Consider the following 72,089-nt stretch of genomic DNA (forward strand, 5'->3'; position numbering starts at 1 on the left):
CAAAAACTGCAACTACTTTTGCACCAACCTAATAACTTGTTCTGTGTCTTCTTTAGGTTCTGGGTCACATGGGTGGCATTTACACTTCTTTTTCAATTTAGAATGTTTCAGATCATTTGAATAACACAGTGCTATTTTGGGTCTTTGGTTTACCTCCTCATCCCTCCATTCCTCTTTGATTTTATTTGTTTTTTACCTCCAGGAAGGAAATGTTGACAAACCCTGTGTTGCTCTTCTGGTTTCTAGACTATAGAAGGTCTCTAGCAAAAAGCCACATGAAAAGAGCACTTGGTACCTTTCCTTGAAACAACAGCAACAGAAAGATTTGCATGATGATATTACAGTTCACTCTTGGTTCTTTGAACACAAAGGCAAGCCAGCTTGCTAAAGTTGTCATCAAAGTTCATAAAAGGTGTGATGCTGCTTGTTAGATGCCTTCATGGAAATATGCATTAAGAAATGCACTGAATTTTAACCTTAAAGTCTACATGCTTGAGAAAAGATATAGAGTACATTATAGACTAGGGTAATAAACAGAATAATTCATGACTCCCTAAGGGGATTGTTTTTGTTTTTCTTTTTTTCCAGGGGGCAAGTGAGCAGGAACAGAATGCCTCTTTAACCCTTGAGGGAAGAATGTATTGTATAGCTAATTCTCTTGGGCACAACTTCTACTTTATTCAATGGGAAATTGTATTTTTTATTCAACATCTGTTTTATCACTTTTCTCCCCTTTATTATCCCTTTTTCAACATTGCAGACCATTGAATCATATCCTAAGCATGGGAAAACAATTGCTGGTGATCATTGATTTGTATCCTTTCTGTCTTGATAAACAGAGGGAAATTAATAAAATAGTTTATGGAGGCATTAGGACATTATTCCAGCCAGTTACTGGGTGCTCGTAGGGCACAGATGCATCACTGCGCAGCCCAAAGTGAGCTTCTGATATTTTGAAACCTTTTAAAGTCTATATAGGGCAAAGCTTTCTGTAGATTTGCTGAAAGAGTTTGAGTCTTATCCTTTGGAACAAAGGGTATAAATTGGTACAGAATAATGGTCATATTGGTGATAGCAACTATTGGTTTTCTACATACTGACTACCAGATACACTGCTAAAATGCTTTCTTTCTACTACTTTTGATTCTTTTTGGAGAATATTTTGTTACTCCCAATTTGCCCGTGAGAAAACAGACTTAAAAGCATTAGGTAACTTGCAGTTAGTAGGTAACTAATTTTTAAGTTCTGGTCTTTGTGACTTTCCTCTATTCCCCTCACGTTGCTCTGGAATCTCTATACTGTTTTGTGTGTGGACTCTATGTTCCTGAAGCCAGATAGAATAATTGAGCCAACACTGTTCAGTCTTTCTTTTCATAAGTCATTTATTATTTCAGGCACTGTTGCTGAGCAGCCCCTAGATCTGGGGTTGAAAGGTAGGACTCTACTACTGATTGGCTGGATGACCTAGAGCAAGGAAGGGATGTGTTGTTACATGGTAATGGGGTAAACAATCCTATCTATCTCCATTGCCAGAACAGATGAGAGAGTCCATGAAAGTTTGAGAAGAACAAATTGCTACATAATTGGAAGGGATTAAGTTACGAATATTGATTTGTTAAGGTAGGTAAGCACAGGCTAATTAGAAATTTCAGAATGATCCTTTATCTTATGTTAATTCAAAACAAACAAAAAGCAAGCCAACAATTATTAGTAACTCCCTACAGAGGAAAGAAGCTGATCTTAAGGGGTTGCCTCTTCTGACTCCAGTGAGTCTATGTCACCATTTTTCACTACCCAGACCAAGATTAATTGTCCAGTTTCCATCTTCCCTTTTGGCTTCATCTGGTGTCTTAGGCACTTTTGGACTCTGGTTGATTTGTAAGCACTCGGGGCTGTAGCTACATCTAAGTGGGTAAATTTGATCAGTATTTTCCCTCCTTTGCTATTTTTGCTGGTGGAAATGGAATCTTCCAGCATCTTATAGACTTCCCAAATAATAGTGGCCTTTGGTCCTTTATGTGGTCAATAAACTTCTCTCAGGGAAGCCCTGTTTCCCCCTTAACATGGCCCTCTCTGATTTGGGCCTTCTGGGCGCACTGTCCTCCCTTTCTCACTGCTCGATTTACACTCCAGAAGCACTGAACTGATCTGGTTCTCTCTCTGCATCTATCACAGGGTGGGTCACCTCCATGCCTTTGCTCAGTCTGTTTCCCCTGCCTGGAGGGCCATTTTCCCACCATATGCCCCTTCTTCCCCTGATTTGCTCCAGGTTACTCTTCAGAATTTGGCCTAGGCCTCACTTCTCCCAAGAAGTTGCTCTTGATTTCCCACTTCTCTGTGCCCCCATATCTCTTTGAGCATGCCTCCTATATCCATTACCACCATACATTGAAATGATCTCTTTACCTTCTTTATCCTCCTGTCTATACTATGTATTCCCTCAAGGGGGTAACATTATTTACTCAACCTATGCCCCTCATTTCTAATATAGTATACCACATATAGTAAGTATTAAAAATGTTTCTCAAATTAATTGATTTCTTCATTTAATTTTATATGTTGAAATTAGAAAAATCTGTTTTTGAATGCTAGTTATGAGGTGCTCATATGCTTGGCCAGAGAAAAGACTTGTGCAAAGGCAGTTATTTTCGATGATTTTTTTTCCTCTTCAGAAGAATCCTTCCTCTTCTCACTGCCCTGCTAAAGAAAAGACTGTTAAAAGCCTCTTCATGAGTTGAGAGAGATGGAAGTACAGACCTTTGAAATTATCTGATTTAAGAAAATCATATAACCATAGAAATTGATCTAGGTTGAGTTTAAAATTGAGCATTCCGGCCAGACACAGTGGCTCATGCCTGTAATCCCAGCACTTTGGGAGGCCGAGGTGGGTGGATCATGAGGTCAGGATTTCGAGACCAGCCTGGCCAACATGGTGGAACCCCATCTCTACTAAAAATACAAAAATTAGCCGGGTGTGGTGGCACGCTCCTGTAGTCCCAGCTACTTGGGAGGCTAGGTGGGAGAATCACTTGAACCCAGGAGGCGGAGGTTGCAGTGAGCCGAGACCATGCCATTGCACTCCAGCCTGGTTGTCAGAGTGAGACTCCGTAAAAAAAAAAAAAAAAAAAAAAAAAAAAAAGAGCATTCCTTGAGATTGAGAAAATGTGATCTTGTTACAACTTGCACTTGTCTATTATGGGACAGAGGATGAGGAACATGAAGGCTCAGTGAACCTCGGTTACCACCCTGATGTGGGTCCCCAGGATGGTTTCAGTAGTCCAGAGCTTTTAGTTGATCTTTGAGTTACAAATTACAACTATGTGTAAATCAAACCTTATGTGTATCTTTCCTATTTACTTCTAAATATAACAACATTTTCTTCCTCTAATACTTGGGTTCATAAATCCTCCTTTAGGCTTCCTTGAGTTTAAAGCCGTATCTAGATAGAAAACAAAAACAAATGAAAATGATCAGTTGGATAAGCAAGACCTCAAGTCTCTTTTTGGCTGACCCTGAACCATGAGTTGAAATGCAAGTGTTGGGTTGAAGAAGGGCTGGAATGATACTGCTACTTGTTTTGACTCCTCATCACACTCCATGTCCAAGAAAATACCACCTACATTTTCTGTCTTAGATGTTCATCCCTCCCTCTTCTTGCTGTTTGATTTTTGCTTCTTGTTCTGTGCTAAATCTGCCTGCCACCTCCTTTCTTCAAAACTATATTTTACACTTGAATATACTGTCTTCTCTGCTTTAAAAGTTTTTGATAATCAGATGATGATTTTATAGTCCTGATTTATGTTTTAGAAGTTACTTTTCATAAATATCCCAGATGAGATCTATTTGGCCCTTGCTGCAGACCAGATGCTGGTCAGATCTGGCAGAGCAATTGATTTAATCCTGTACATTTTCATAATTGGTAGGAATCAGTTTTCCCTTTATTCTAACATTACATATTTTTAACAATATGTGAAACAGGCTTCATGCTTTTCCTCTTCACTTTCATGTATGGTATGGCCTTAATAAACATTTAGTAGTTTCCTGCAAGAGCATCACACACATCAGGATACTGGGCTTTCATTCTGTTTGCTGTTTTTAGTAAGTGAATTGTGTTAATAGGAAAGATTATTAAAAAGGAGGAAGGGTATAGGGAAACAAGAATGTATATTTTTCTTATTGAGTCTTTTCATTCTTGATATTCTTGGTATCTGATTGTCTTTCTTCCCATCTTTGAAATCCTAAGATTCCATTCTCTTGGGAAACTATTCGTGGGCCTGATTAGGAATTTACTAAGCTGTTCGGGCAAAGCCAATTTGTGCTTAATTTTAAATCAGACAATTATTCCAACTCTCAAGCCCACTTAGACAGAGCAAGCTTGATAATGAGGGTGGAGACAGACTCTTTGTATGAGAAATTTTACCCTGTGTGTTAGGCAGGGCCCTGACCTTGCAGAGAGAAGACCCGGATTGAATCTTCATTCTATCATTCACTCGCTGCATGAACTTAAACAGATACCAGAACAGCTTTGCATCTCAATTTTCTCATCTGTACAATGAAAATAATAATTATTACATCTGGGCTATTCTGAAGTTTAAAATGAGGTAATTTATATACATGGCAGTGCCTAACACAGTGCTTATTTAATGGACATTCAGATATATTAATTTCTCCTACCTCATTTGTCTTCTATAGTGATATGGTACCTGTCCTTGCTGGGGACAATGTTGGCCCAATGCATTGTTCACACTGCCTGTTCAGTAAGAGGGATAATGGTGATGTCACGGAAACATGATTATTTCTAGGAGTTAAATTGAACTTGGAAACATGGTGTGTGCTTTTTTTCTTTTCCACATTGCAGGACCTCTGAAAGCTGGTCTGTGAATTGCCCTGAAAGTCACTCTGAAAAATTAGCTTGCAATATTAAGTAAGTACATAGTTTTGGGACAAGGAAGCACTTTCGAGGTGGTTTAGCTGAAAGCCCTCATTTTCAGCTGAGGAAATTCAGGGTCATGGAGGTGGATGACTTGACCAAGGCCAAATCACTACTTGGTTATATCTGTTAATCAGTTAGTTTTCCTAGCTGCAAAAAGCAGAATCATCATTATATAGTTTAAATAGAAAAGGAATTTTCTACTTAATGTTAAGCAGCAGAGAGCACCTCCAGAAGGACTGGAGACTCAGGGCTGGCGTCTGCACGATCAGAAGCCATTCCCAAATTACACTTGTGGAGAGCTCTACTGGAGAGCCAGCTGATCTTGCCATTGGCCACAGGCACTCCAGATCAGTACGCAGGATGCTAGGACTGGGCCTGTCCTACTGCTGTCTCTGGGAGCTGGATGACTTTCTGCCATGCTTCCATCCCCTGTCAGTATAGATTCCACATGGAGACTTCCTTCTGCTCATCTCTGTCTTCTCACTTGAAATATATGTCATTGGACAAAGGAATCTAATGGCCTAAGTCTGGGCTGTGGGCCTAGACCTAGCACCAAGGGGGCCAAGAAAATAAGTTTATGTCTTCTGCCTTGGCAAGGTGGGCCTCCTGAGGCGGGAAATTCCCCAATTAGAAAGGGTGCTGGATAACACAAATGCATGTCAAATTTCCACCACCTTAGAAGATCCACACAGCCATACGGTGCTGCTTTTACTGCTCTATAACTCTTCTTTGTTAGTATAAAGCAAACCCTGGTTTCAAATGTGAGACTCATATTTCAGTACAAATATTAAGTTTGTCAGAATTCTACAGGGCTCTTCTGTGGGCATCCTTGGAAATGTGGAGTCTCAGAGAGAAAAGTACATTAATCTTCTTAGACAATATGTGTTTTTCTAGGGCTTTAAACTGCAAATATAACCAATGATTTATATGATATATGTTTGGGCTTCTATATAATCTTTCATATATACTAGCTTTTATATAGTCTAACCTTCCGATTCATATGGGTTAAAGGTAGGATTTAAGTAGCATTCTTTGTCTCAAGTGGCCCTGAAATTTTGGGAACTCAAGGAGAAGAAGAGGAGTCCATAAACTCTGGACTATCAAATCTGATGTTACTCAAGGTAGGTTATTAAATGCATAGTTTGCTAACGCTTAGAGAACAGGAAGTGCTCACTAGGACCTGAATGAATTTACAAAGTAGATTCTGACCTACTGAGTGTGTTCTGATCTATTGAGAACCACCTTGTGGTCTAAGCCAGACACGTGCCATTCATAGTCTACGTTAGTTCCTGTGATGACATAGTCCTAAGGGAGAATAAAGATAAAGAGAGAGAGATAGAAATATAGAGGAAGAGAGAGACTGGTAGATACTCAGGAGTATATTGATCTTTCACATCCATGTGAAATATGACTTAAAAACTTCAGAGTTGTGCTTGGACACAGATGGAATGTCTTCATTCTAAAAACTTATTGAATATTTGTTTTATGCCAGGCATAATAAACATTTATTAATACCTTAATACCTACCAGAGATTATACTAGTTTATCTCATTTAACCATCACAATGAGCTTCCCAGGTAAAAATCACTATACCTTTTCATAAATTATATTACACTTTTTTTAGATCACTAAATTATAGTGAACTAATTCTTAAAAAGGTTAATAATCTGCTCAAGGTAAATTGCAGAGCTAATATCTGTGTCTCTAAACATTGTAATTCTTTTCTTTATCTTCCATGTCACATTGCCTCTCATGAGTCCCACAGAAAGAACCCTATTTAAGTGGCAAGAAGGGGCCACATTGAAAATGGCATTCAGTGGATCTTGAAGGAAGAGTAAGAGGTCACCAAGGAAAAAAAGATGGGAAAACTAACTGAAGCAGAGAGAACATGAGGTATGAAGCCAGGGCTTTGCATTCCAGGCTGAAGAGCTGAAGCTCTCCCTTAGGCAATGGGATTAATGAGCAAGAAAATAATATGACCATGTATTTTAAGTTGGTATTTTACCTAACAACCAAATGAAATAAAACCAAGGATCGTATCTGGATCGTGAATTACAGATTCCAGACTTCAGCTACAAAATCAGTGGCCTGAATTGCCATTGGCTGGGCTCGAACCCTGTTACCTTCCCAGTAATGGAAGGCTACTTTGCTCTACTCCTACTCTTCTGTCCCCTCTTGAACACCACAACCTATGTGCAAGATGGAAGCTAAGGAAAGAACAGAATTACAAGAGTGAAGTAAGATCTTCCTAGTGTCTTAGCAGAATTATTACTTCGTGCGTTTTGCAAACATGGGCATAATTTTTTTTTTTTTGAGATGGAGTCTCACTCTGTCACCTGGGCTGGAGTGCAGTGGTGCCATCTCAGCTCAACCTCCACCTCCCGGGTTCAAGTGATTCTCCTGCCTCATCCTCCAGAGTAGCTGGGACTACAGGCGCCCGCCACCATGCCTGGCTAATTTTTTGTATTTTTAGTAGAGATGGGGTTTCACTGTGTTAACCCCGATGGTCTCGATCTCCTGACCTCGTGATCCACCTGCCTTGGCCTCCCAAAGCGTTTGGATTACAGGTGTGAGCCACTGCGCCCAGCCACATGGGCATACAAAAAAAAAAAAAAAAAATCTCCAGGTGCTATATTCTTTGTGAGTTTCATATATTAATATCCCTAAAGATAACATGGGACCAAACAATAACAGAGAAAAAACAAACTTAGCCTAATACCAGCTGTTACCCAGAGCAATCCCATGAAGTGCTGGTAGGATGGCTTTGTACTGTCTGGGCTTTTTCAGCTCATCAGAGTCTACCCTGCACTGATATGCTCCTCTCATCATTCTTAGGAGCCAGGTCAGCCTCTATGTCTGCCTTCATACGGTGGATTAGAAGTATCTGGACTTCCTTTTAAAAGTGTCAGCTTTTCATGGACTTCTCAGGGGCTTTGTGACAATATTCTAAGCTTCACGGGCAATCTGTAGATTTGATATGCCCTGGTTATTATTACGCTTGGTAACTTTCCCCCCCCTCAAAAGTAGAATAAATGGATCTGGAAAAAACGAAAACACTTTTTAACTGCCTCAGAAGATGGTCAGTCTGAAATAGTGGATATTTAGGACAGAGTCTTGGTTTCAGGTTCTTCCCCAATAAACTCATAATATGAATTTATTTCCACAACTTAGTTTACAGTATGTGTACGTTTAGCATACATGTATTGAAAGATTATTTTAAGAATAAAAAGATTAATCAGAGTACTTTAAATTGCCTTGATCGTTCTGATTCTTTCTACAGTTCACCTCTTTCATGTAGTCTTCAGCTCACAGACCACCATTTCCCATGATGTCCCCTCCTCTCCTAGCTGGGTACATCTGTGCACAGGTAGCAAAGCAGGGGCACCACCCCCTTCCCCTCTTCTGAGTCTTAATCTAGTGGGACAATGCAGGAACCTGGATATCCCATTGGAGTGCCCCTCAGTTTCTCACCAATGGCTCAGAGCTCAGCATTCGGAGGGCTAGGGCTTCTGGAGAGTTTTGAAGTTTCCAGCATACTAGGAACCAGCCTATATATGCCTTGTGGAGTCTTCCTCCTTGTAGTCATCACTTTTCTTGGTTTTATTTGATCAAGCTACAGCACCATGTAATTCCTGGATTAAATCTATCCAGCAAATCTTTACAATAGTCAATCCTGAGAACTCTTGATCTACTTCTGAATAGGTATAGCTATAGTAGAGTTATATTGTAGTAGGCTATTAGGAAAGGTGGTGTTTTGCCCTCCTTCCTTCAAATCCAGGTGCTGGGGAATGGGGAATTCAATATTTCACTTTAGCATATCTTGAGGGTAATTTGTAAACTCAATTCCATCAATAAAATTGTCTGCCCCAGTGACTGCTGCTCTCACCTGATGACATCCGATCTGCAAGTGACTCCCTGAGGTCATGGGGACCAACCTGCACCTGGCTCAGGGGCCAGGTGCTCCTGGAAGTGGCCAGTCTTGTGGGTAACACATTTACTCTGGAATGTTAATCTCTTTTCACAGGGCTCAACATTTGGATCGCCTGGCCCCAGTCAGGTACCTGGAAATCACACTGTAGTCCCCTCAGATTGGAACAGGAAGCAAGCCAGGAGCTCTGAGATGCTTTTGGGCTATTGTTGACATATGGCAATCTGATTTAGTGCCATTTCCTACAAGTCCCCAAGGTCCTGTGGCTCCCCCTTCCTAGTCCTATGGGAAATGAAGAAGATTGCCCTGCTTTTCTCTGATACTTCTGTCCTCGTGTTCCTGTGCAGATCAAGCTGGATGCAACATGACATGTTTGTTTGGGTTTTATTCCAGTCTATCAACATCCAGTGCCATTAGGTTGTAAACTGGTAATGACAGTGGTAACCATGGGTTCCAAAAGATTTTAAAACTTTCTCTCCTTTAGCCTGGCAAGAAACTGAGGTAGTAACACTGAAAAGCCCCCAGGTAGACATATAACACAAGCCTCACTTGTGGTTTGCTAAGTAAGTAGCCCAGCACATACTTTTCTGTGTAAGTTAAAGGTTAGGGTGCTATAAACCTCGAAGCTTGTCAAGATTAAGCAGCACTGGGCAGAACGATGTGCTGCGAGCACCGTCCTCTAGTTATTGGGTCCAACCACATTTTAGTGAAATAAGATTGCCTTGCTGGAGTTTCATTTGTGGGCTTGTAAGTGAAGGGTGTATGGCAGATGCTATGATTAAGATTTTATTTCCTGGCTGATGCTACCACAATGATCACAGCACCAGCAGGGGAAAACTCACATTTGCTGGCAAGGTTAAATAGTGAGTAGTTCTGAATTTAATACACAGATTAAAAACAAAAAGAAACCACCGCCACCACCACAACAAAAACTCACTCAGGTTGATTAAGGAACTGCCTTTCGTATTTCAGGAGATGAAGCGCTTGTGCTAATGTCTTTCTACTTTGTTTGAAGATACCAACTTTCCCCCCAACTCATTCTTTCATTGATTCATTTATTGAGTGCCTATTTTTTCAGATGCTGGGCATTCAGCAGTGAACAAAACAGCAAAATCCTTGCTCTCATGGAGAGAGAAAGACAATTTTTAAAAAATAAACAAATAGGTTGTTTTAAGCATTATAAAGAACAGTTCAAAGTAAGAGAGATAGAAACTAATGGGGAAGCTTATAAAGGACAGGGAAGGCATCTCTGAAGAGGTATTATTTAAGCACAGGCCTGAAGGAAGTAAGGGAGTGAATACTGTAGATGTTTCAAGAAAGGACTTTCTGGGCAGCAGAAATAGTAAGGTAAAAGGATCTGAGGTCTATTGAGGAACAGCAAGGAGGCCAGAGTGGCTGGGCTGAAGTGGGCAGAGGAGGGAGAGTAGTAGAAGGTATGGTTAGAATGCACCATTGGGAGATTTTGAGCATGTGAGTGACATGATCTTATGTTTTAAAACTTCCCTCTGGCTGTTGTGTGGGATTGCAAGTGGAACTGAATGGGAGGCTATTGCAATAATCTAGGTGAGAGATGATAACAGCTTGGATTTTGTGATTTGGCAGAGGTGGTAAAGAGCAGTTGGATTCTGGATACATTTCAAAAAGCAGAGCTGACAGGGTTTGCTGATGGATTAGATGTGGATGTGTGAGAAAGAAAAAAGGCAAGGATGTTACTATGTATTTAGCCTAAGCACCTGGCCAAATATAAGTGCAATTTTTTTTCAGATGGGGAAGATGAAGAAGAGAAACATTTTTGTGTGTGCGTTGTCTGGTTTTAGACATGTTAAATTTGAGATGCCTAACAGACTTCCAAGTAAAGATGTTGAAAAAGAAGTTGGAAAAGGAGTCTTGAATTCAAGGGCGAGTTTGAGGCTAGAGTTATCCATTTGGGGGCATATCAGCATAAAGGCAGATATTTAAAGTCATGAGACTAGATAAGATCACCCAGGAATGACAATAAAGAAGTCTAAGGCTTTTGCTGTGGGGCACTCTGAGATTTATAGGTCGAGGAGATGAGACAGAATCAGTATAGAGGCCAGAGAAGAGCTGCTGAGCATGGTAGAAGAACCAATAGGGAAAGGACTCCCAGAAGCTAAAAGAAGAGTGTTCAAGGAGGAGAAAGTGGTCCAAAGTGCCAAGTGTTTCTGGGGGTTAATAGGAACAGTGATTAAATCTCCATTGAATCTGATAACGTGGAGGTCATAGGTGACCCTAACAAATGCAGTTTCATTGGAGAGGAGAGCAGGAATCTTACTGAAGTGGTTTCAAGACAGGATCAGATGAAAGTGGAATGAGAAGTGGAGGCGGTGAGTATGGAAAACTCCCTCAAGAAGTTTTGCTGTAAACCAAATGAGACACATTGGGTCATAAGTGAAAGGTTTATGAGGCCAAGGAAAAGTTTTTTCCAAAAAATGTTGAGGAACTACTGCAGGCCAATCACGCGTTCCACTCTCATGGTACCCACAGTTGGTGGGGTGGGGTAGGAGAGTGACCAAGCACCATCAGCAATGATGAGTCAGAGAGTATGTGCTATGAAAAGAGCAGGCCAAAGAGTCCAGCACAGCCAGCCACAGTTGGGGCCACTAGCTGAATCCATCCAAATGAGCCAGGGAAAGCATCCCAGAGGAGGTGATGCCTACGCTAAGCCAAGAGGAATGACTAGCGTTTAAGAAGGGCACAAGTCCTGTTGAGTGACCACATCCACTTAATTTTGCCTTTTGGGGGGTTTTGGCCACTAGTAGGTGGTAAAGCGTTGTTCATTGTTCAGAGTGTTATCTCCCTTTTTCTTCATGCTGCTAAAAGCTAAAGTTTACCCTCAACCAAAAAAGCAGCCCCTGCAAGCCTCCCCAGTCTCTCCCCTTGTCACTATCACTTTACACTTCCGACATGGCAAACGGGAGCTATTTGTGGTTCCCTCCCTACCATCACTATTCCAAGTAAGGAACTACTTTTCCCACTGGGGCTCTCTCTCTGGACTACTCACCTTCTCCTTACCTTCCTATCCTCATTCATCTTCCTGGTGAACACAAATGGAAGTTCTTGTCAAACTCTCTAGAAATTGACCTGAAGATATTCACGTTATAACTATTTATACTTAGATTATATTTATTGAGCTTCCATAAGTATCAGTTATCTTCCAGGCACTTTTTTCTTCACTGCCTTTTGTAAGGGCCTTTCTTCAGATTCCTCTGTTGCTAAGGGAGGGGAATGGGTGAGTTGACCTTACAGGGAGGCTAAGTCTGGAAACATCCCTTTACTCTCTTCCTTCCACTCCTACTCTTCCTTTCCCACTTAGACCATGGATCATTTGCAGAGGCCCCCCAAGTTCAGTCTTCATTAGGCACCACATCACTTACTCCTAAAGTCTCTCTCTCACCTGACTGACACCAAGTCTCCCTCCCTTGGTGCCTCAAGGAGCTGGGTGGTAGGTTGGGACCTGAAGAGCAGTGGTTTACCAGATATACTTGCAACAAGGTGGATTGGTTGTGGCAAATGCAGGTCTGAGCAGAACTCATGCTGGGAAGTTGAAGGTAATGACTGGGAGAGACCGGGGAGAAAGTCAAGTCTACAAGGCAGGAAGCAGGACTGCAAGTGGGAAAAGGAAGCCTGTGGGGAAGCAGCAACTGTCCTGGAGGCACTTTGAAAACCCTGGTGTTTGCATCTCCCAACTTGTCGTCGCAAGGGTGAGTTGGGTAGGTTGAGAGAAAAGCATCTGATGAATCCATCCCCAGTAGAGCCTCACTAACTCATTATGGCTTAACTGTTTTAGCGCTCCTCCAGGAGGGAAAGAAAGAAGAAGAATTCACAGTGGTGGAATTTCAGGCAGAGGGGTAATATCTCACAGGAATATGATTGGCAGGGTCACCTCCTGAAGAATCCCTAAGTCAGACCAGATAAATATTCACTTTGCAGTAGCAGATGGATGAGGAAAGCTGTAAGGATTAATATCTTGGTTGGGGTTATCGCTGTCACATCACAGAAGGCCGTGGAAAAGTGCTGGAGTGAGAGGGTGAGTTGGTCCTCCTCTGTGCTTACATCCTCAGGATATAAGCAGATCATGGCTTCCTGGTTTTCTTCATTGGAGTCCAGCTTAGAATTTGAGTAAAGACAATTGCCTGGGCTCTAGGAAGCCTGTCCAATTACTCGTGGTGTGATCTCTGGAAAATCACTTGAGTGGGGCTTAGTTTTCTCGTTTATTTATTAGCTGGAGATATATTGGATCATATTGCGTTACAGGGAAGTGACCATGAAATGAAACATGTCAAATAACTTCGTAAAATGTAGAGTTTTACATAAATATCAGGAGTCACCCTTCTACTGGACTGCAAACACTTTAAGGCAGGAATCCTGTGTTGTTTTGTAATCCAAGCCCATCCTATGGCATGTGGCCATGGAAGCTCCCTTTGGTGGCATGGACTGCTGGATGTATCCCAGCATTGCTGGCTGGCTGTGTGGGGCAGCCTTGGGCAGGGAATCCTGCCACATCTTGGCTGATTGACAACTACTCGTACTTTCCCTTCCCCCTCACTGCTGATGGTTCCATGCTTTCCCCATTTAAAATGGCATTTTGGGAAATGGTTCTCCCCCAGAGAATGCATTAAGGTGACTCTGCTTGTTGTACCCTCATTCCCTCAAAGGCTCGTTATTTAAATTATTGCTCATTATTAGCAGCCCTATTTTCCCTGGCAGCTGTGAGGTGAGATGACATTTCCAGGTTTCTCAAAGCACCCTGGGAATGATCAGGCTAAGTCAGGTTTCTCCCCTTGACGCAGCGGCCACAGGGAATGGGGGAAGGAGTCTACTGACATTGCATGAAGTGGGTGGCAGAGAGAGAGAGGGTCATACTTCCCCATGTGTATGGGCTCTACCCTGGACAAAGCCTCTTTTTCGGCACTTCCTGGAAGAAAAAGAAAGCCAAAAGGAACCTGGTTATCGTCCTGTGATGTGGTGAGCCCCGACTGACAAGGCTGGACCCGCCTGGCTTCTTTTGGGTTAAAGTGTCAGGAATAAGAGGTCACAGGCAAGGTGGCAAGGAGAGAAGCAGAGAAAATCTGTCTGTGGTTTTTTTAAAAAAAGGGAAGAAAGAAAAGTTCCTGCTTTTCTTTCCTGTGTGAGAAAAACTATTTAAACTGGCACAAAATATATTTAAGAAGCATATTCTTAGAGTTACTTAGAAAACTACCCTGTATATTCTGGCAGCAGCGAAATGTATCCTTAATAGAATTCATATGGGGCGCCCAATGATCACGGTGTTTGGAGAGGAGCCAGATAGTAAGTAATTTAAACATCACAGGAAATTAAATTTTAGAATTCAATTTTGCATAAAGTTTTCTGTAATGAAAATGTCACACATAAATTATGAAGTCTGATTATATTCTTTTTTGACTTTTTAATAAAATAATAGAGGTACTTGACAGTCAAGAACAAATGCATATTTTATGTGAATAGTATTGCGTTCAACCAACGTCCTCTGGAAATAATGGAACAGATGTTAACACTGCTCTATCAGCTATCAGGTGCTCTGTTAAACAGCTCCAAACACAAGTATTTATTAAAAAATGCTAAAGGGGTTGTCTTTTAGGGTTATCTAATTGTAGACTTAAAATGTAGATGGTTAATGTAATTAATTATACATGTAGAATTATATAGTTGGGCTATAATTTATTATATGTGTGCATATATAAATTATATAATATTCTGTTGTAAATTAATTTAATATGGGCACAGGGAATGACTTCTTGAAAATATTAAATAGTTCATAATGTGGTTATAAATCAAAACTAATCTGAGTTTCCACTTAATTTTGAATTTTGAGAAGGAGGATGCTTTAACTCACTGTAGGGGACTTTGGGGGTGCTGATTGTGTTTTAGATTAAATCCACAGCCGGTAATTATTTTTAATAATATTCAACTAAAAAATGCCCCAAATAAAAAGCCTGAGCACTCTTAATTTGTTTCAGGCCAAGCAGCATTTTTCTTCAAAGCAAAAAATATAATGAACGTTTATTTTGAAAATTGACCTCCTCCATCATAACTCCAGGGCCCTAAGGAGGTCTTTCTCTCGGCTCACAATAAACTCTCGCGCAGTGCAGAGATCATGACCCTGCTGTCTTGCAGAGGGAGAGAATTCTTGACAATGTATGTCCTATTTCGTATTTCCCTCTTTGAATCCGGTTATTACTTCATCTACATACTTTGTATTGGGGGATGGGGCCTACACATATTTTAAATTTTAAAGGAGCGCGACAAAGCTTTCTTATTTAATCAGAGTCACACACAAATGTAGGCCAGGCTGTTCGTCCAGAAGCTTGTATCTTCTTTTGGAAAGTAGGCCATGTCAGTTCACAGTGGAAGGAAGATGAAGATGATGCTCTGTATGACTTCCAAAAAGGTGGGCATCTTTTTGTTTTTATCTGTTTTTCCTATGAGGACAATGACTAGGGTGACCAGCTTGTCCCAGTTTGTCTGGGACTCTCCTAGTTTTAGCACTGAAAGTCCTGCATCCTGGAAACCCTCTCAGATTTGAGTGAACCAGGATACTTGATCATTCTAAGTATGACCAATAAAAGCTTACAAGCCAGGATTTTTAAAAGATGTGTGCACAAAAGCACATGCTGCCATCATAAAGGTGGCATGAAGAGACAGAAGGTGCTGATGTCCATTGAGGGTGGGCCTCTGCCCCTTGATTGTCAGCATGTGCTGGGGGCTGGCCCTCAGCTTTGCAAGTGCACTACTGAGATTTTAGAAGCTGATCCGTGGTTGATCAGGCTTTAGGTCACAGATGAAAGCAGGTTCCTTAGTCAGCAAAAGCAAGGAAGCTCCTGCTGATGTGTATGAGACTTTGTGTGAGTGAGTGATGAGTTCTTGTTGAGCTTAGTCACTAAGATTTCAGAGTTGGTCTGTTGTGACAACTTGTGTCAATATAGAATTTGTCTTGAGGTGAGGTACTATCATTAGAAGAACCTAAAATACATACCATTGCCCTAGCCATCAGAGGTGGGTTGTGAGGAAACTAATATTGGAAGCGAAAAGATGATGATCCCTATTGTTTTGTGGCAAAATTTCCAGGTAAACTATCACTTCTAATTACTAGGCAGGACAACTACTTACCTAATTAATTTGTAGTGCTATGAGAAGATAATGAAAAACAGGACTTTAGTAGTGTGTGATAGTATTGGCTATGCTTGACTAGATATTACAAGAAAGAGATGAGCTCAGGAGAGAAATGGTTAGTTTATAAAGCAGAAAAGAAAAGGTACAGAGCGAGTCTGAATTTCAGGGCCTTAAAATTTGGAAGAATTGACTACTTCTAGAACCCAAACAGTAAGAGGTGGTATTTAAAAAGACTTTGAGGGGGAAAAGGTTTCTCACTTAGTTAATAAGCCTCAAGGCAAATATTGCTCAAGCTGTGACCCTCTCATTGAAGCCTAATAGCCTAATATCAGTATTCACAGTGAAGCTGAGAAAAAGAGGCATGGAGGTGAGCAAGCAAAGAAATAAAACAGATCTAAGAACCTGCAGGCTGTAAAGTTCTTTGGGTGTGCTATTTATTTGTTTACTTATTTTTTGAGACAGAGTTTTGTTCTTCTTGCCCAGGCTGGAGTGCAATGGCACGATCTCGGCTCACTGCAACCTCTGCTTCCTAGGTTCAAGAGGTTCTCCTGCCTCAGCCTCCAGACTAGCTGGGATTACAGGTGCCGGCCACCATGCCCAGCCAATTTTTTTTTTCTTTCTATTTTTAGTAGAGATGGGGTTTCACCATGCTGACCAGGCTGGTCTCAAACTCCTGACCTCAGGCAATTGACCTGCCTCAGCCTCCCAAAGTGCTGGGATTACAGGCGTCAGCCGCGGCCCCCAGCCATGGATGTGCTTATTGTCCAATGAAGTGAAAAGCAAAGAGAGTTTTTAGGGAACTACATAACTAAAGCAACCATATAAAGGTATCTGAATATTCAGAACTTAAAACAACCCTGGGACCCCTAATCAGAAGCACTTTGAGAAACCTGGGACGCCCCTAAGGAGTTCAAATTCTCTAAAGCTCACTTTAAATGTGGCTAAACAGAATAAAGAAAAAGAAGAATCTCCTCCAGGATGAGTCAAAGAGCCAAGGAGAACAATGAAAAAGGAAAGTCTTCTCAGAGAGCCTAATCATGACCTAACCAAGGGGCCTCCAGCCTGAGGGTAGGAGGTCTGCCCAGCTGGATTCCTGAATTGCTGCAGGTCAGAGGCTGCTGTGTGTCTTCCATTAGTTTCTTTTCAAATGGAAATGTTTACATATACCTTACTGGGTGGGGATGTATGCACATGCGTATATGTGGACAGGAAGTTGATAATTGTCTTTTTTGGATCAAGACCTCAGAACCGAGAAAAGTCACATCATCTGGCTCTGATGGAGAAACAAACTGGACATCATCCAGAAGGATTAAACTTTGAGCTGGATGCAATGGTGGATGGATGGAACTTTGGCCAGTCTCCCTTGTGGAGGAGTTAAGGCTATTCTGTGTTGGAAGAAAGAAACAAAGAAATATTTGGTGATGAAAAGGGTGGGGGCCATGGCAGATATAGTAAATGATGGTCAAATATTCCATGTACTCACTCAAATTTCCCAGTCTTGCTGCAGTTAGACTAGGCATGTATGTGATTACTTAGTGGAAGTGGCCCATTATGCAGGTAGCCATCTTCAATCTTTTCACATAATATTCATTTATTTGTAGTACATTTATTTCAGACTACATTTTCTGTGTCTGCCTTCCAGTACATGTCCTGCTTGGAACTTATATCACTCCTATTCACTATCAATAGATGCTATGTTGTTTTTCTTGTGATAATGTTATCAAGCACTTAGGGACCAAAATTTAGTTTACATATATTCAACACTGGACAGGCTTCTCCCCAAATTTACCCATCTTGGAAACAGACTTCTTTGTTTTATGCCTTTGCCATCTTTGGAATCAACTAGAAATGCTAAATATGAAAGTGAGAGATTTCATTACCTCCAGAGCACTGTCTATTTTAAGCCCTCACCGTATTTGTCAACTGGGAAACTTTGTCTCAGTGAGCCTTGCAGAGAATGTGATTGGCTAGAATTACAAGTTTTTCGTTTTGGACCACTTCTCCGAAGTGTTACCCTAAGGATTTCAGCAATTCCATTTCTTGGCCTAAAAAGAAGATGACTCATTCAACCAGAATCTGTTCTTAAGTTAAAAAGTCACAAGAGAGACTGTTGCTGATGTGGTGGCCAAAAGGAAGACCCTTATTCAAGTAATTGCTTCCTGACTCCCAGGCCTAGAGCTCTAATTCTATTGATGTATCTGGTTCTCAAGAATACCAGCTGCGATGCTAATGTGATTGGCCTTATCTTCCTTTCTTCTAAACTGTCTTCCATAGACACACATGTAAAACTGTCTCTATTCATGGATCATAGCGGATAGGACTAGTAATTCCTTTTCCTCACATCTACTAATTCCTGTGAGCTACCATCTTCACTCTTTGCCCAGCCACTAAGAGAGAAGCTAAGCTTTGTCTCCAAAGGACAGCACTAGGAAGACTGGGACCCAGAGCAGGCCTGGGCAACAGTGCTGGTGTCCATAGGATGGAGCCCTTGTGAGCAGATCAGGTCAGCATTATGACTGGGTGTTTCTCATATGATTTGGGGTGTGAGTAGAATGATTTCCTACTGAGGCTATTGAACATACCCTCACACCTTTCTCTGTGGTGCCAGGTGATGAGTGTGACTTCTGATGGAGAGGGTGTGTGGTGGTAGAAAGGGACAGGCTTTGGACATGGATTCCTCAGATTCTGCAGGCATGGGCTATCTCATTCCACACTTACCACATGGATGCAAGACAAAGTAATTACAAGAGATTTTCATCACCTGAGCATCCAATATCTAAGCTTCTTTAGTCTTGAGTAAAAGTTATTGTAACATAAAACATTAATAAATGACCTCCTATTAGCTCCCATTCAACATTAGTGTCTATCTCTGCTCATGGCATCAGCATCCTTGTCTGTTGGCTCCTGCTGGTTTCCTGATGTGACAAACCCTTGACAATAATGCGAAAACAGAAGGGAATTGATGGCAGAGGGAAATGGGAAATTTTGCAAAATGTGCAAGATTTCATGAAGTTGAGAAAAGTGATATTTGAAGACTATTTGAATCACATGTAAAATCATTGACAAATGAGGATCTGTCAGGGTTAGCAATTAGAAAGTCAGCAGGGATGACTTCACCATGGATATTCAAAAGAAAATCATTGAGGCCTCATTTTATTTTCCTGGAAAAATTGCTGAAGCTCTTGGGTATATTTGTGAAAATGACCTTTCCTGGGATCTTCTGGGCATGGATAAAGTGAAGAATGCTGTTATTTTTCTATTGGTTTGAATGAAAGTTGTATTAAATCCAGAGAAACCAATCAACACCTGATACATTTTTTAGTTCCTTCCAAGAATTGGCAACTAGTTGCAATTGTGATCTATACTTTGTTATATATAGTATCAAACTTGTTTTTTTTTCTCATTTTAGTTTCATTTCTTTTTGGTGTTGAAGTGATAACAGAAACTTTTTTTTTTTTTTTTTTTTTTTTTTTTTTTTTTTTTTGAGACGGAGTCTCGCTCTGTCGCCCAGGCTGGAGTGCAGTGGCGCAATCTCGGCTCACTGCAAGCTCCGCCTCCCGGGTTCACGCCATTCTCCTACCTCAGCCTCCCGAATAGCTGGGACTACAGGCGCCCGCCACTGCGCCCGGCTAATTTTTTTTCTATTTTTTAGTAGAGACGGGGTTTCACCATGGTCTCGATCTCCTGACCTTGTGATCCGCCCGCCTCGGCCTCCCAAAGTGCTGGGATTACAGGCGTGAGCCACCGCGCCCGGCCCGAAGTGATAACAGAAACTTTTATCAGGCCAGGAGCAGTGGCTCATGCCTGTAATCCCAACACTTTGGGAGGCCGTGGCTGGCAGATCACCTGAGGTCAGGAGTTCGAGACCAGCCTGGCCAACATGGTGAAATCTTGTCTCTACTAAAAATACAGAAAGCAGCTGGGAGTGGTGGGACAGAGTGAGACTCCATCTCAAAAAAAAAAAAAAAAAAAAAAAAAGAAGTTTTTATCCTTCACTACTTATGATGTCCATATTTTAAGGGGACTTAAAACCTTTTCAGGTACCAGGAGGCAGGACCTTCTGTATTTGCATATTTAACTTCACTTTGATAATGAACAAATCAAATATAGAATAGGAAAAATGCAATAACAAATATATGAATCAAATATAAAAGTATGTGTACAACGTCCCTTAATTTAAAAGATACACTATTTAAAAAATAATTTAATGATATTTGCCAGATTGTTTTCCCCTTAGATTGTTTGCTTCTGAGGCTTTGTTTTGCACCCTCAGGTTTGTTGTCAGCTGATCAGCAATATCTCTGCAAGTGTTTAAACAATCCACTGTTTACTTAGCCACATACATGGAGCTGCTTACATGAGTTTGTCTGATACCAGTGATTTCTTATTTCTCAAGAACTGATCTATGTTTCCTTGGTCCTGAATGTTGGAGTAATCTCCCTATGCTGGTTTTCCACAAAGTGAGGCAGTAGAAAACTTAAGTTAAAAGTCAAAACCCTCCTTACTGGGTTTGTGAAACATCACTTAGCTGAGGGAGGCCTTAGTTTTATAATCTCTAAAGTGGAGTTAATATTATTCTTTTATTTCCCTAACATGGTTGTTTTGAGACTCAAATGGTATGATGTCCATGTTTTGGTGACTGAACATGATACTCTGGAATGAAACTAGCATAAAATAAGCCTCTATTAGGAGCCGTGTACTGGGCTGAGTGGATTTACAGACCTTGTCTCATGTGGTCACATGCAGGATTTGGATATATTACTATGATGCAGCATGACCGTCCTAATAGTCTTTGATTATTGTAAAGCAAATTTTCTGCTCTAGTTCTTTGACCCTCACAGTGGAGATCTTCAATCCCATTATGTCTTCCTGAGTTGTTTCTAATAGACTCACTCAGGCTGTCCCCGGTGAGTAACTCACTGTAACCCTGTGACCTTGGGACACAGCCTGTCCAAAGGGAAGACCACCCAGTAACTCAGACTCCAGATTGCTTAGCCATCTCAGAGTGCTCTGTCTATCTTACTACCCAACCCCCTACTTACAGCAAATTTAAGAGCTGTCAGTTCCACCTCTGTAATATCTCTTACATCAATTTCTACTCCCTGTCGGCTTTGTTAGTGGCCTGTTTCAGGTAGTTGTTAGGTCTCATGCAGAACTCCCTGTGGGGTGGCCAGTGAGTGCACCTCCTCCGAGTCTGCCACGCCCCCTGCTGGTGGGGGTGGGCATTCCTGAAGGCAGCTGGAGAAGCAGCAGGGCCAGGGTAAGAATTTCATCTGGGGTCTGGGTCTCAGAATTCATTTAGATTTTGACATCTGTTTCCTTAGGTCTAGAGGTGGTACCAAAGGGATGAATTGGTGGCATGGGTTGGGGGTGCTTTAGTTTCCTCATAATTTTCATCACAACTTATTAGACCCACTTGAGAAGATACAATCCGAGTTTACTATGCATATACAGCTTTAAGTCACCAACACCCCTTCCAATGAGATTACCTCTTCTGAGCTCCCTCTAATATAGAAATTCCAGAGTCATGGAACCTAGTCCTTCAACTGTACTTGCCTGGCATCTTCAGTGTCTGATATTTGACCTACCGTACTTGCCAGATCCAGCTTTGCTACTTCCTTTCCCTCCCTTGACTGCCTGTTTCTAAGTCTTGATCTCATTCATCTTTCAGATTCCTGATGTCTTCCATTACCCATGGTCTGTCCCAACTCCAGACCTCCCTGCTTCATCCTCAAATGAAAAGAAAGAGAGTTTACTGTGAAATTGAACATAAAAAGTAAAATTCAAAGCAGTGGATTTAAAACTATTTTGACTATTTTACATTAAGGCCAAGTGAACACACACACACACAAAAATATATACATATAATTACTTATATATCAGCATATGTCATGTTTTTCTATTCTCTTTTATTTCGTGTTTTTTAAAAAGTCAGTGCTCCTGATTCACCACCTGGTCCCAACTGATTGAAGAAACTCAATTTGCTGTTTTAAAATGCTGTTCTAAGGAAATATACATGGGAAAAGTGGAACTAAACTGAGTGAGGCCTTATTTATAACAGTAAGCAGAGTTTTATCTGAATTTTAAGTGTTTGGGAGTTGTCTCCTTTTCTTTACCTAGTATGTACGGATGAATTGGGAAGGAGAATTACAATTCATCTCTTTTGGAAGCATGTGTGTACAGTAGAACAATTTTAAGAAGTGCTTGTTTTTCACTCACAGGATTTAGAACAAAAGTATCAGGTATGTTGTCTCTGTTATCTGCAATCAGGGATTTTAAAATGCAGCTGTGGTAATTCTTCCATCTCCACAAGCAATTCTCCTAGTACTGTCAGTTTTGTTGTGGGGAATTTGAAATGGGAGTTCAGATTGCTATATTGTCCTCAGCTCTAGATAAGAAAAAAATAGAAGAAGCAAGAAAGCTTTGCTGTCAGCCTGGCAGGGGATTTTCATGGAAGTTTGACAGTGATAGCCGAGGGAGTTAGAGGATCCAGGAGAAAAACTCCACTTATATCCCAGGGGTCCTCAACACTGGGTCCACCTTGGAGTTGCTCAGGAAGCTTTTATTGATTTATTTTTAAACTTTTTGTTATGCAAAATTTCAAATGTATGTGAAAGTAGCAAGAAAATATAATGAATCCTTACATATTCATCACTCAGCTTCAACTGTTGTCAACTCAAGGCCAATCTTGTTTTCTATACTTTATCCATTTCCCACACCTGCCTCATTATTTTGAAGTATATCCCAGACATAATATCATTTCCTCTCCAAATATTTCATTTTGTGTCACTAAAAGATGATGACTTCATTTTTAAACAAGACCGTCATACTATCACCACACGGGGAGCTTTAGAATTATCTCAAATGCCTGGACCCCAGACCAATTAAGTCAGAATATCTGGGAGCAGGAGCTACATACTTGTATTTTCATAAAGTTCCCAGTTGGTTCTATTGTTATTATCATACTTAGTTTAGGAGCAGGAATTAAATGGTCAGGGCTAAGACTCCTATGGAGGATGGTCATAAGTAGGGAACAACGACAGCAGATGCCTCTATTAGGGTGAGGGTCACATCTGCTCCTCTCTCTCTGTTCATTCTTACTCTTAGCAAACCATCCCACTTTAGACCCACTCTCTGTAGGTAACCCCCAATATCAATATCTTTTAGTCCTAACCCAATGTCTGAACTCCAATTTCAGCTATCTCACTTTCTGTAGACCATTTTCTTTAGAATGTCCCACCATCACCTAAACCTTAATATGCTTAAAACAGACTTTTCCCTCTTTCTCCCAAACCACCTCCCTCACTGGATGGCTCCATTTCTGTCATCAGGAAGGTTATATTTTTGGCTTTCCCTTGCCACTCATATACCAACCAGAACCCACAGTTTTTGGTTTTTCACATTTGATGGCACTCATATCCATCCTATTCTTTTTATTCAACACTCAACACCCTCCTTCAGCCCCCTGTCCTTTCATGCTACACTATTGCAATAGCTTCCTAATTAGTTCTTTCTCTTTTCTCATCTGTCTCCAGCCCACTGCATATTCCAAAGCCATGTGTATCTTCTTAAAACACAGTTGCAAAATTCATTCACCTGGTTAGATAAACCATAGATGAATTGCTATTATTTATAGGGTATATCTCAATTCCTTCAGCAAGTATTTTAAATTCTCACAAGACCCTCCACTTTACCCATATAGTACACTATTCTTGAACCTGTCATTTACACTCACATTTCCTCACCTTTGCTCATAGCCACTCTCTCATCTCTTACCACCTGATCCTATCCTATCCTATTCTATCCTGTCCCATTCCATCCCATTCCATCCCATCCCATCCCATCCCATCCCATCCCATCCCATCCCATCCCATTCTATCCATAGATCCAAAATTCTCCTTCCTCCAGAAAAGCCTGTCACAGCCTACAAAGACATCTTTGTCTCTCAATCTTCTAGGGCACTTATTATAGGTAGTTTTTTATAATTCATTGCTACTTTATATGTTAGTATATACACATACATACATGTATATGTATTTTACCCAGTTTTTGCCCTACAAAAACAGAAACCTTGTTTTATATTGTTATGTTTTTACCACATCAGTCAGCATCATGTTTTGTGTATAGTAAAAGATATAAAAGATCTGCAATACATATTGATCAATTGATTGATTGATTTTGAGTGTACTCTGTAGAGTATAGCACTGCATTTTCAGAGACTTATCATTAGCAGGAGAAGAATGCGTCACATGGCACCTCTAATAGAAGCTTGATTGATTTTCTATTTGTTGTTTGCAATTGATGATGATCACTCTAAATTTGATAATTGTTTGTAATCTACTACAGACAGCACAGGCTGAGTTGAATAACAGCCTTGTATAAATAAAACACAAAGTGCTTGTCTCAAATGCAGCGTAAGCGCCAGAGGCCAAAATTCTATCTGTGTTCTCTGCAGGTGGGACCTTGTGCAAGACACTTCCATGATGCTGGTGTCTTTTAGACTTCATGCCTTCTAAATTTCTTTCCAACTAGGATATTTTAAGAATTGGTGCTACATTCTGTTCTTTGGTGCACTGTGGATGCCCAGAACTTGAGTTGGGAAGGAGAATAATAGAGGCACCACTCATGGAGGATATTTGTTTCCAAGGCAATAGATAAGGCGAGGATTCAGTACGGTCAAAATTGCCCTATGAAAGTGTCTTAGGTAGACTTTTCCTTTGCTTGTACCTCAGGTGAAGAACTGAGATTGGCTCACATTTAGGAGACATAAAAAACAAAACAAAACTTAAAGCACTAAAGATCCATTCAGCAGGAGAAGACATATAATGAGAAAGGTTGTAAGACTTGAGACCAGCGAAGGGGATGGCAGCAGATCCAACCCTCATCTGTCCTCCTTTGGGTCCGTGTGCATTGAGTGGAATGGCAATTGGTGTGGCCTTCACAACAGAATGTTCTTTTCTCTCCCTGGTGTGTGGCTGAATTTGCTCAAGTTAAGTGATCCTGTGTGTAGTATTAGGGGCACAGCTACCATTTATTGACCAGACCATGCTTCTGAAAGAATTAGGGGGAGGAGCCTAAAATGTTTTAGCGGCAAGATTCACTGTCTTAAAAATTCAATGCTAAGGGAAGCATTTCCCCTTCCCCCCTTCTTCTGCTTCTATGTCTATTTTGGAAAGCAGCCAGTACACCCTCTGATTTCTTCCCGAGGCCAAAGAAATGCCAATTCAGCATCGAGAGCCATCGGGAAGTGATTGAGAGGCTGGCAAAATCCCAGATCTTATATTTAGGACTGAACAGTGTGAGGGGGGTCTTTTTATTTCTCACAGAGAAATGTCAAGACATTGTATTCCTCAAGTAGCAAACATTGCAAAGGAATGGACATGTGGATTTGGATGTAGCTCCTGGACTAATTTAATTTGGTTATCACTGTTCACTTTTTGATACAGGAGACTCATTTCTGAGCATCTCCTTTGAACTTTTAAAGACAAGAAAATCCCAACAGTTTCCAGCTTTCACCACAACTATTACCACATTCTAAACTAATGCATCTAAGTATGAAGAGAGGGTAAAATTTTGAGGAAAAAAGTCCAAAGCCTTTAGACAAATTAAGATTTTAAAACATAAAAGGGTGAAGAAAATTAAGTACGTGCTCAGCCTCTCACTTTTATTTGGTATTGAACGGAGTTAATATAAGCCCAGATAAAAGTGGAAACTAAAATGCTTAGGTTGTGGAGCTTGTTCAGTAATTGGAATTCATAGTTGGATTCTTGAACTTGGCCACAGAGGGTGGTCCTTAGGTGAGCCGGGGAGAGGGGAGTTCAACCACTTACCACAAATGCTACAGATGCTCAGTCTTCTGCATGGGGCACTCATCTTCTCTCTGATGCTTTCCTACCCCTGCCCTTGCTCTAAGCCTCTATCCTACTATCCCTATTCCCTTCCAACTCTTACCTCACTCTCAACCAATCACTCTAAAGCATTAACCAAGAATAGCTTAAGGTGTTTTTCTCTCCCATTCAATAATTCAAACTTCAAAGGATTGACTCTCAAATGGAAACTTTTCAGGTGCGAAGAAAGACATTTTGAGACAGGGAGCCCCCCCCCCCCCCCAGCATTTCTCTTATAAAAACTACTGTTGGGCAACTCACTCTCCTTGCTATTGCTCACAAATAATTGATTTAAAAAAATGCTTCTTTGCCAGAATATTAAACTCCACAGGGGCAGAGACAGTACTCGCCATTCTGTCTCTAGGACACAGCATGGTGTGAAAAATGTGCTCAAAGATGGAAACTGAGGAAGGTTTTGGAGTCAAGGAATGGTGGAGCTAGGGGGCTACTTGGAGCTCATCTAGTGCTCCTTCTCACTACAGATGAGAAGAACGAAGACTAGAAAAGATAAGGGCAACTGAGAGTTTTTGGCACCATGCTATGTACTATTCCAGGCACGCATTACTTTGATATCATTTCATCCTTCTAATATGTTTTATGGTTAAGATTTTTATCCTCATTACAGATCAGGAGACCAGGCCTCCTAGAGGGTAAGTAACTTGCCCAAAGTCATGCAACTGGCCAGTGACAGAGCTGGGATTTGAACTCAGACCTGTCTGATTCTAATATGTATCGTCACCTTGTCTCAGCCGCCACCTGTCTCCTGGGGAAATGTTTTGGGAAAAGTAGCTATCGAGGCCCAAGATTCCAGAACTTATTAGAGGCAGAGCCAGCATTAAACTTGACATCACTTGACTCTAATCCAGTTTGGGATCACTGATTGACTGTAAATAAAATAACTCTTTGGGATGCCATTGTTGTCTCCATTATACTAGTTCATTTCAAACACTGGTCTGGCCAGTAACAATATCTCAGTACAATAGCTACCAAAAGAGGCCTTATTCCATGGCCCCTCTCTTCTGCTGTCATGGGAATGAGCTCAAATTTCTGACCACTCTAGGTTTTCCTTCTCTTTAGGGTTTTTTCCCGATGACTTATATGTCTTCACTCATTTTTCAGCCTTTTCTGCTCTGAGTTGGCAGCTGTTCTGGAAGAAAGACTTTGCTCTTGCAGGGCCTCTGCAAAATCCTTGGCATAAGTTGAGAATGATTTCCAAAAAAAAAAAAAAAAGATAATCATTTTTGTGTTTTCTTCTTTGTGTTCCATATAATTTTGGCCTGGCTGCTTGAGAGATTAGCAATCTGATCATGTTACCACCCATCTTACTGTCACTGTTCCCCACTGCCCAAGGCCTTAACAGGACATGCTTCTTGTATGGGCTCACTCTGCTCCCCAGGTTTATTCCCCTGTGCTTTCTGCCAGGTATCCCTTGCTTCATCCATAAGAATTTCCTGAATTTTCTATGCCCTCCCATGTCTATATGCCCAGCATTCCTTCTTCTCTGATGAGTAAATTCCAGCTCATTTTTCAAAATCTAGCTCAAGTTTGTCACTTTTCTAGTGCCTCTCTCAACTCCTGCAGGGCAGTGCTAGTGACCTCTGGGTTCTCTATAGAGTACTTTGCACAAATCTCTCTGATAAGGGAAGCAGCAGGGTAGTAGGCTTAGGAGCATCTATTTTGCATTCAAATCCTGGCGCTGCTTCTTTTTAGTTATATGACCTTGAGGAAGTTACTTAACTTCTTAAACCTCAGTTTTTAAATTATTATTTAGAAAATAGGGGTAATGATAATAATGTTGCCTCATGAGGTCATTGTGAGGGTTATGTTGATGATCCGTGTAAGATGCTCAGTACAGTGCCTGGGGACACAGTTGGTGTTTAATGACTTACACTCTCATTGTGATGTAGCTTTTTTTTTTTTTTTTTTTTTTTTTTTTAAATGCCTGTGTCTCTTACTAGATTATAAGCTTCTAGAGGTCAGGCAGTTGAGTCTTTTCCTTCCATGGGTCTTCCTCTGGTACATGATAGGAAGAACAGCTACATGGGTGAGTGGTCAGTGCAATTGACAAGGGCCGTGTTCTCAGAAGGGTCCTGTGCTTGGGGTTAACTGCTCTATGTCGCTGTCTTGAAATTCTTAATAATTTTATCTTTACATTTGTATTTGTCTGGGTTAGTGTAGGTGAAGTCCAATGGGACAGTGAGGTGTGTGTCAGGGGGCTCAATGCCTGGGCTCACACTGTCTTCCCACTTCTCCAGGATGGACTCCGGACTGCCTGCTCCGTGTCCCTTGGTGCTCTGGTCCTGCCTATCCTCCACTTCCATGCTTGTCCTAATACTGCTGCTGCCTTCTGCTTGAGGTACTAACCAGGTCACATTCTACTGTCACTTTGAGCCCTCAGCAGGTCCTGGGCATGGGTAAAGAAGGTTTAGAGTTGAATGTGTGCCTCATGTTGTCTTAGATGGGGCAAGGGAGTGGCTGTACCTTTCCCAGGCTGGAAGCTCCATGGTGCATTGGGTATATGACTCCGTAGGGGCCTCTTATTCACTACTAGATTCAGGTGCCAGTGCCTCCAGTGCAAGGGTTGCAGTCCCTTGATGGGGATGCCTGTCTGTTGTGGATTGGGGTGGCTAGCTCATGGGCAATGGAGATCAACTTCACTGTCCTGGGTGAGGCCTCAAATTTTCATTTTGCGGTGGGTCTGCAAATTACATAACCAGCTCTACTTGTAGGTGCTCAACAACAACAACAACAACAAATACTCATTGAAGAAATGCAAGGTGAAGAGGCCAGGGAACGTAGAGTGAAGATAGAAGAGGACTGGGTTCTTTTTCAAAAATCAGCAGCCTAGAAAGGCAGATGGCAAGTTAGTAGACTGCTGGAGAGCTGTACAGGAATGTGCTATTTTACAGTCCAATCTAGAATGACATGTGCTTTTCCATGTTCAAATACATATTCACTTTCCTCTTCTTAATTCAGTTTTACTCACTTCTTCCTTCCACTCACATTATCCCAAGACCCCCAAAATATCTTCTTTTATTTCCTTTGCCAGGATGAAACAAGGATCTACATTTGGAAGATGGGCAATATAGTGATAAAATCTCATTAGAAAGAATTCCTTATCGTGAATATAATAACTGTGTTCAGACATGTTAAGTGCTTTCTCTTTAGCAGGCACTGTTCATAATGGAAAAGCAACGGGTGATAAATTCTCAGCAGCTTTCAACACAGTCTTTATAGAGAACTTCCCACGGGTGAGGGGAGAGAGGGACTCTGGCTGAGTGCTTTCCAGATCTTATACTCTGCTTGCAGCAGCTATCTCTCAGTTGTCCTCCATCTCCAAACCCCCACAAACATCCCAGTCCCTAATTATTGTGCCAGGAAAGTTCACTTCAGCTATTGTAATTTCTTGTGTGTTATATGTTATATGACTTTATAAAAGAGGACTGAGGTAAACTAGGCCAAATCATATCATCAAATATTTATTAAGACCCAATGGAGTGAAAAAACTCTTCATTTGCTAGTTCAGTTCTGAGTTCTGGAAACACACACAGACACAACACACAGACACACACACACACACGCACACATAGATGAGGCATCAATTTGGTATCATCTTCAGTGTATGCTGACTAGACATATGATTTATAGCAAAACATTAATTAAAATGAAATCATTGAAAAATATCAGGGAGCACAGTGGAATTCTTCATAACAGGGTGTGATCTATAGCAGACAATTAGAAGCATACAGCAAGTCATCCAATTTGCCTGTTTGGGAAAGGCAGGTGACAAAAGGCAAACATTAGGAAGAAATAGACCTCAACAGAGGTTGTTTTGCAAGATCCACCGTGAAGTTTCACATCCAGCAGTCCTCTTTCTCCACAATACTGAATAAGCCTGCAGTTTCACCTTAAAGATTTTCCAACTTGTAATTTTTCAACCTTCTTCCTCGGGTCTCTGCTAGCCTGAGCCACTGGCTTTCATTCTGCCCTCCATTCCCTTTCCTTTCTTTCCCCTCCCCTATTTCTCACATTTCTCTTTTCCCCCCTTCTTCTTTTAAAGATAGGGACAATGTTTGAAATGCTAGATGTGCCATGTACCTCCAGGCTCAGCAGCATTTCATGTGCTGCATGTTTTTACATTAATTTATCAAAACACAAACATAGCAAAACCGCAATGCTAATATGAAGTATATACTCTGTCATTAAAAAAAAAAAAAAAGCAAGCAGTGAAAATACACAAAACAAACCCAGCCAGCATTCAAACTGCTTTGAAAATAAAGTGGGATTTGTTTGCAAGGATTTAAATTGGTAAATTATTTGAATTTCTCCACCCCTGGGTGAATGATTTAGATGGCCTTGACCCCAGCCTGACTGCAGGGATTAATGTGGGATAATGATTGCTGAGGCTATCATTGCAGCCGGCATCATTAATTATCCTTATTGATTGCAGCTTTCAAAGATAAAGCATTATGCTGACTGGAAAATACCCTCTTCCTGCAAGGTCAAGGCTAAAATAGGGAAGCTAAATAATTGCATTAACAAACAAAGAAATAAAAATAACCTCTCAGAACATTGTGTAATTAAGATCCAATTACAACGTTTGTTCTTGTTTACAAAATGACAGAGTTCTTCTTGTCAAGTCATTTTCCCGAAAATTGCTTCAGTACACGATAATTGCATTATAGCAGGTAACCAGAAGGGAGCATTAAAGGAAGGATCAGTTTCCTTGGATAGCTGCCACTGCTCTTGCTGTCTGACTCACCTATGAAAGTGTGAGAGCCCTGAGGGACTCGTCTAAAAATACTAATGATATGTTAAATGAAGGGGGTTAGATGGAGGAAGTAATAATTGGGCCTCAAATCCCATTATATTTCTTTTGGATAGTGTAATGGAGCTTAGAGTTATCCCAAGGATGTTATCGCCGACATCTTTCTTTAAGCCCTTCTCTGGCCACATCATTCTCATTGCTGTTAGAATCTTGGCTCCAAAGCCCTATTTGATTGTAAATATCTCTGGTGAAAGAGATCAGTATTACAACTTCTCTGCTATTGATCAGATTTTGGAATTTTTTTTTTTTTCTGTTTTAAAACAAGAGGCTTTTAAGGGTAAAACCTAAAGCTATGCATGGTTTGCTGTACAAAAATATTTTTAACAAATTGCTTATGTTTTTCTTCCACTAAAGGTCTTCTGCTACGTGCCCTGAAGCAGCACCTATTAAGGTTTGATTAGAGAAAGGGTGGCCTTGGGCACCTGGGAGCTTCTGCAGGAGTGGTGAGTCTACTTTTTAGTGGTGGGGCTTATGACCTATGCCAGGCGTATGGTCTTTTGGGAACTTAGTTCCTTCATCTGAGAAAGTGGGGATCATTAATACAATCTTGCCTAAGTCAAAATGAGTTGAAAACTGAGGAGATAATAACAACAACAACAAAAACTTTCTATAGAAGTGATTTCTTATATAGTGGGAGTACTGGAATAGAAGATGTTGTCAAAATAAAGGGTAATGCTTTACGCTCCCCTTACTTTGTTAAAGGGAGGCAGGGGAGAGAGTGAGAGAGAGCACGCCACCATTCATGACTTTCTTACAATGGGTTAGGTACAGTACTGAACATTGTAATTATTTCATTTAGTCCTCAGAACCACTCTGTGATAGATACTATGATTATTCTCATTTTATAAACAGACGGGAGAAACTGAAGCTCAGAGAGGTTAAGTAATTTTTCTGCTAACACACAAGTGAGAAGTGATGGAGTAAAGATTCAAACATGGGTCACAGCTAACTATGAACTCTGCTTCTTTTTGATGCATATAGTTCCAGGAAAGACTATAATTCCAGGCTTTCATCTCTGCTGCTTGAACCTAGTCTCCTTTTTCAGTTTCATCTACTAGCCTAATGCATTCTACATTTCTTACTATAGAAATGAAAGATGAGTACCTTCTTGTAAAAATTCTACCTGGTGCAGTGACTCACACCTGTAATCCTAGCACTTTGGGAGGCTGAGGTGGGTGGATCACTTGAGGTCAGGAGCTCAAGACCAGCCTGGCCAACATGGCAAAACCCTATCTCTGCTAAAAGTACAAGAATTAGCTGGGCATGGTGGTGCTCACCTGTAATCCCACCTACTTGGGAGGCTGAGGCATGAGAATCACTTGAACCCAGGAGGCGGAGGTTGCAATGAACCAAGATCATGCCACTGCACTCCAGCATGGGTGACAGAGCAGACTTTGTCTCAAAAATAAATAAAATAAAATAAAATAAAATAAGATAATTTTAAAAATAAATAAAATAAAAAATAAAAAAATTCACAAAATTCCTGAGTTCATAGAATAGAATGGGGAAGGCCTTTAGGTCTTTAGAAGTAGCAATTGTTAAGAGTCTGGTGTGCCTTTTTTACAGCCTACTTTTTGTATACACAGATACAAACACATTATTTTTTATTTTACATATAACGGGATTATAAGTTTTATTCTGCAACTTGTCTCATTTCCTTAAGAGTATACCTAAGAGAGATTTCCAAGCAGTATATAGAGATCTATCTGTTTATTTATAGACTTTCAGTATTGGAATGTATAATAATTTATTTAAACTGACTTTTATTTTGGGGCATTTAGGTTGTTTCCAATTGTATAATTACAGTAAATGCTATAGTGAACATCTGTGTAGATCTATCTTTATGAACACGTGAATAATTTTCTAGGTTGTATTACTAGAAGTCAAATTTCTGGGGCAAAAGATGTATATGTAAATTTTGATAGATAATAAAAATTTGCCTCTCCAAAAGATGGTACCAATCTATGTTACCATAGAATGTGTATATTGTAAAATGTGCGTTTTTTCCTATATTCACAGACATAGCATATTATTAGTCTTCTAATTTTTCAGTCAGTTTTTTGGATGAGAAATTATATACTTTTGCTAATAAGTTGCATTTTTATAGTGAGGTAAAATATTTTTATATGTTTATTGGTCATTTGTCAATCTATCTTCTTACATAGTAACCATTAAAAAAAATACTTTGCTCATTTTTCCATTGAGTTACTTAATAGGCATTTGTCTTTTTCATTTTGTTTTGTTATTGAAACATCCTAGCATCCTGGCCCTGTTAATTTGCTACTCTTGCCTAAGTCACTGAAGCTTGAGGAAATGATGCAAAGTCACAGGGATAGTTGATTAATATTCTGTAGCAGCTCTGATAGTGCCATAGGCTGTGTCCTTACTAGACTGTTTCTGGCTGTCTAATCTCCTTTTGTTCTTGCTCAAGTTCCAAGCTTTCCATTGATGTGGTGAGCTACCTGATGGCCTTCTAAAAATTCTTTTTGCTTATATTAGCCAGAGATCTTTTCTATTGATTGCAATGAAAACTCCAGAAGTTATAGTAATTGACAAGAGAGTAGATCATAGTCAAAAGACCCTCCAGGAACTGAGGAAGAGCTAGAATTGGTTACATAGCCTGAAGGGAGATGAAGGCAATGGGAATCCTACTGGTATTCAAAGATTTGAATTTGGCAGACCCTGGCAAGAGATGGTGAAACAATTATTATGATGTAAAATTATGTGAATTATTGCTTGTGGTGATCTAGAATGAAGTGTCTATTGAGGATAAGACTGTGGATAACAATTTTGTTATTGTCACAAGGTAGTATGAGGAGACATGAGAAATTCAAGGCTGTGAGTAGGATAAGTGCTCCAGGGTCCTGGGCATCTTAAAGAAAATAAAAAGTCTCTTAAGTTTTGACTCAAGGCATTGGGCTGAAACTAGAAGATTTTCATGACAGCTTCCAATACTTTCATGAAGACTTTCCAAGACTGAAGACTTTTAGATGAAGCTAAAAGTGTCTTTTATTTCTTGAAACCCAAGGACTGATGTTACTCAATATCAAGTAAAGATTTAATCCTTTGAGCTGCCAAACTTATGCCATCAGTTGAATTCATAGCTTCATTGAATCCTTTACGTGAAAGTAATTATTCAATAAAAGAATGAAAGAGAACTGGAATAGAGATATACAAGAGATTTCAGATGACTGGATTATGCTGAGCCCGAATTCCGTGTAAAGTTCCTTTGCTCTCCAGATTGAGCAGCTTCTCCTCCATGGTTAGATGAGGCTATTATCACATTTACACCTGAGAAAGGTACCTTGTGAAAGAATGCAGGTAGTCATCATTCCCTTCTCCATACATTGTCTCTAGTCACATAATTAGGTAACGGGTTAGATGCCAGAGTATGGCTTGGGGCTGATTTTAAAAGTGAACATGCGAGTAGAAGAACTTATATACCAAAAATAAATGAATTAATTAAAAATTCTTATTGCTGTATAATATTCCATTGTGTGAATATGAAACAATTTATTTATTCATTTTACTGTTGATGGACTTTTGGATTATTTCCAGTTTTGAGATAATATGATAAATGCTTTACTTATATGTAGTTTATGGTGAATTACATTTTTGTTGGGAATACACCAGGGACAGTATGTATGTTTGATTTTAGTAGGTAAGAGTTTGTCAAAGAGATTGTACTAATTTACATTTTCACCAGGAATGTTCAAGAGTTTCACTTGCTCCATATCCTTCTTTACCAATACATAAAACTGTTAGTCTTTTTCATTTCAGACATTCTGGTGGGTGTTCTTACTGAGGTTACCTTACCCTGATGACTAATGAGATTGAATACTCTTATATGTTTATTGATTATTTGAATATTTACTCATGTGAAATGTCTCACATGAGGCATATGATCTAAATTTCTTAACCATTTTTTTCTGTTTGATTACCTGCTTTAAAAAATTGATCTGTGGGGATTATTTACATAGTCTTTTACTTTGTGGCTTGCCTCTTGCCTAATGGTGTCTTTTGATGAATGTTATCTTTTAATTTTCTGTCTATGGTATCTTTCTTTGTATAGAAATTTAAATTTTTAAGGTACTCAAAACTGATTTTTTTGTGGTTTGTAAATTTTGTTTATTGCTTAGAATGGCCTTTTTCTGCCTCAAGATTTAAAACCTCATTTTTCATACTTTTAATTTTTTTTTTTTTTTTTTTTGAGACAGAGTCTCACTCTGTCGCCCAGGCTTGGAGTGCAGTGGTGTGATCTCGGCTTACTGTAAGCTGTAAGCTCTGCCTCCCGGGTTCACACCATTCTCCTGCCTCAGCCTCCCAAGTAGCTGGGACTACAGGCACCCACCACCACGCCCGGCTAAGTTTTTGTATTTTTAGTAGAGATGGGGTTTCACCGTGTTAGCTAGGATGGTCTTGATCTCCTGACCTCGTGATCCACCCGAAAGTGCTGGGATTACAGGCGTGAGCCACCGCACCTGGCCTTTTAATTCCTGTATTAGATTTATCAAAAATATGAAATGGTTTGGTGCTACAAAAGATATCAAAAAATATATATTTCAGAGAATCAACTATAAGTTATTACTATTAGCAAGAAAGGTAATTAGGGTGACCAGACACAAGATCAACATATGGAAATAATTACACGGCAGTTAAATATACTTAGAAAATTTAAATATACTTAGAATATTTAGTGAAGATAGGATACCTTTATCAATAGAAAGTAGAAGATAGGATAACTTTATCAATAGAAAGTAGTAACTATTACATAGTATATACCTTGATCTCCACACTGTCTTTTGCATTTGTAATGCTCTCTTTATAATAAAACACATTCTTATGAACACATAGATCTGTTTTAAAACTCCTTATTCTATTCTACTGAACTATTTGTCTATTTCTGCATCAATATAATACTATTTTAGTTATGAAAACCTCTAAATATATTTTGATATCTGGTAAAGCAAGTGCTATCACATTGTTCATTTTCAAACATTCTTGCCATTTTCTCTTTTACATAAATTTAGAATCAGCTTGTCAAGTTTCATAAAATTTTACTGTTAGGATTTTGATTGGGATTGCATTAAGTGTATAGACTTATTTGGGGAAAGGATTTATACTTTTTTTTTTTTTTTTTAATTTATTTATTATTATTAAACTTCAAGTTGTAGGGTACATGTGCACAACGTGCAGGTTTGCTACATATGTATACTTGTGCCATGTTGGTGTGCTGCACCCATCAACTCGTCATTTACATCAGGTATAACTCCCAATGCAATCCCTCCCCCCTCCCCCCTCCCCATGATAGGCCCCGGTGTGTGATGTTCCCCTTCCCGAGTCCAAGTGATCTCATTGTTCAGTTCCCCCCTACGAGTGAGAACATGCGGTGTTTGGTTTTCTGTTCTTGTGATAGTTTGCTAAGAATGATGGTTTCCAGCTGCATCCATGTCCCTACAAAGGACACAAACTCATCCTTTTTTATGGCTGCATAGTATTCCATGGTGTATATGTGCCACATTTTCTTAATCCAATCTGTCACTGATGGACATTTGGGTTGATTCCAAGTCTTTGCTATTGTGAATAGTGCTGCAATAAACATACGTGTGCATGTGTCCTTATAGCAGCATAATTTATAATCCTTTGGGTATATACCCAGTAATGGGATGGCTGGGTCATATGGTACATCTAGTTCTAGATCCTTGAGGAATCGCCATACTGTTTTCCATAATGGTTGAACTAGTTTACACTCCCACCAACAGTGTAAAAGTGTTCCTATTTCTCCACATCCTCTCCAGCACCTGTTGTTTCCTGACTTTTGAATGATCGCCATTCTAACTGGTGTGAGATGGTATCTCATTGTGGTTTTGATTTGCATTTCTCTGATGGCCAGTGATGATGAGCATTTTTTCATGTGTCTGTTGGCTGTATGAATGTCTTCTTTTGAGAAATGTCTGTTCATATCCTTTGCCCACTTTTGGATGGGGTTGTTTGTTTTTTTCTTGTAAATTTGTTTGAGTTCTTTGTAGGTTCTGGATATTAGCCCTTTGTCAGATGAGTAGATTGCAAAAATTTTCTCCCATTCTGTAGGTTGCCTGCTCACTCTGATGGTAGTTTCTTTTGCTGTGCAGAAGCTCTTTAGTTTGATGAGATCCCATTTGTCAATTTTGGCTTTTGCTGCCGTTGCTTTTGGTGTTTTAGACATGAAGTCTTTGCCCATGCCTATGTCCTGAATGGTACTACCTAGGTTTTCCTCTAGGATTTTTATGGTATTAGGTCTAACATTTAAGTCTCTAATCCATCTTGAATTAATTTTCGTATAAGGAGTAAGGAAAGGATCCAGTTTCAGCTTTCTACTTATGGCTAGCCAGTTTTCCCAGCACCATTTATTAAATAGGGAATCCTTTCCCCATTTCTTGTTTCTCTCAGGTTTGTCAAAGATCAGATGGCTGTAGATGTGTGTTATTATTTCTGAGGACTCTGTTCTGTTCCATTGGTCTATATCTCTGTTTTGGTACCAGTACCATGCTGTTTTGGTTACTGTAGCCTTGTAGTATAGTTTGAAGTCAGGTAGCGTGATGCCTCCAGCTTTGTTCTTTTGACTTAGGATTGTCTTGGAGATGCGGGCTCTTTTTTGGTTCCATATGAACTTTAAAGCAGTTTTTTCCAATTCTGTGAAGAAGCTCATTGGTAGCTTGATGGGGATGGCATTGAATCTATAAATTACCTTGGGCAGTATGGCCATTTTCACGATATTGATTCTTCCTATCCATGAGCATGGTATGTTCTTCCATTTGTTTGTGTCCTCTTTGATTTCACTGAGCAGTGGTTTGTAGTTCTCCTTGAAGAGGTCCTTTACATCCCTTGTAAGTTGGATTCCTAGGTATTTTATTCTCTTTGAAGCAATTGTGAATGGAAGTTCATTCCTGATTTGGCTCTCTGTTTGACTGTCACTGGTGTATAAGAATGCTTGTGATTTTTGCACATTAATTTTGTATCCTGAGACTTTGCTGAAGTTGCTGATCAGCTTAAGGAGATTTTGGGCTGAGACAATGGGGTTTTCTAAATATACAATCATGTCGTCTGCAAACAGGGACAATTTGACTTCTTCTTTTCCTAACTGAATCCCCTTGATTTCTTTCTCTTGCCTGATTGCCCTAGCCAGAACTTCCAACACTATGTTGAATAGGAGTGGTGAGAGAGGGCATCCCTGTCTTGTGCCAGTTTTCAAAGGGAATTTTTCCAGTTTTTGCCCATTCAGTATGATATTGGCTGTGGGTTTGTCATAAATGGCTCTTATTATTTTGAGGTACGTTCCATCAATACCGAATTTATTGAGCGTTTTTAGCATGAAGGGCTGTTGAATTTTGTCAAAAGCCTTTTCTGCATCTATTGAGATAATGATGTGGTTCTTGTCTTTGGTTCTGTTTATATGCTGGATTATGTTTATTGATTTGCGAATGTTGAACCAGCCTTGCATCCCAGGGATGAAGCCCACTTGATCATGGTGGATAAGCTTTTTGATGTGCTGCTGAATCCGGTTTGCCAGTATTTTATTGAGGATTTTTGCATCGATGTTCATCAGGGATATTGGTCTAAAATTCTCTTTTTTTGTTGTGTCTCTGCCAGGCTTTGGTATCAGGATGATGTTGGCCTCATAAAATGAGTTAGGGAGGATTCCCTCTTTTTCTATTGATTGGAATAGTTTCAGAAGGAATGGTACCAGCTCCTCCTTGTACCTCTGGTAGAATTCAGCTGTGAATCCATCTGGTCCTGGACTTTTTTTGGTTGGTAGGCTATTAATTATTGCCTCAATTTCAGAGCCTACTATTGGTCTATTCAGGGATTCAACTTCTTCCTGGTTTAGTCTTGGAAGAGTGTAAGTGTCCAGGAAATTATCCATTTCTTCTAGATTTTCCAGTTTATTTGCGTAGAGGTGTTTATAGTATTCTCTGATGGTAGTTTGTATTTCTGTGGGGTCGGTGGTGATATCCCCTTTATCATTTTTAATTGCGTCGATTTGATTCTTCTCTCTTTTCTTCTTTATTAGTCTTGCTAGTGGTCTGTCAATTTTGTTGATCTTTTCAAAAAACCAACTCCTGGATTCATTGATTTTTTGGAGGGTTTTTTGTGTCTCTATCTCCTTCAGTTCTGCTCTGATCTTAGTTATTTCTTGCCTTCTGCTAGCTTTCGAATGTGTTTGCTCTTGCTTCTCTAGTTCTTTTAATTGCGATGTTAGAGTGTCAATTTTAGATCTTTCCTGCTTTCTCTTGTGGGCATTTAGTGCTATAAATTTCCCTCTACACACTGCTTTAAATGTGTCCCAGAGATTCTGGTATGTTGTATCTTTGTTCTCATTGGTTTCAAAGAACATCTTTATTTCTGCCTTCATTTCGTTATGTACCCAGTAGTCATTCAGGAGCAGGTTGTTCAGTTTCCATGTAGTTGAGCGGTTTTGATTGAGTTTCTTAGTCCTGAGTTCTAATTTGATTGCACTGTGGTCTGAGAGACAGTTTGTTATAATTTCTGTTCTTGTACATTTGCTGAGGAGTGCTTTACTTCCAATTACGTGGTCAATTTTGGAGTAAGTACGATGTGGTGCTGAGAAGAATGTATATTCTGTTGATTTGGGGTGGAGAGTTCTATAGATGTCTATTAGGTCTGCTTGCTGCAGAGATGAGTTCAATTCCTGGATATCCTTGTTAACTTTCTGTCTCGTTGATCTGTCTAATGTTGACAGTGGAGTGTTGAAGTCTCCCATTATTATTGTATGGGAGTCTAAGTCTCTTTGTAAGTCTCTAAGGACTTGCTTTATGAATCTGGGTGCTCCTGTATTGGGTGCATATATATTTAGGATAGTTAGCTCTTCCTGTTGAATTGATCCCTTTACCATTATGTAATGGCCTTCTTTGTCTCTTTTGATCTTTGATGGTTTAAAGTCTGTTTTATCAGAGACTAGTATTGCAACCCCCGCTTTTTTGTGTTCTCCATTTGCTTGGTAAATCTTCCTCCATCCCTTTATTTTGAGCCTATGTATGTCTCTGCGTGTGAGATGGGTCTCCTGAATACAGCAGACTGATGGGTCTTGACTCTTTATCCAGTTTGCCAGTCTGTGTCTTTTAATTGGAGCATTTAGTCCATTTACATTTAAGGTTAAGATTGTTATGTGTGAACTTGATCCTGCCATTATGATATTAACTGGTTATTTTGCTCGTTAGTTGATGCAGTTTCTTCCTAGCCTTGATGGTCTTTACATTTTGGCATGTTTTTGCAATGGCTGGTACCGGTTGTTCCTTTCCATGTTTAGTGCTTCCTTCAGGGTCTCTTGTAAGGCAGGCCTAGTGGTGACAAAATCTCTAAGCATTTGCTTATCTGTAAAGGATTTTATTTCTCCTTCACTTATGAAACTTAGTTTGGCTGGATATAAAATTCTGGGTTTAAAATTCTTTTCTTTAAGAATGTTGAATATTGGCCCCCACTCTCTTCTGGCTTGAAGAGTTTCTGCCGAGAGATCTGCTGTTAGTCTGATGGGCTTCCCTTTGTGGGTAACCCGACCTTTCTCTCTGGCTGCCCTTAAGATTTTTTCCTTCATTTCAACTTTGGTGAATCTGGCAATTATGTGTCTTGGAGTTGCTCTTCTCGAGGAGTATCTTTGTGGCGTTCTCTGTATTTCCTGGATTTGAATGTTGGCCTGCCCTACTAGGTTGGGGAAGTTCTCCTGGATGATATCCTGAAGAGTGTTTTCCAACTTGGTTCCATTTTCCCCCTCACTTTCAGGCACCCCAATCAGACGTAGATTTGGTCTTTTTACATAATCCCATACTTCTTGCAGGCTTTGTTCATTTCTTTTTCTTCTTTTTTCTTTTGGTTTCTCTTCTCGCTTCATTTCATTCATTTGATCCTCCATCGCTGACATTCTTTCTTCCAGTTGATCGAGACGGTTACTGAAGCTTGTGCATTTGTCACGTATTTCTCGTGCCATGGTTTTCGTCTCTTTCATTTCGTTTGTGAGCTTCTCTGCATTAATTACTCTAGCCATCAATTCTTCCACTTTTTTTTCAAGATTTTTAGTTTCTTTGCGCTGGGTATGTAATTCCTCCTTTAGCTCTGAGAAATTTGATGGACTGAAGCCTTCTTCTCTCATCTCGTCGAAGTCATTCTCCGTCCAGCTTTGATCCGTTGCTGGCGATGAGCTGCGCTCCTTTGCCGGGGGAGATGCGCTCTTATTTTTTGAATTTCCAGCTTTTCTGCCCTGCTTTTTCCCCATCTTTGTGGTTTTATCTGCGTCTGGTCTTTGATGATGGTGATGTACTGATGGGGTTCTGGTGTCGGTGTCCTTCCTGTTTGATAGCTTTCCTTCTAACAGTCAGGATCCTCAGCTGTAGGTTGTAGCTGTAGGAGATTGCTTGAGGTCCACTCCAGACCCTGTTTGCCTGGGTATCAGCAGCAGAGGCTGCAGAAGATAGAATATTTCTGAACAGCGAGTGTACCTGTCTGATTCTTGCTTTGGAATCTTCCTCTCAGGGGTGTACTCCACCCTGTGAGGTGTGGGGTGTCAGACTGCCCCTAGTGGGGGATGTCTCCCAGTTAGGCTACTCAGGGGTCAGGGACCCACTTGAGCAGGGAGTCTGTCCCTTCTCAGATCTCAACCTCCGTGTTGGGAGATCCACTGCTCTCTTCAAAGCTGTCAGGATTTATACTTTTATGATACTGGGTCATTTTATTTAGAAACTAGGTATACTTCTTCAATTAACAAAATATTCTCTTATGTTTCTTCATAAAGTTTTAAAATTTTCTCCATATAGTTCTTATTCATTGTGTGAACGTTTTATGCCTGAGTATTTTATGGCATACAACTGCTTTCTATTGGTAAAGGTATCCTAACTTCACTAAATTTTCTAAGGATATTTGACTGCCGTGTAATTATTTCTATATGTTGATCTTGTGTCTGGTCACCTTAATTACCTTTCTTGCTAATAACAATAACTTACAGTTGATTCTCTGAAATATATATTGTTTATCTTTTGTAGCACCAACCAATTTCATGTTTTTGATAAGTCTAATACATGAACAATTGATTAAAATATTTTGAAAGAAAAATGGATCTTAATTAAGAGCAACAGTTGCTCCCCTAACTGCTGGTTTGTCAAAGAGGAGTGCTACATTTGTGGTAGATGCTGCATATGTCTGGAATTCTTGATTGGATGTGGAGCACCCCCACATATTACTAATCATCTGCAACCCACATTTGAGAACTACTAAATAAGAAGAGGCACAATTTGTATCAGTTTGCAATTACTATTTGCTCTGGAAAAAGATTTTGTTTTGGCATTATTTATTGCAGCTCTTCCTTTCCTGAATTACTGCAGATTATTGTAGTTACCTGTATTCCCTATAGATTCACAAATCCTATTTATTCATTCAGCCAGGATGTATGAGGCTTGTGTTGTACATCAGGCCCAGAGGATCTATAGTGAAACAACACTTGGTCCCTTTCTTCAAAAAGCTTATGGTTTATTAGGAAGTTCCACAAATACATGAATGATTATGGCCTAGATTCCCTGTGTGTGAACCATGATTAAAAGCATGATGATATGGTTTGGCTCTGTGTCCCCACCCAATCTCATGTCAAATTGTAATTCCTAATGTCAGGAGGAGGACCTGCTGGGAGGTGATTGGGTCTTGGGGGTGGATTTCATCCTTGCTGTTATCATGATAGTGAGTGACTTCTCATGAGATCTGGTTGTTTAAAAGTGTGTAGCACTTCCCACTTTGCTCTCCCTCTTTTCCTAATTCTCTAGCCATGAAAAGACATGCCTGGTTTCCCCTTTGACTTCCACCGTGATAGTAAGTTTTCCTGAGGCCTCCCCAGCCATGCAGAACTGCGAGTCGATTAAACCTCGTTTCTTCTAAATTACCCAGTCTCAGGTAGTTCTTTACAGCAACGTGAGAACAGAGTAATAATACATGATTACACTGGTAATGGGAATTCAACTCAGGGCTTGAATTTTAGATATAATGCTATGTTGAGGGTTTGGAATAGATTCAGAAAATGTTTAATATCCTTCATCACTTTAGACTTGTGAATGTTGGTTGGATCACAGAATTTTAAATCTGAAAAGGATCACCTAGTTTATTCTAAAGATGAGGAAAGAGAGGCCCACAGAGGCCATCTGCTTTGGCCAAGTGAGTAATCTGTGTAAATGCCGTGATGTGAAATTAAATCTCTCGAGACCCTTCATCTAGGCCATTTTTCATGAGACCACATATAATTTACTCTACCTTGAATGATATTCAAAGCAGTGCTATATTTTATTCCGATCAGTAATTCTTTTGGCCTCAGTTTTAAGATATTATAAAATGTCATTGCTGGGTTTTCAGGATTTCTAAAATTAAGCTTAATTTTAAATTATTGTATAAAAATGTATTATTATTATTGTTTATTTTATTTATTTATTTATTTTTAATGAAGTCTCATTCTTGTCCCCCAGAGTGCAATGGCGCCATCTCGGTTCACTGCAACCTCCACCTCCTGGTTCAAGCAATTCTTCTGCCTCAGTCTCCCAAGTAGCTGGGATTACAGGTGCCTGCCACCACGCCCAGCTAATTTTTGTATTTTTAGTAGAGATAGGGTTTTACCATGTTGGCCGGGTTGGTCTCGAACTCCTGACCTCAGGTGATCCACCCACCTCGGCCTCCCAAAGTGCTGGGATTACAGGCGTGAGCCACTGCACCTGGCCTATTTATTTTTTGTTTTAGATGGAGTCTCGCTCTGTCACCCAGGCTGGAGTGCAGTGGGGCGATCTCAGCTCACTGCAATTTCCGCCTCCTGGGTTTAAGTGATTCTCCTGCCTCAGCCTCCCGAGTAGCTTGGATTACAGGGATCTTCTGTAATCCCAGCTAATTTTTGTATTTTTAGTAGAGAGGGGGTTTCACCATGTTGACCAGGCTGGTCTTGAACTCCTGACCTCAAGTGATCCACCTGCCCTGGCCTCCTAATATTTTTATTTTTTATAGAGGGAAGTTTTGCTCTGTTACCTAGACTGGAGCACAGCAATATGATCATAGCTCACTGCAGCCTTGGATTCTACCACTTCAGTCTCCAGAGTAGCTGAAACTACAGGTATGTACCACCACCACTGGCTAATGTTTTCATTTTTTCTGTAGAGATGTGAGGGGTGTCTCGCTATATTGCCCAGGCCAGTCTTGAACTCCAGGTCTCAGGCAATCCTCCCACTTTGGCCTCCCAAAGTGTAAAAATTTATGTTATTTTATATACAGATCTATTTTTCCTAGGCAGGAGGATATTAGGAAATAAAATTTAAAGTGAAAAGCTTAACTTTTGATGGCTAGCCATGCATAGTGTATACTCCAAACAAATGTAATTGAGTGATGTGGATCATGTGAGGGTTACAATCATTGGCTTTGGATCTCACTAATGCTGGGCTTTCAGCCTAACTATTCCACAGATTCTGTGTATTTGAGCAAGTTCCATAGCTTCTATGTGCCTTTGTCATTCTTCATTGGTAAAATGAGATAATACCTACATTACAGTGTTATTTTGAAGATCAAATCAGATAATATATATAAAAAGCTTAGCACAGAACCTGGAATACATTCCCTGTTATTGATAGATATTAAATTGTTAGACATGGACGACTTCCACTGACTTATATAGTCCCATTTTATCACATAAATTCCCTCCATCTTCAGATGTTTCTGCATGCCTATACTTCTCAGATGTAGTGAAATCATCTGTTAGTAATTAACATTTCACATTATGGTGTGATTGAAGTAGTTTTCTTTCTCATCAGTTTATTACATCATGGTATTAAAATATGATGTTAAAGGTTTATGGTACTGAGGTATATATAAGGCAAGCACTAAAGCATCTTAGCATACTTAAAAGGCTTGAAACTAGTAACTATTTAATTTTAAAGATAATGCCTATTTTTTTGCTGTCAGTAGTCTGACTACTCAACAAAGCAGTTATTGAAACATCTCAGGAATACATGGACCCTGTCTGTAAGAAATTTAAAGTGTAGTTATGAACATAAGACATAACTGTGTGAGAAGAACAACAAATTCAGAATACTATGAAAAATATGGGGAGGTAAATTATTTTAATAGAGAAAATAGGACTAATACATAGCTTATATATGGTTAATATATAGTCTATATAATTTATATAGAATATAAAGGAGGGGAGAATATTTTGCCTGGGAAAGCCTGATCTGGGAAAGCCTCATGGATGAGGATGGATGGATCTTATTGAATACGGAAGATTTAGGGGCAGAATGGAGGGAAGGCAGAAGGTGGGGGAGGGACAAATTATGTTCAGGGAACAATTAGTTGATCAATTAACCCTAAAGAGATAATTCTTAAACCTTTAGGTTACAATCAGATTATACAGAGTGTTTAACCACATTAAGTATGCAAGGTTAAGACATTTAAACTTTGTTCTGTTGACAGCAGGGAACCATGACCTTCTCAAGTAGGGGAGTTAAATCAGCAACAAGCATTTCAGAAAGATTAATCTATTGGCCAGTATAGCCTGGAATCAGAAGGGAAACTAGAGACAAACAGATCATTCAGTAGGCACAATGAAGAGGTGGTGAAGGGCTTAGTGGTGGAGATGAAAAGGATGGGGAGAATGCAAGATGCATTATTACACCAAATTGCCAACAAATGGTTACTGGCTAGACATGTGACAAAGTAGCTTCAAGCTCAGTAAGACTCATAGAAATGGGGAATTCATCAGTAGGGGATAAGTTTTGTATAAATTTTTATCAAGTAAAGTTTGGCAAAATATTCAAGTGGGATTGTGCCATAAATATTCAAGACTGACATGAAAACATAGATTTGAACATCATCAGTAAGATGTTAAGAAGACAGTGGTGGACAGGAGAGATGATTAGTGAAATTAAGTTTTTTAAGTTTGGGAGCGGAAGGAAGGAATGATGCATGAAGATGGCTGGAGGAGGCTACTAGGCCAAGTGTTTCTCTTCTTTTTCTTTTTTCCAAAGGATGGGGAAGGCATGTGAAGTTTAAAGTTGGAGGTGAGGGTGCGGGGTGCAGTGGCTCACGCTTGTAATCCCAGCACTTTGGGAGGCTGAGGCAGGTGGGTCACCTGAGGTCAGGAGTTTGAGACCAGCCTGACTAACAAGGTGAAACCTCGTCTCTACTAAATACAAAAAAATTAGCTGGATGTGGTAGCCAGTGCCTGTAATCCCAGCTACTTGGGAGGCTGAGGCAGGAGAATCGCTTGAACCTGGAAGGCAGAGTTTGCAGTGAGCCAAGATCATGCTATTGTACTCCAGCCTGGGCAACAAGAGCAAAACTCCATCTCTAAATAAATAAATAAATAAATAAATAATAAAAAGTTAGAGGTGATGGGAAGGAATAAAAGGTATTTAAGAGGGAAGAGTTGGGGAGAGGGGCCTTAAAGGGAAATATGAAATCAAGAGGCAGATTGAGATGAGACTCGTGATACGATGACTATTTTCCTTGCAATATCCTAGGTAACTTCCTATCACGTTTTGCATGACATTTATAAGACACCTTGCTCAGGATAGTTAAACCTGGATGAAGTAAGAAGAATTTGTGTGTATTTTCTAACTTTTCCTTGGATAAGACTGTCTACATTGAATGGAGCTGCAAAATAATGTTGCTGCCTCATTTTGCAAAATCAATAAAACTCCAGATATGGATTCTCTGTAGCCTAGTGGTTGTAGGTGAGATAGTTGCTTCTTAAATTATGCTGGGAAAATAAGGAAAAATACAAGCATTTCCTGACCTAAAATTAGGAAAATGAATCTGTCAACTGCTGAATATTGTTAGAGTGCTAGGGTTTGGATTTGCACTGTTTGATGTCACAATTAATTTATCATTGTCAATGTATGACTTCCTGTTTTTGACCCCACACTAAAAAGGCATAAACGAGTTTGGGAAGGAAAACTTCTTGGAAATCAAGTGGCTCGTCCAAAACAGCATTTTAATGATTTAAGTAAAAACGAATCAGAAACATGTGGATTTAATTTCCCTTAAAATTCACATGGGTTTGAAATTTAAAGGAAAATAGTACTTGGCACAATGTGTTTAGGGTTTGGTTAAACTCAAAACATTTGAAAAACGCTTTGGAATACTGGTGACTTCAAAATACATATGGGCTTGCCCATCCATGTGAGTATGGTTACAAAACCCTCATCCTTCGTGGCACTGTTCAAACATTCTATCAACATGTTTTGGTTTTCAAAGGCTTAATTAGGATAAAAATAACAAATTTTATTAATTGCCTACTGTGTGCAATCAATAAAGCAGAGAACCAAAGTTTTCCCCCTTTTCACAGCTAGGAAGTCTTTACTGGAATGTGGTCAAGGGAAATCCTCACACAGACAGTCAGAATGGGCCTCTAGCACAATCCTTTGAAAATGAGAATTCTGTTACATTAACCATTCGTACTCATATGCCCTGCTATTGCAGAACTCCATTAAATTTCAGGAGCATGAAAAAGAAAAAAGTTATGCTATGGAGTACTGAGTTGGTAATCAAACATTGCCTTGGATTTTAAACAGTTACTTTAAAAGGTCATTTTGGTGCATGCTGAAAAGGCAATACATACTTAAAATGTTACATTTGGGACATTAATTAAAATATGTAAAGAAGACCATGAAAATGAGGAAAACCAGTGGTTGGCAAAGTAATCTCTTTGCAGTTGCAACCCCCACTCACCCACATGGCAAGCCCAGTTGTTAGCAACTCAGTGACAAGGGTATTTGTAATGAAACCCACAGAGGTTCTGCCTGATATGTGCTCATATTATTTATAGCCAACTATATTAGTCCCAAAGCTGAGTGACACCTAGGGAGATAATTGAATTTCTTAGATTTCTCCCTTTACACTCTCTGCCATAATCAGAAAAACACAATTTTGAATTCTCCTGTCTCTTAGGGTAAGACCACGCAGTTCGTGTAATTGGATAAGTCCTCAGGGAAAGCTGGCTTCTCCACTGTCTTTTATAAAACCTTTATGGAAAGCTGGCCTCAATTTTTTTAGGTGACTTTTTCAAGAGACAAAAAGGATGAGACTTAAAATAATCTCTTCTCATTGTTACCCAAGGAAGTTTATGAACTTTAATCATACATAAAGAACTGCTTAAGGAAGTTACCTCATAAGGTCTAGGCTACATGAAAGAAGTAATCTTTAGAAAAGGACAGCATTCGTTGTTTGAATAAACAGTAAAACACAACTCTTTAAGAAATCCTTCCTGCCCCTACCTCTTAAGAGAAAATTTTAGATGATTGTGGCTGATAATCAAATCTTGGGAGAGGCTGTCATATATAGTGCCCTAGGTAATTGTGATCAACTTAGATAACCAGTCCACAAGTTATAAAAAGATGACATGTTGACATATGAGAGATACCAGGAAATATCTATCTACATTCATACAAAAGTTTGTATACTTTTTCTAATCTCCTTTCATATTTATGCTCCTTGATGATCATCTGACATTCTTGGCAAACTTAGGAGGAAATCAACTGTAGATATAATATCCACCACTTTAATTCAGCAAATTTGAGATCCTGAGATTTGAGAATATTGGAGGAAGCAATGCAGCATGTCTTTCATTAAAGGAGGCAGAGAGGTTAATGGGGACTTCTGCATTACTCAGAGCTGGGTTTCTTATGACCCTGTAGCTACAGCTGTATTATTCTCATCTGCTCTGCTGACGAGACATTAAAATATCCCCTTGTCACAAACGGGAATACATAGAAGGTAAGATCTTCCTTGGTCTTGCTCAAATCAATATGGATTTTTAGCCTTGCTCATTTTGCTGCTGCTGCTACTGTTGTTGCAGAATTGCTAAGGGAGGTACCAGTGGTCTTTTCTTTAAGGATGACCAAAGAAATGGCCAACAAAAACATTATAGGCAATGTGCCTACATAACAGTTATGAAACACATTTCATTTCTTATATTAATTATATAATGGGGCTAGGTATTCATGGCATCAATTACTGTTCATAAAAGGCTCTTTTAAAAGATGGGAATAAACAGAAGATTTTTTGGGGGGGAGGGGAGTATGAATTAAAGCCTCCTTTCTCCCTCCTCTCTTATTTCCACATAAATTAATCCTACAATTTAATAAACTAACAGGTGGTTCCACTTCAGGCTGAGCAGATGTTAGACTGAATGAATGGAGTCCCCTCTTGTGTTCAATCTATCCCTGAGCTCTTTCTTTCTTTATCTCTTCCTGTTCCCTTTTCTTTTCCCATATTTCTGCCAGATTTATGAGCAGCTACAGTATGAACTGTTTTGTTTCAGCAATATGAATATTAATGAGTGACAAATGTTTATTTTAGATGTATTAGTGACATTCATAATTCTGAATGTGTAGACATTTTTTCACCAAATAATGAGGTACCAGATTGCCATACCAGGAAAGTTCCTTCTCTTGGTGCCTGTAAGTAGACAATTTCTAGTGCTTTTCAGAGGGGACTCTAATAAATTGGAAGCTTATTCCAGAAGAAGTTAAGAGAAAATACAACATTAGACTCACCACTCAGAAAATCCCTATGTTGCTCAGATGTATTACTTCAGTAACATCTTTGACTCCCTTCTTGTCCCTGCCCAGTTTAAAAGGAAGAGCTTTCTATGTCTTATTCTCTTCAGATCTAACCTAGAAATGATTTCTTGTTCTTAGTTTCACATAGACTTTGTTAATAATGGAATATAAGAAGTAAATTAAGAGAGAATTGTAATGTCCCCCAACACAAATAAAACAAATATTTGAGGTAATGGATATCCCAATTACTCTGATTTGATCATTATGCATTGTATATATGTATTAAAATATCACATATACTCCCAAAATATGTACAACCATGATATAGCAATAAAATTTTTTTAAAGGCTAGAAGACAGTTGTTGCTTCCAGTAAATCTTCTTATAATTCTTCACCCAGGGACTGGCCTTTGGACAATATTTAAAATAGCAATATTTAGGTGAAAACTATTTTTCATTTATTTATACTAAAATTATATATATATATTTTATGCTTTTGACATAAAGTCAGATTGTACTTAGTAAAGACTTATTTTCTGAGTCATACTTCTGACTCCTGACTAAAAATATACCTGGAAGCTCATGGAATGTTCCTGGCTCTTCCAAAGCATTAGTAAAAGTCACTTTCTCTGCTTGGGGCTCTCCAGACATAGCGGCGACATGGCTGATGAGAGGAAAAAGTCACCCTCAGCAACCAATCATCAAGATTGAGACAAGACTGAAAATATCCACCCTGTTCCTGGCTTTGCCCCTTCCATTCTTTTCCTAAAGCTTATCTTCCAATAAGAAAGGAAGATAAGGAAGAAAGAAGATAATATATGATTTCTTTTAGTATTGGGATAGTTTCATCTTTGATTTTAGAAAAGCAGCAAAGAATACATTCGATTTCTATCACCGATTATAAGCGAGCCCTCTGGAAAGTTAAAACATTATCTACATACACGAAATAGTTTCTTCTACTTATAAAATGGAGTTGTCAGAACCTGGTGGGAGATAGAAGGTTCTGAGAAGATGAGGTTAGTGTGTGAACCAGAGTGAGGTGTGGAAGGATTCCCTCAGTGGCCAATAGGTATAACGGCTTATGGTTCTACTTTCTCGGGTCGTATTCTGCATCTCTGATATCATTGGTTTCAGCCTGTCATTACCTTTGTCACCTACACTCTGATTTAGGTTGTGCCTGGGCTTGACTTTGTCTATCAAGCCTTATTCCATAGTGTACCTGATGCTGATCTGGCAATGTGATTCTTGTTTATTAACTTCCTCATTTGCCTTAGTGTTTACTGCCTCAATTTCTTCCTAAATCTTGACCTCTGAGTTCTTCAGCCCAGGTTGACAGCCTGACTTCAGCTTTGATAAGTTTTTCTTAACAAGCTTAGCATCAAAGACCTGAGGCTGTCCCCTGATAGGAACTAGTGTCCCCTGAATTTCATCTCAGATGCTATAGAGATTATTGCTAAGAATACTATCTACCAGGCATCAAGTATCTGTTATGTTCTAGAATTTGTAATATAAATTTTATACATGTTATTTCTAACATAATGTGGTATCTCTAACCTAATGAAGCTGTATAGTGCAGTGTAAGAGTGTACACTCTGGCATCTGGATCCCTGGATTTGGATTCTTGTCACATTTATTAACTGTGTGGCTTTGAGCAAGTAACTTAAAACTCTATGTGCTTCAGTTTTCTTATATATAACATCTAAATAATGAGTATTCATCTTAGAGAGTTTTTGTGATGACTAAATTATTTAAAACAAGAAATATGCTTATGATAGTACCTGGCACAGAGAAAAGCTCAATAAATGTTTGCTATTACAGTTATTACTATTTTCAGTCAATATTCTTTGGAAGAATGAGTACATTAAAATATCATTGTTAAAGTTATTTTGTTTAGGTTTATTTTCAATTACTTAATTAAAGAAATTTTAGATTCTATTATCTTCTAAAGTAGTTATGGTACAGTTATTTTTATTTTTGTTTGCAATGAAAAGTGAACCCATGGAGATATCTGGAAGATACTGTTGTTTTACATTCTTTTTACTTCCCATGGAAGAATACTGCCAAAGAAGTATTGTTTTTGTTTTAGTGAGAAAAGAATTAGAAAACAGGAGAACAAACCAGAAAAAGCTAACACATCACTTAAACTTACAGCAAATTCAACCCTGTGGATGTCTATAATTAGGCAAAACCTGAGATCTGTTTAATGGTATCAGGTATCTTCTTCTTGTTCTACTGACATTTCTGCCTCTAAAGTAACTGGATCTGGTCCTGACTAACATCACCTAAAATGGTGAATTATAAAACTCCATAGCAATTGTTCATTTCACTAGTATTTTTTTTTTTAAGTACCTACCCTGTCCTAGGGACTGTCTAGCTCTGGGAGTTCAGACATGAACAGGGCAGGCAACGATGGTCCCCTCTTGTCTTTGACATTCTCTGTTTTTTTTTTGTTTGTTTTTTTCAGACAGAGTCTTGTTCTGTCGTCCAGGCTGGAGTGCTGTGCTAGATCCAGGCTGGAGGTTGCAGTGCACCCAGGCTCAAGCAATTCTCCTGCCTCAACCTCCCTAGTAGCTGGGATTACAGTCGTGCACCACCACACCCGGCTAATTTTCGTATTTTTAGTAGACATGGGGTTTCACCATGTTGGCCAGGCTGGTCTCAAACTCCTGACTTGGTGATCTGCCAGCCTCAGCCTCCCAAAGTGCTGGGATTACAGGCCTGAGCCACTGCACCTAGCCTTGTCTCTGACATTCTGAAGTGGGGAAATGTGCAAAGAAGAATGTAAAAGATGATGATGTGATGGAGAGTGATGGGGCGGGTGGTTGGGCATTCTTTTAGGTAGGGCAGTAGAGGAGATGTTAGAAAGGAGCCAGCCATCGAAGACCTGGGACTGAGGGGACAAGCTGAGAACAGATCACATTCAAGAACGTGCCATGAAGTGGGAATGAACATGGACTATTGGAGGAAATGAAAGAAGCCAATGTGGCTGGAATGTCAGGAGAGGTGGACCATGGTAAGAGTTTAGATTTTTAGGGAAATATAAAGTGACTGGAGAAGTTTTTTTTTTTTTTTTTTTTTTTTCTTGACAGAGTCTGGCTCTGTCACCCAGGCTGGAGTGCAGAGGCGCAATCTCGGCTCACTGCAATGGCAACCTCTGCCTCCCAGGTTCAAGTGATTCTCCTGCCTCAGCCTCCAGAGTAGCTGGGACTACAGGCGCATGCCACCACGCCCAGATAATTTTTGTATTTTTAGTAGAGACAGGGTTTCATCATGTTGGTCAGGATCGTCTCTATCTCTTGACCCCTTGATCTGCCTGCCTCGGCTTCCCGAAGTGCTGGGATTACAGGCGTGAACCACTGAGCCACTGCACCTGGAGGATTTTAAGCAGAGCAGCCATGTCCAATGTACTTTTAGCCAAGTTCACTTCACTGTTTGGAGAATGGACAGCAGTAGGGCAATCGAGCAAGAAAGGAGAACAAAGAGGACACCATTGCAGTGCTCCAGGCAGCGGCGATGGGGGCCGGGGCTAGAGGCCCACGGAGTAAATATCCAGGGTACATCTTGGAGGTGGGGCTTGGCAATGGATTGGAATTTGGGAAGTGAGGGAAAACTAACCCAAGAATGATTCCTAAATGTTTGACTTATGAGCTGGGTGAGTGGTGATACAATTTCCTTAGATGGGGGAAGATTAAGGAGAAATAAGTTTGAGAGTAAAACCAAATGCTTTGTTTTGATACAATTATTTTTGGAACGCTATGAGCCAAACATTTCAGTGACTGAAAATAATATTTTTGTTGAAGCTATCTGCAGTAGAAAAGGAGATTTGGGGTGTAGAGTATATAAATAATCGAATACCTAGGTATTAGAAGTTCCACTTTAAGATACAATGTAGATTTGTAAAACGAAACATATAGTTAGTTTAAAAGCTGCTTTTGATTTTTTCCTGTGGATATAAATAGATTTTAAAGTCAAATTGTCATTTTACTACCAATACTTTGCTTAAAGAATCATAGTAAAAAAAAATTAATAAAATTCTTTAAAAAAAAAGAATCATAGTAATTGATCCTTTCAGTGTTTTTCCTTGACCGCTTTTATATATCTGTTATTCTTCAAAACTTTTTTTGTTGTGATTTTGACAAATTTAATCTTGAATGTTTTTGTCTTATTTTGAGTTGATGTAGTTTCTTCATGATTACATAGAAAATGACTAGCAACAGTGTTAGAATGTAATTCCTAATTGACAGGTGAAAATTATATACTTGTCCTAAGTCTTCATAATGGTCTTTAGCGTGAATGTTATCATTAGATACCCTTTTAAGCAATAAGCTCAGGAAGATTTGGGGCCCAACTCATACATTAATTATCTATGAACTGATTTGGCAGTCATCACTTCATCTATACTTTGGCAGCCTTTGATTTTATTATACAAACTTTATACATATACACTCAAGTACCATATCATTTTGCATTAACTGTAGACACTAACAACTACTTTTGGTATATTTAAACACATAGAGACAATGAGTTTCTATCACTTAAAACATAATGAAATACTAAGCTTTTCTTATTCTTGTATTTAGCTAGAGATTATATTACAAGTATAATTTACTGACTTAAAAAATTCCCATCTAGTAGACTGCAGTGCATGCAATGTTATGTGCTGTTTATATAAATAGTGAGCAGGTTAATTCAGACCATTTCATGGAAATGGTTTATGTATTGTAATCATGAGTCAGTACACAATTCTCTCTAAATTTAAAACAATGTAAATTAGCCAAGCCAATTTAATTCTTGCCAAGAAAGAATATTCCTTAAAGCCATGTTTTTAAGTTTATTAGGTTAAATGTAACTATATTCTGTAACTAATAAGTGAGAGGATTTATTGAATTTTGAAACCCACTGATTGTAAGTTATGTTTTTAAAGTTATTTAAACAAGTTAAATATGTTTATAATAATTTCATTTCCTATGTGACATCTAAATAATGAGAAAAAAATAAGGCTAGGAGAGAACTGGAGTGGGTTTAATATTTGCCATGGACACAGCCAAGTTTAAATCCTGCCCAAATGCCACTTCTCAGTCACAGCTTTAAAAGATTAAACATGATTATAGTGGTATTTCTCTACTTTTCTGATATACAAGTTCATGTCAAAGCTATCTTGAAGCCTGCGATTGAGTTTCACCTTTGAGGTGAGAAAGTAGCCTGCTGAGTACTTATTTTAAGGAAGAAGATACACTGCTTAATATAAATTGGGTAGCGTTTACAGCTAATATGTTCAACTCTCTTTATACCAAATTCATGTGCATATTCTGAACTGTAAGAAGATAATTTATCTCAGTGTTCTCTCTTTTAGGTCATATTTTTTAGATTTGAATACATTTTCCTGTTCTCAAGAAAGTCTGGCTTTCTGCTTGTTCCATTTAGAAGAAAAGTCTAAGTTATGCTGATTTAAAGACTAGTCCAACCAAGCATATATTACGTAGTAATTTCTTTCTTTGCTTTTTGGTAAAATGTGGACTCTGAGATGAGAAATACTTAGTTTAGGATTTTCCTTCCCTGTTTGGCCCAGAGTACAGTCTAATCCAAATATGGTTTCTCTACTATTATCTTTGCTTATTCTTCTTTCTCTTGGGCATGTGATGAGAACCATTCTTTCCAAGGTCAATTTTAATTTTATTTCTAAGCTTCGTACTGCCATGGTTATGATGTTCATATTTCCAGATTGAAATATTTGGCATGATTATCTTCCAATGTACACTTCTATTCATATAACAGATATTTTGTGTTTGAATTTAAAAACTATGGGTGCTATATTCTAAGCTTGCCTTCCCTGTCTCAATCTGATCATGGCAGAGCTTCGATGAGTTGTCTCTGTGCATAGTGCCTAAGCTTCCTAATCTGTTAAGGGGACTTCTGATGTGTCACACAGCTGTTGTGAAAGGAAAAGTTCTCTTTGGCCTTATGTAAACCATTGGTGTCTTCTATGGACAGTTCCAGACTCCTGTCAGTAGCGATGACTGTCACCTGCAGCGTCCATTTGAAGCAGCTAGTGTCAGTGGAAGTGCCGCCGTCAGCCAGCTTCATTTGATATTTAAAGTAGACTTTGGAGAAGTTAACTGCTGGGAAGCTGTTTCTTCAAGAATTTTTTGAGCACAGCTCTGGTGATAAACCTACCACCTGATAAGTACTGAGTAGTAACTGTACATTTTCAAGATATGCAACAGCAAAAAGGTGGTCATTAAATGCCACCAAAGGAAATGCATTTGTGTTGGGGTTTTAGATATGATGTTCATTAGAAAATGTACTTTAGGGGTGCTGGAGGGTATTCCACAGAAGTTAGCCTGTTACTACCAGAAAAGATTTCTGCCTTAGCATGAGGGATCCTTGAAGTCATGAATAAATGTATATCTTAGGTTCTCTTGAATTTGTAAAACAATTGTTGATTAAACCTTTACTGTATGCCATGAAATAAGCCAGGTGAAGAGGATAGAATGATAAATAAGACAAAACCCCTATCTGCAAAGAATTCCACACAAGAAGGGAAAGGCATGTAAAGCAAATGAGTACATTATATTTTACCAGATATTAGGTTAGAAATATGCATGGAAAGTCAGTGGAATGAAGAGGGTTCTGTTTTACATGGGGCAAGAGGGGAACTAGGAAAGATTTGGGGGGGGTGTCAGACTTAAGCTGAGTCCTCATAAATGCAAAGTGTGGGCACACGGAGGGAGAACATTTGAGAAGGACTGTACTAGGGCTGTACAGTGGCTCATAGGTTGGTGAGACTGTTAATGAAAAAATTTATGACACTTGTTAAAGACGGTAAGGCAGACTTTATTTAGGACCATTGTGATAGGTGTAGGGACCACTGTAACGTGATACGGTAGCAGGGGAGAGATACTGGGCCCACCTCTGGATACAACAAGGAGGAGTGGAAATGTATAGCTGAGGAGCAGAGGGGAGGGATCAGTGGATGGAAAATGACTAATAAGAAACATCAGGGGTAAAAAGGATTCTGGCTAAATCAACCTAACAAGATTCTTGCTGAAGACGGCCATGGTAATCAGACATCACCTGGGGGATGGGGTGATCAGATATTGAGGACAGGGGCTTCTGCTTACTGACTTAGCAGGATTCTTGCTAAAATTGGACAAGGCAGAGAAAAACACAGAGCCCAAAAGTCAGGGCCTGGTTGGTAAGAGGATTCAGAAGAGGCCGTCTAGAGTTTGGTAGATGTGACCAATCTTTGTCAAGGCCTGGGGTTGTTTGGAGGGTAATTTGGTTGGAGATAAAGCTGGTGACAAGGCAAGAGCAAGATCAAAGAGGGCCTTGTAACCTGTCATAAAATATTTGTCCTTCGTCTAGTCAGTGATGGGTTTTAAGCAAGAGAGTAGCAACGTCAGGTATATTTAAGAATGAGAATTCGGACAGCAAAATGGAGAAAGGGTTAGAAGGGAGCCAGCTTGGCACTTGGAAAATCAGCTAGGAAACCAATGAGGTAGCCCAGGAGAGATACTAAGAGAGCTGGCAGTTGCAGAGTGGTGTTAGCCAGGGAGAAGATGGATTGAAGAAATGCTGTGGAATAGAATGCAGGGGGTCTTGTCCTGGTGACTAATTGATTGCAGGAGGAGAGAAACTGGAAGTCATCTAGGACACTCCCAGATTTCTGGTCCTGGTGGTTAGATAATGGAGCCATTTACTAAGTTGGAGACATAATGAGACAGCCTTGCCCTTGTTAAAACTATTGGACAAACCCACATAAAGGGTATTAATGAATTCAATGCAGGATTAGCAGTGAATTCTTTTTTTCTTCAGCAATATCTAATATCTTGATTATTCAAGACAATCCAGCATTCTTTTGCCTTCTCCTTCTGCTGAGATGTGCAGGTTGTTGAAAATGGGTACCTGTTAATGTTGGATTTTTGGCCTATTTCCTCAATTCTCTACATATGAATGTGTGTGGGTACAACACAAATATTACTTCTGAAAATACCTCTGTCTGCCTCCACAGTGATTTTTTCTAGCAACTTCAGGTAACTGTCAAAACTCCAGTGAAGTATAGAGATATAAATTGGAGGATTTATGAGGGGGTGAGAATATATGTATGAGTTATAATACCACTTTTTGAAAGTCTCAAATTTTATAAATCAATATAACTGAAATTATACTAATTTTAAATATATGTGTACATGTCTCTTTAAGCTTTCAAAAATACATGAAAGGATGTGAATTGTCCCTTAGGATCTCAACAATAGAAAGTGATAGTAATTAAGCAAAAAATAAATAAATTGACATGGATGCATTGGAGCTAATATAAATTCTGTACAATTGGCATAAAGGAATTTGTTGCTTTAAAACAGAACTAAATCTCTTTCCCATCATAGATTTAATTTAAGTAACATGATAAATAGTGGTAAATTGAACTTTATTATGTATTCATGAAATGCAGTTTAATACAATTGTTATTTCTGGCATTTGTGGTTTAAGGATATTCCCTTATGGGTAGACGTTATTTTTAATGTGCAAATTCAGAAATAATGACCTCCAGTTCCACTGGTGAATTAGGGTTGATATATACACATGGACAATAATGGAAAAATACTTTCCAAATTCCTGCCTTTATGAAAATCTCTAGTATAATCTGTGATCCTTTAAAAACTGACATTAAAGAAACTATTTTAAGGTTACAACTGTATTGTCGGTAAGAAAAAAGTAAAAAAGTAAATATTTTCCAAAGGTTTTTAAAAGAATGGTCTTTAACGAGGACATACTTGAAAGGGGGAAACTCACTTAGCAAGAACAGGTTATTGAAAACTCTCTGCACAATGTTTTAAAGAAAAACCAGATCAAAAATTCACTTGAAATGGCATCATTTGGGTTGTCTTACTGGAAACCTAATTTTATGTTCTGGATAAACATAAAGGAATGGATAAAGAGATAAACAACATACACTAATTTCTACACACCTCTTTTTCAGAGAATCAGCAGGAAACTGTTCCAGAGAAATATTAGCTATTTGTCACAACTAGCTTAATTATTTTCTGTTCTGGGGAGTTCACTGGATAGATTGATCAATAGGAAATACAGTGTAAATGAAAAGACACCAACATTTTAGGAGGCCCTCAGTTCATTCTCAACAGTGAGCAGTGTGAATTCCCAGCAAATTTTTCTGGTTGGACCAAGAGTAGCTTCTCTCCTGACTTAATTCTGATGGCTATCATTATTAAAATAGGCATTTTCGGTGGGGGTGTGGAATGATTTAATTTGATTTTTGTTTGAATATTCATTACAATTAATGATATGAGATTTGGTCAGGCATGTGGAGAGATTGAAATCTGCAGCAGTTCTTCAGGCACGTCTAACCATGTAGCCCATGGTTAGAAGAATGAAGACGGCTTGGGGTTATCCACTCGTGACAAATGTGTGTGGAATGTAAGACCTATTTTGGGCACTGGGACCTTGCTTTTTCAGCATAGTTGTGGTCATCTCTGGAAGCAATTAAATGTCTGAATGCAATTCTTAATTCCTCATTTACTTTGAAAGATCACAAAGGATGTTTCTTTTGATCCAAGTTGTTACGTGCAGTGTAAATGACCACTGAGAATGTACATCTGATGGAAGACTGGTTTGACAGAATGAAAATTTCAGTTACTGGAATCATCACAATTTTTTCAATATCAAACTTGTCCTTTGAACAACTACCTCATATTCATGAACTGAAGGACTTCTTATTTCATGAAGGGATAATTCAGCACAGGTCCTCAACCCATATCCACATCTGACACCCCAGAGCTCTGGAAAGTAGAAGTTATTTCCATGATTTACTTGTTGGCAAAACATGACCCACCTAAACTTATTTAATAGAACAATCTGATCTAAAGTGATGTAAGGCTATGTATAGCTTTTATCTCATTTAGTGTAAATATTAGTACAGTGTGAATACTGGGTACTGCCTCAGACACAACTCACAATATAATACATATGTAAAATTTATTAACTTCCTAAACTTTGAAAAATTCTGAATTCTAAAATCCATTTGTATTCAAGGGTTTTAGGAAAGAAACTGTGGAGGCTGTAGCCAGAAATGAGTCTTAATTTTATTTTTTCTGCATGCAAATACCTACTAATGTCCTAAAAGGTACTTGTTTGGAGAAGTTAAATAATCTTTCTAATATTTGATTTAGACTATTAATTTGCTTAGTAAAAATTATATATTGCACATAAGTAAATTTAGCCCTGTTGCGGTAAAATTATCGCATGTTATAAATTAGTTGTATCTGAGTTAATGAGGTTTTATTATAAACATAAAGCAGCATTACTTCCAATGTCTGATTTTCATTAGTACAAAAAAAGCCAAATAAAGCTGTAGAAAAAAAGAGTTGTCTTTATTGTGTACCCTGTGAGTATGTGAAGTGTTGTTGATTTTTTTATTTGTAAAGAACTGAAAAGATATTTACGTTGCCTGCCACTGGTTTGATTTGGATTAAGGCTGCCACAAAATCCTTTTAGTTCCAGTGGCCTGTAAATTATTTCTGGACTCCTGTTCTCTTATTTTGGAGGTACTGAGGCTAAGAATTTTCTCAACAAAGCAAAAAGGAGAAAGACAATTTTTTAAAAAATGAGAGGACAAGTGGGATACCTGAGGCACAAAGGGCATTTGAAAGTGTAAAAGTAGGTAAAGCTCAAGCAGGTTAAGGGCAGCATTGCAGGACAAGAGGAAAGTGGGCTGGAAAGGAGCAGAGGGAGGGTGGGGGTTTGTGCTGGGGTCCAGGATCTGGGTTGAACAGTGTCAACACTAGAGCTGAGGGCTTATATTTGGATGCAGAGCCCTGAATTCCACTCTGACTTCTTTAGAATCAGCGTTGCTCCTGTTTGTTTGCAAAGACGACTGTGTTTTCAGTTCCTACTGAGTAAAAGGAGGTTTCCTGCCTTTTAACCATAAATCCACACATAAATACTACATAATAATCCCTTTATTAGACAAAAATGGTTTTTATCTTGAAGCCTGTAGGGTTATTCTCAGAGCTGTGACTCCTTTAAAATCTTGGCCAGCTCACCTTTCTCTTTTTTCTTGCTGTTCTGGACTCTCTTTCTGGTTTCTCTTTCAGGGAGATGTTGTCACTGTTCTTCTCCAAAGCATGCATTCAAACAGAACAGCAGGCAGAGGTTGCAGACTCTTTGCAGGAAGGATTTGAAGAAGGTGTCGATGTAAGCGGATTGGCTGTTTATATCAAATATGCTGGAACAGGGGTCCCAATAACAACAACCTCCCAAACACTGAGGAGCCCTGAAGGATGGCAGGAGACCAGCTCACCCACAGAGATGCTGTCAGAGCTGGAATGACTTCTGTGGAAGGGGCTGTCTGCAGTTCTGTGAGAAATGTGCAGGCCTGGCATTGTGGTGTGCATGGAGTGTTGGTGTTTGTCCAGGTAGTTGTGCCCATGCCAGTAGAAACGTGCCTGCCTCAATTCTGCTGTGCTAATTGATATGATGGCATCTTCACAAGGTCTTGCTGTGTGGAGGATGATAAAACCCCTGCCAATCAAGAGGCTGTGCTCAAGTCACATTCCTTGCTTAGAATATTCATTATGGGAGATAGAAAGAATATAGGAGGCGGAGTAATACACCCCCAGATGTCAGAGGGAGGTCATGACATGAAAACTCATTTCATAGTAACTAAAATAGTAGCAAATTTGCCAGAAAATGTAAAATGGTCACTGGGGGGCATTAAAGAGAGAGCAAGGGTTGGATTTAAAGCAGGGGGAGAAGGCTGGGGAAGAAGGCCTTGGGAGTGCTTGGCCCAGGCCCAGGAAGCCTTCAATTCACTTTTCACCCTGCTGTTGGTTACCATTTGGAAAAAAAATGAAACTGGCTAACTTTGTTATGTCTTATTTACAGAAATCAGTGATTCTCTTTGCCTCTAGGGTAAAGTTCTGGAATGCAAGATTTCTTACATGCTTATTCCAACCTACATCTCTGTGTGATCGCTATCACCTTCCCTCATCCCATCCTGGGTGTATATGCACACAAACTTCTTATGGTGTTAGTAGCATGCAAGAACTTTGCATTCCTTGGACATAGGTCCTGTTTCTCACTCCCACACTCTTCTCTTCTTGGCAAGTTCAAACCCATCCTTCACGGTCTTAGTTCAAATGCCACCTCCTCTATGGAGTCTTTTATCATATTAATTCATTTATTCAACAGACAGTGACTAAGCGGTGTCAGTTACTGTGCTGGGCCCTGGGGGTGAAGGGACAATGATTAACAAAGTGGTTGATATGGTTCAAATCTGTGTCTCCATCCAAATCTCATGTTGAATTATAATCTCCAATTATAATCCAAAGGTGATTGGACCATGGAGGCAGATTTCCTGCTTTGGTGCTATTCTTGTGATAGAGTTCTCATGAGATCTGGTTGTTTCAAAGTGTGTAGCACCTTCCCTGCTGTCTTCCTTCTGCTCTGGCCATGTAAGATATGCCTGCTTTCCCTTTGCCTTCTGCCATGATTGTAGATTTTTTGAGACCTCCTTAGTCATGCTTCCTGTAAAGCCTGCAGACCTGTGTGCCAATTAAACCTCCTTTCTTTATAAATTACCTAGTCTCAGGTATTTCTTTATAGCAGTGTGAGAATGGACTAATACAGAAAATTGGCACCAAAAGTGGGGTACTGCTATAAAGTTACCTGAAAATGTGGAAGTGACTTTGGAACTGGGTAATGAACAGAGATTGGAATAGTTTGGGGGGCTCAGAAGAAGACAGGAAGATGAGGGAAAGTTTGAAACTTCCTAGAGACTTGTTAAATAGTTGTGACCAAAATGTTGATAGTGATATAAATAATGAAGTCCAGGCTGAAGAGGTCTCAGATGGAAATGAGGAACTTATTGGGAACTGGAATAAGGTCACTTTTGCTATACTTTAGCAAAGAGACTGGTGGCATTTTGCCCCTTCTCTAAGGGTTTGTGGAACTTTGAACTTGAGAGTGATGATTCAGGTTATCTGGTGAGAGAAATTTCTCAGCAGCAAAGCATTCAAGATATGGCCTGACTGCTTCTAACAGCATATGCTCATATGTGTGAGCAAAGAAATGACCTAAAACTAGAACTTATAAAAAAGTTTAGAAAATTTGCCTGGCCATGTGGTAGAAAAGAAAAGGCCATTTTCAGGGGTGGAATTCAAGCTGACTACAGAAATTGGCATAAGTAAAGAGGAGTCAAATGCTGATAATCAAGACAATGGGGGAAAAGATCTCAAAGATCTCATCACTGGCCTGTAGTCCTAGGAGGACTGAATGGTTTTGTGGGCCAAGCCCAGCGACCCACTATCCTTCACAACCCCAAGACACTGTTCCCTGAATCCTGGCCACTTCAGCTCCAGCTATGGCTAAAATGGGCCAAAGTACAGCTCAGGTGGCTGCTTTAGAAGATGCAAACTCTAATCCTTGGTGGCTTCCATGTGGTATTAAGCCTGTAGGTGCACAGAGTGCAAGGGTTGAGGTTTAGAATCCTCTGCCTGGATTTCAGAGGATGTATGGAAACACCTAGATGTCCAGGTAGAAGCCTGCGGCAGTGGCAGAGCCCTCATCCGGAACCTCTACACAGAATCTCCACTGGGGCACTGCCTAGTGGAGCTGTGAGAAGAGGGGCACCATGCTTCAGACTCCAGAATGGTAGATTCACTGACAGCTTGCACCATGCACTTGGAAAAGCCACAGGCACTCAATACCAGCCTATAAAAGCAGCTGTGAGGGCTGTACCCTGCAAAGCCTCAGGGTTAGAGGTGCCCAAGGCCTTGGGAGACCAACTCTTGCATGAGTGTGCACTGAATGTGAGACATGGGATCAAAAGAGATTATTTTGGAGCTTCAAGATTTAATGACTGCCCTGCTTGGTTTCAGAATTTCATGGGGCCTGTAGCCCCTTTCTTTTGGTTAATTTCTCATTTTGGAATGGATGTATTTACCCAATGCTTGTATCTTCATTGTATCTTGGAAGTAACTAACTTGTTTTTTATTTTACAGGCTCATAGATGCAAGAGACTAGACTTGTCTCAGATGAGACTTTGGACTCTTGAGTTAATGCTGGAATGAGTTAAAACTTTGGGGGACTATTGGGAAGGCATAATTATATTTTGCAATTGAGAAGGACATGAAATTTTGGAGGGTCCAGGGACAGAATGATATGGTTTTGATCTGTGTCCTCACCCAAATCTCATTTCAAATTGTAATCCCCAAGTGTTGGAGATTGGTGGTGATTTCTTCCTCTTCAGGCTAATATATTATGGATGAGGTACAACTATGGCCAATAAAGATTCTTTTTCAGAGTGAAAACAGCTCTCCTCAGTGTGGCCTAAAAGCATTGGCTCCACAGAAAAGGAGGCTGACACCTTCTGGCACAACTCTCTGATGGGCCTGCCAAAAATGTGCTCTTCTTGTTTGGTTCTTGCCTTGTTTTGTTCTATCATCTGTTAGTTCCTAAATATCACTCCCCCCAAACAACCTTAATAGTAGCACATTTAATAGCAACTTGAAAAAATACAAAGCAATATCAATGCTTATACTTGCAAATGAAGAGTCAGAAAGCACCTAGCATCCATTTATTTTTTTTTAGAGACAAGGTCTCTTTATGTTACCCAGGTTAGTCTCAAACTCCTGGGCTCAAGAGATTCTCAGCCTTAGCCTCCCAAAGTTCTGGGATTGCAGGATTGAGCCATTATGCCCAATCTGAATTTAAATTTTTGAAGCATTGTGTATGTGGAAAGACTAATGCTCTGAGGCAACTGCATTACATGACTTCAAGGGACCATTTACATATTTAGCAATGAGAATGAGGTCCCCTGGAGTTGTACAATGTAGCCAGCTCCAAATCCTATATAGTTTGAATTGATTGTAGTTTTGATCATTTGAGACAGGAAATTAAGAGAAAACATTTCATTCACTCTTACATGGGATAAGTAAAGACAAGGGATAAGTAAGACAGTACCTAACCCCAAGTCCCTTCAGGTTAGGGAAAGGATAAAATATATCTAGAAACCAGAATGTGTGGAAGCATATTCTACCTAGTGTAGTATTGAGAAACAATGTACTCTGGAAGTTCAGGGTAAGAAAATACTGCGTTTGGCAAGGGAGGCATGGAGATTTCATGGAGACAGTAACATTTAAGCTGAGCCTTGATAGGTGGTAGGGTTTTACCAGGGTACTGAGGCAGAGTTGGGGAGATGGTAAGCAGGTGAGGAAATGTAAACAGTGTTTGAGGGGAGTGGCTCAGTTTATTTGAGGTGAGGCTTCCCATAGGAAAAGTGCACAATGTTTAGTTGAGGCAACTGCATTGAAATACCAAATTTGACCTCACCTGCAAGGCCTTTAGCTCCAGAGTTACTTTCTTTCTAATCATCAGGAATCAGGGAAAGGAGGCCTGGATGATTGTACCTGATACTTCATTTCAGAATAAAGAGCTGCAATCACTCAAGGGGTTGTCTCAGAGGTGATAGATTTCCCATCCCTATTTGAATAGTGCTAGTATCTCATTTCTGGATACAAAATGATCATGCATATCCAGCAATCTTCTTTGCCATATTCCTAAAAGAAAAAATAACCCACACCCCCTCATCTATCTAGAAATATCAACATGGTTGGTATTTTTCCAGTGCAGGGCTATTGCCTGTCTGATTGCCACTCCACTTGAGATAGTCCAGAAATTTCTTTTACTCCAAGTCAGCAAAGACCGGATCAATTTAATCTGGCCAACATCAATCTAAAAAACATATGCTGCTTTATAGGAAAAACACATGTGTATGAAACTGCCTGATCCCTCACCTTCTTCATCATTCACAACTCTCTTCCTGTAGGTGAGGCAGAGATTTTGCATGCCTCAGAAGTAAGGCTGAATATGTTATTCCGCCCAGGGAAATTACTGTTCATCCAGAAAAAGAGCTTATTTATGTAGCATAAGGGAAAAGCAAACACTGAGGCCATTTATTTGCTAACTGTGAACCCCCTGGGCAGAGTAGACTTGAAAAGATTTAAAATGCAGCACTAAAACAGGGCTACCACGTACAGTTGGTTATGTGGTGCACTGCCCAATGCCAAGGACTGCCATATAGCATTGTATTCCACACAGATGGTATACCCTGGAGTTGTACCATCCACAACCTGTGAGAATGTGTATAGCAGTCCTGACAGAGTCCTGAACTCTAGCTGAGGATTGACCACTACAACAGAATTAACCTGGGCAATTCGTTTCCCTTCCAGTTTGAGGTTTTTCATTGTAAAATAACAGTGAATATTGGCTTTGAAAATTTTATCTTCTAAAAATTGTACTAGACAACAGTGTTGGGAGGGAAAATGGGGTAAAGGACATGGTTAGCTATTGTCTATTGTGGGTTTATAGCATACAGATTAAAGACAGAGATACTATTTTTGAAACTTTAAAAGAATTTTTTCTTTATAAATGTAAATTTGGTTTTATGTCCTGTTATATATTTTTAAGCATTATCAATCTATAATTACAAAATAACACATTTTGCAAGTTTAGTTATTATTATTTGTTATTTTTAATAATTAAAAGAGCTGAAATAATTTCCTGTATTATATAAAAAGAGTTAGCAGTAATGGGAAAGGAGGAGCTATATACCTTATTCTTTGTTGCAGTACTTGGAAACACACATTTTATTTATTTATTTATTTATTTATTTATTTATTTGTTTGTTTGTTTATTTATTTTAAGACAAAGTCTTGCTCTGTTGCCCAGGCTAGAGTGCAGTGGCATGATCTCGGCTCACTGTAACCTCCGTCTCCTGGGTTCAAGTGGTTCTCCTGCCTCGGCTTCCTGAGTAGTTGGGGCTACAGGCATGTCCCACCACCCTAGAGATGGGGCTTCACCATGTTGGCCAGGCTGGTCTTGAACTCATGACCTCAAGTGATCCACCTGCCTCAGCCTCCTAAACTGCTGGCATTACAGGCGCTAGCCATGGCACCTGGCCACACATTTATTTTTAAATCAGTAAAACAATAATTGGAGGAAAAATATGTTAATCTCTAGCATTAAGATCTGATCAATAAACATATTACTTTTTCCCCCTAAAGTGATGAGAATAAGTTAAGTCATTTTTGGATTATATATTTAGATAATATGAACTAAGATGTAGTAATGAGATTTAAAAACAGATCTTAAAATGCCCTTAAAGGTGGAAATAAACTATTCAGGCTATAAATTAAATGATCAATAATGATCATGAGGCAGAGTGCAATAAATATTCCTTCTGTTTTTATAAACTCTTTCTCTATCACTAGAAAATATTTCATGGAAAATAAAATGGCCCAGAGCAAAACTAATTATGATATTTACATCTTAGCTTTGAAAATGACTTGATAGTTATTTTTTTTTATTGTTTCTGTTCAGCCCCTTTAAAGGGAGAAGAGATTTAATAATAATGTACTTTATAGCTTTATTTATGATCATCAATTAAATCTGGCACATGTGAGGTGGCTTTATTTTTTGAAGTTCATCTTTGGAAGACAGATTTTTTAGTTTTTCTGTAAATATTCTGTATTCTGAATCTTTTGACTTGGGGATTTTTGTCCTTGAAATTCTAGGTTTTAATTTAATTGATGTAGGCCTTGGGGATTCGTTTATCCTATGTCTGATTAAATAACTGGAGTTTAAGTAGATGCTAAGCAGAGTATCCAGGAGAGGAGGTTTAGCTCAGGAAGAGAACCCCTTGTTCTTCATCATTGTTTTCATGTTTTCTCCTTTCCTCCCTAGTTGCTCTGATGCAAGTTATGCTAGGACCCCATACCAGAAGTGGCCACCAAAACTCTTAGATTTTGATCTAAGCTTAGTTTCATTTTTTTCTTTGTCCTTTGAAGTGCTCATTAATAATAACATTTAAGAAGTCAGTGTAACCATGTGTGGGCAAAGACAGAAAATTATCTATATTCTGATTTAGTTGGCATCTTCATAGCCAAAAACACAAACCAGAAGTTGATGACACAACTAAACATAAGTAAAGAATGCAATACCCACAGTCTACTGAAAGTACAATTTTAATTGAAAGACAGGAAACCTCTAAAGAGGCTTTATTCCTTTCCTTGGCCTTTTTATATGGTGAAAAATAAGGACATCTGACCTTGTCAAATTTTAGAAAGGGCTGTTCAACTTCTTTCCATGCATGTGTAATGCAATTGGAGTCAGAAAACATCGAAAGTCTAATGTTACTAAAATGACGGGTAAACGTTCAGTTTGACAATGTTCTGGATAAATTGAAAAATGCACTTGCTGGACACTCTTCACAAATAAAGTATCTAGTGGTAGGTTTTGTGCTTCCAAGACAATCACAGGTAAAGTTCAGGGCAATCATCAGTGATCTGAAGCCACCACTGGTAGTGGGCAATTCTTCATGATGATTGGAGAACATTCCAATTACTGTTTTCAGTCTTTATCACAGTGTCTTATGTGTCTGCTGTCTTCAAAGTAGCTAAAAAAATTTTCCAATAATAATTGTAAATCAGCAGTAACTGGATACCTAGTATACAAGGAGAATGAGACACAAACACATACAATTTCCAATGTTATTAACGATTATTTAATTGTTATTAAATGTATACAATTAACATTTTAATTGTCACTAGCAGTTGAAGTACTGATTCATCCCATCACATGTGTGCCAACATTGCCCATTTGAAAAGCACCAATTTCTAGTCAATATCCTTTGTACCTTGGAGAAAACTCAGAAGTAATAACTGCCTTAGGAGTATTTTTATCAAGGTAAAAGAAAATGAAGGAGTATATTGGGAGAATAATGCGAACATATTAAAAAAACAAAAAGCAGATAGCAAATGTGATTGTGTAAACTGCAGTCTGTTACAAAGCTCTGACAGGAGAGGCAGCTGCATCACAATATGAAGCAAGGTATTCTTTGCCTAAACTATATTATTTGACCTTGTTCTCTTCTCTTCTCAGTATTGTTTCTCTACTCATGGGAATCTTTGGTGAGGAACCAAAGCCAAGAAAAAAAGAAAATATGACCTGATGTAAACCCAAAAAGGGACCTCAGCTGATTTCATGAAAAGACAAGAGCTTTGATTAAAGAACGTTAGGCTGGTAGAGACCTTAGAGGTTATCTACTCCAACCCCTCAATTTTATAGATGAGGAAACTGATATTCATTCATTCATTCATTCACTCATTCAGCTATTTATTCATTTGACAAATAGATATTGTCCTAATCTAGGTACTGGGGAATGAGAGAGGTATTGTCTCTGATCCACAGAGTTTACGTTCCGGTCGGAGAGATAGGCAATAAACACATAAATAACTAGCAACTAAGTTTAGATTATAATACATTCTGGGAAGAAAACACATCAAAGTGATGAAAGAGAGAAAAACCAGGGAATAACTCTAGGTGGGGTGGCCAGGGAAGGCTTCTCTGCGGTGGTGGCTTTTGTGCTGAAACCTGAACGGTGAGAATGAGTCATGTGAAGGCCCAGGACAGAGTGTTCCAGCTGAGGAAGCAACAGACACAAAGCTCCAACATAGGAATGAGCTCAGCCAACGAGGAACAGAAAGAAGGCCAGGATGGCTGGAATTTTGAGGAGAGGGAGAAGAAGAGGATGAAATCAGAGGAGTCAGCAAGGGCACAATCACAAAGGCCTTGTCAGCCATGGTCACAAGTATAGATTAAGACAATCTAATCAGAGGAAGTGAGTGTGATGCGTTCTAAGCAAGGAAGTAGGATTGTGACTTCCCTAAGCAGAACCACATGTTTTAGAACATTTTTTCAAGAAACATTTATTCACCATCTTTTATATACATGGTATAGTACTAAGTGCTATGTTCTGATGAGTTACAGAAAAAAATCCTGGACACTCTTCTTGTTTTTTAGAAGTTCACACTTTGGCAAGAATATGAGACTCCCAAAGTAAAACAATTGATTTTGCACTTATATAACAAATCAAAACAGAACACATGATGCGGCATCATGGGAAGAAACCATGGCTTAAGAATCAGAAGACCTGATAGAATCTGCTTCTCAGAGTTTTGGTTTTATCTTCCAAAAAAGAGGAATAATAATGTCTTGCCTGTCTATCTTATCAGTCTTGTGGTAGATAAAAAGACACAATGTTCACAAAAATTCTTTGGGAAGACACTTTGAAAACCATTGCGTGCTATATACATGTGGTGAGAGTGAGTAGTATAAGTAGCTGGGGTTGAATAAGGGGACAGATTTTGGAGAATCTTAAGTCTAGGTTAAAATTTTGCCTTACTTTGAGGGTAAAGGAGAGTTCGTTAAAGGTTTTAGAAGTGGGGAACGCCATGGTGAGTAGCAGTTTCATTCATTCATTCATAAATGCATGAGAAACCAAGTATGGAATAAAGAGAAAAGAAAAAGATTACTCTCAAGGTTTTGAACTCCAGTGCCTGGAAGAAGGGTAGTGCTACTGCTGGAAATGCTGAAGCTGTGAAGGAGCCATTTTTCGGGGGTAGAGAATGAGCCAGATTCTGAGAACATCAACAGCCAAGAGATCTTCATGTCGGCCTGTGTGGCAGAAAGTTGGGGATTTGGGGCAGGAAGCTCTGATTTGACCACTTTCTTATATTGCAGGTAGTTAAACTATGAGGTAGACTCTGATAATGAGTGGAAGTGGGTAGAGAAAGTACTGAGAAACGAAGCCTGAACCTCAGTTTATACCCAAAATCAAAACAGAAAAGAAGTAGATGGAGTTATAGGCAGGGCAACAGGACTGGAGAAGCACAGATATTCTCCTTTCCTTGTGAATTCAACCTAGACCTTCTGAGCCTGGTTCAGTGACATATTGTCCAGGACATTTTCTCTGGCTGGTTCACTGGGTGGGAGGATCCCAGTCTTGTACCTTGCACACTCACTTCATCTTCTGATAAAACATAATGCCTATTTGTATCTATTGGGCTCTTTTCTGACTTTCCTACATGATAGTAAATTCCTTGAGAGCAGGGATGATGCTACCCCTGGTGCCTAGCATAGACTGGGCTGCAGAGTGGGAGTTTGAGATGTGTTTGACAGATTACTACATCCAGAATCAAGAGAGAAGGCAGCTTTGAGAAGGATGGCTTGCGAAAAAAATCAATACATAGTGTGATATAAAACATTAAGCTTTGATGGGAACATTTGTTTTAGGATTAGGGTCATTAGAGATCTTCAAGGTGCAGAATCAGTAGAATAGAATTGGAGTGACCCAAGGGAAACCTCACTGTGGGAGAGGCAAGGGTAGTGGCTGGAAAAGGAATGGCAGTAATCCTACGGAGACGGAGAGAGCACTTGCTCCCAATGTTTGGTAGGAAAATAAAGAAGATACGGAGAAGAAGAGAAACAGAGGTTTTGTTCATGTTTGAATCTTTTTTTTTTTTTTTGAGGAAAACCAGAAAAACCAGGATTCATGGATGACCTCCCCAAACTGTAGTTAGTTAATAAGTCTGTATCATGCCACACATTCAGACATTTTTGGCATTGTGCTGTTCATGTTTACCTGGAAAATTCTCCTCAGGCAAAAATTAGAACTGAATGTGGTGGGACTATGTTCCATTTTGAGCTATGACTAAGTGCTCTGCCAATAGTCAGTCTAAGGATTACTTTAACCTAGATGGCAACTGCAAGCTTTAATTTGTTATTTATGAACCTTTACAGCTGTATTTCCATGAGAATGAATTGCTGGTTCATTTATCAGGTGTGAAGGAGGGATGTTAACAGGTAGGTCTGAAAACTTGGAAGAAGGGATAACCTATTTAAATCATTGTTGGTGAAGGTGTGGAGAGGTTCCTGACAGGACAGTGAGGTAAGCTGGAGGGGCTGCCAAAAGCTGATTGATGACCCTTCTTTGAGTCAGGAAGTGTAAATTTCTCTTACAGAGATTTTGAGGTTGACTGCATTTGCACCTCTAAAGCTTCATTGGCATGTATGTAAAAATAGCCTTCCCATTTATTCCAATTAAAATATGCAATTGCCTCAGATGTAACTGTGCTTCACTTCTTAGACTGATAAACTTCTATCTACCTTTCAGGATCGGGTTGTAAAGCCAAGCTCCTTTGGAAAACGCTAAAGCTCCTAGTAGAGTCAGTTGTTTCCTTCTCTGTGTTTCTTCAGTCCCTGGTGCTGTGTGTACTGTGTGGTGTTGTAATTTATTTTGGACAGTCTTTTCTGCTAGATGGAGCTCCTCTAGGCCAGGAGTCATGTTTTAACACTTTCTTTGCCCTCTTAATAAAAGTCTGTTGTATGGATAAATCAAATGGCAGGGAAAGGGCGCTATGCAAACTTACAGATTATTCTTAAATATGTAATTAATTGCTTGATCAACTTTGTTTTTAAGATCACCTATGTTGGAAAACAAGAGGCAACAGGAGATTAGGTAAAAGGAGATAGAGAACCAAAGCAATGATGCTGCTGAGTGGTTTCTGGAGAAGGAACCAGCGGCAGGCTGGTGAGGAAGTGGGGTGAAGGAGACTGAGGGAACTGGCTAATGTTTTTTAGGCTCCAGGGAGGCACCAATGGTACGGAATTTACACGGAGCAGAGATGGGGAGGCCTCTTCTCTGCAGTTGAGTCAGACACATCCACACAATTCTCTCTAATGTGAGAAAGTGAGCTGTGTTGGAAAATATGCAAAAAGAAACTTGTCTCAAATGGGACAAAACTCTAATTTTTGGAGGTCAGCAAAATGATGCAAAGGAAACTCCTAACAGGCAGAAAACTGCCTGTACAAATTTCTGGGCAACAGATGCTGAGTGAATGTACTTGCATACAGAAACAGCTTCATCATACAAGATTGTTTTTGTT

The sequence above is a fragment of the Chlorocebus sabaeus genome, chromosome 15 (assembly GCF_047675955.1).
Source record: "Chlorocebus sabaeus isolate Y175 chromosome 15, mChlSab1.0.hap1, whole genome shotgun sequence".
Taxonomy (NCBI): domain Eukaryota; kingdom Metazoa; phylum Chordata; class Mammalia; order Primates; family Cercopithecidae; genus Chlorocebus; species Chlorocebus sabaeus.